Source organism: Lytechinus variegatus, chromosome 1, assembly GCF_018143015.1.
Source record: "Lytechinus variegatus isolate NC3 chromosome 1, Lvar_3.0, whole genome shotgun sequence".
NCBI classification, from domain to species: Eukaryota; Metazoa; Echinodermata; class Echinoidea; order Temnopleuroida; family Toxopneustidae; genus Lytechinus; species Lytechinus variegatus.
In genome coordinates, this window is record NC_054740.1 from 21,751,848 (window position 1) to 21,815,322 (window position 63,475).

The window sequence follows — 63,475 nt, forward strand, 5'->3', positions numbered from 1 at the left end:
TAAGGCTAGTAAACAGTAGATAAAAACTTTGAAATTCAGCACCAATTTTAGAAGTTCTGTTTACATCTGAATGGCAGCGAGTTACAAATAAATCCAGTCTTATATCACAGATCATGGAAAGTCACACTCACGGTAACACAGCTCAGCTTGAGTCACTTGTTCACTGCAACCAAAATAATGTAGTACACAACACACATTTAAAAAATCTTTAAAAAAAACAACAACAACAAATCTTTAAAGCATCACTCTTGTAAAATGTAACCAAAAAGACTATTCCATATAGATGTCTTGTTCATTAGTAAAGTTGGTATCATTTTTTATCACAAGAGTGCTAACAAACTATAATATGAACATTTTTTGTGTAGGCCTTCTATTGGTGGAAAGTCAAATTGTAAGAAAATTGTCATTCAACAATTTTTATTCTTAAATCATGAATAAATAATTAAAATAATAAAATTTACTTCAGTTCAAAGCTAAGTTATGTATTTATTTAGATCCATCATAACATTGTACATAGATCTAGTTGTAACATTAAATGGAAACTGACGACAGTGTCGGCCCTAATTGTTAAAAAAAAGCATTTATCAATCCCCAGCCCCTGGACAACAATAAGCCAAACGCGTACATTGCTAGACCAAAAGCTTCGGTCTCTGTTTTGTTGGTTGTTCAGCTGAACTCCGTTGGCTTCACTCACCAAATACAGAGACCAAAGTTCTAGCGCGATCTGTACAGGGGACTCAATGGCCATATGTTTATGTACATAAGAATAAGATCGGATAAAACGGGGAAGTATATTTGCGTGACTGACAGCCGAGGTAAGTCACTGTTTTTGTTCCTTTCAACTTCATTTTTCTCTGTTTTTTGGCAATTAATGCCAAGAGGGAATAAAAATTTGCATTTTGGTCGAGTTAATTTTCAAAATTTTATTCATTAAGACAAAAATTGAAGAGCCCAGACCTGGGATTTTGCATTGCAATTCCCCTAATGGTGGCTGCACGATAGCGAGCCATCTGTGTACGAGAACTTTAAAAAAAAATGTTTAAAAAAATCCTCGAAACAGACGGTTGCCAGCTGTCTATTGCCAACCCTATTTACCCCAATACCCCACATAGTCACATCACAGGGAGTCCTAGCAGAGAACAACAAGGAGCTTGAAACCAGCAGGAACTCACTCATTCAATTTCAATGAACAAGGTTATGATCTCACTCAGTGAGATGACACAAATGACAAAGTTGGCGGAGTACAGCAAGTCTGCATATGATATGCCGACTTAAAGGGGAAGAACATCCTGACAAAAAGTTTATTGTAAAAATAGCAGAAAAAATAATAAAAAAATATTGCCGAAGATTTGAGAAAAATTCATCAAATAATTAAAAGGTTATTAGAATTTCAAGTATTTGATTTGTGACGTCATATGCGAGCAGCATCCCTACATAGCGAATGGTAAAAAATCAATGAAATGTCATTTTTTCAGAAAATTGAAAATGGTTTTCACTGTTAACTTTTGTATATCAACAAATCGTTTCACATCCGATCATGAAAAGAAAACAAAATTCAGTCATCAGGAACCATACAAAATTTGAAATTCATACATTTTATATTACATAACACATGGCATGGGGCAGCTGCTCGTTTATGACGTCACTCATTCACTGAACAAGGTTATAATATAACGTTATAATACTATAGTATGACGTCACAAATCCAAAATTTTGAACTCTAATGACTTTCTTACTCTTTAACGGATTTTCCTCAAACCTTCACCAATATTTTTTACTATTTTTTCTGCTATTTTTACAACAAAGTTTTCTTCAGGGTGAACTTCCCCTTTAAAACAAGACAAGACACGGAAACAAACTAGTGGGACCGTACAAAAAATCTATGAAACTCTTTTTAAGTTTCTGGCCAATTTTCTTAATGTTTCAAGCTGTTATACTCGACCTTGTAAGTCTAGCGAACATACAACATTGAAGAGTGATTGTAAAGAAAAATTATTCTTGATTAAACATCTAATTACTGTTTTTACAAGAAATACAACAAAAAATCAAAACAAAACATACCGTGCCCCTTCACTGACAAACTCTGGGACTAGACTCTTGCTTCCAGTCGTCGATCGGAGCGCGTCTAATATATCCATGGCCGAGTAGTCTAAGGCGCCTGGCTATACATGGAAAGTCCGGAGTTCGATCCCCGGCTACGACACCTGTGCTCTTTTATCCTGCATTCAAATAAATGGAAATGCTTTACGCATTATTTGTAACTAGGTGTGTACTTGTTTAAAAAAAAAAAAATATCCACACTGTTGATTGCCTTCCTGCACGGAAGAAAAATAAGGGGGCGGGGGGCAGGAGTAGATAAAATGGAAGAAAAAAAGCACCGTGGCTTCATTTTTTATGATTGGAAACTTCTAGAACTTTTATATATGTATAATCTCTGTCCTATCTTTATGAAATTTCAGCTCGAGTTTTTTTTTATAAGGCCTTTTTTGTATAGGACTATATACGTGTCATTAGTAGATGTGCAGAATCGTTGGGCATCATTTCGCTTTCCTATTTCCAAATTAAGAAAACAATGTGTAAAAATAAGAGTGATTTTGTGTATAAAATAGAGAATAACATAAACAAAAAAGAATAAATTCAAGCATTTTAACTGAAGACAATTAATGAATAGTAACAAAATTGCATGATTGCAGCCCCCGGGTTGCAGCCCAAAAAACTATAACCACTAAACTATTTACATGTATATCAGTATATGGTATATAGTTCAGTGTACTAAAAACTGTAGGTGGAACTTATTGGTTAAGTTTAGAGTATCTTTGTAGACCGTGTGCTTTTATTTTAGTTTTTCACCGAGCGTCATATGTGATTAGGGCCCATTGGAGGAGGGGGGGGGGGGGGCCCGGGGGTGTACATAATCATCGCATCGGAGATGGAGAGAGAGAGAGAGAAAAAGTGCAAATTTAAGCAGGCTGGTTTCTTCGAATCAGAGTCTGCGTTTGAAGACTACTCTTAGTGATCGTGTCTGGTTACACTATTTGTTATCTATAAAATCAAATAAGCATAACAATAAAAAATGTCATGAAAATGCATTTCCGTGCCAATAGCAAAATAAAAAAGTGAAGGAAAAGGGGATGGAAATCAAGGAGTAAAAGCATATGCATTTTAGATGGAGGGACCCCCCCCCCCGAAATTTATCGTTGATAACCATTTATTTTTTTGCTTGTCATTTTTTTTCCTGCATTCCCCCTCTTTTTTGGTTGCAAACCTCTTTTTTTTTACAAAAAAAATTGTGGTGGTCCCCCTTAAATATTTGGCTTCCGCCGTCTATGAGTAAAAGGAAGAAACAAAAAATATGTTGGGATAAAAATTTGAAATTTCTTTATGTTTCGGTAAAAAGATTTGTTACCTTTTCGCACTATTCACAATTTACATTCAATAATCTGTTTACTTTGAGTTATCAGTTTCTTTATTTCTTATTGTATAATCACAATAAATACAAAAGAAATAATGAGTGAAGGAATCATCGACATCTCATTTGCATATCACTCTGTTGTACATAAAAGTTTCGTGAAAACTAAGCGAAACTTTAGATGTTTTATTGGCATCCAATTTCAATTTTATTTTATTGGCATCCAATTTCAATGGAAATTTCAGATTTATGCTCGTTTTATTTTTTTTTCTTTTCATATTCAAATCGAATTTTGTTGGGGTGGACCTATATTCCTTTGAGTATGTCAATGCGTGCAGTTCATGAGTATACAGGGGCCGATTGCACGAAAGGGTCTTTGCAAGGACAGTCTTTCGTGTCGCCCATTTTTTATGATGCGCCATGTGAAACGCACCTTAAATAAATCTATCTGCAAACGAATTTTATTCGTCCGTTAAAATAAACAAAATATTGGTTTATAAAAGGATATGATATATCATGAAATTGTGTAAAATTTGATATAAAAGCAAGCTAATGAATCTTATTTTTTATCATAAATTTCAGAAACGCCTCGCTTATAGCACATCATAAAAGATGGGCGACACTAAAGACGGTCCTTGGAGACCATTCACTGAGGGGAGAGATCAGTGAGACCATTTCGTGCAATCGGCCCCAGGAGTTTAGAGCAACGCGCAAGCTCTTGCGTTGACGAATGGGATTCAACCCCTTCTGATTTTTTTATAGTTGCGGGTTAGAAGATTCGTACATCTACAACCCGGGGTAAAACTACTGTCATAACAGCACTAGCCGGGATCTTATATAGAACCTATATTGCAGGTGTAAAACTGTTGGTGAGTACCCGGGGGTGAGTATTTGCTCTTTAGTCAATTATATTACATTTCTCTACTGGTTCCTGTCGGAATGAATTGTTGCACTGATCGATTTAACAATACACATGCAGCGACGAGGGGAAAAAGGGCTGATTTGTTTAAAAATTGATAAAACCGAAAAGCAACAATTAAGAGGAATGTAAGAAAGTTTGTGTGGGACGTCAAAAAATAAAATTCCTCAGGATTCCAAGGCGGCACCCATCGGATTCTTAAAATGAACACCCTCAACTTAACTTTGAATTAAAAAAAATGCATATAATACCTAATTTAGTCGCATTTAAAACATTATATTTTCGCATAATATGTATTACTTACATTTGTAATGTAATTTGACCTGTTATGACCTTAAATGACATTTAAATGACATTTGCGTGAATTAAATGCACAATGATCCATATACTTGCATCTTATTTGTTATTAGCTTTAATTTATTAGCACCCAATATTTGGAATAACATCCAAAAAAACATTCGTGAAATTGCCAATACCCCTACGTTAAAGCAGGAGCACCTGAAGTCATATTTCTTTAATGAATGATTTAATTTGTTGTATGGTTTATGATTATGTTCTATTATTATTGCATTCAATGTAATTTTTTGTAAAGCGCTATGGTACAAACGTGAATAGCGTTTCTTAAATACAAGTATTATTATAATTATTTGATACCAAACATGACATGTTTATTTCGTAAAATATGAAAGTCATAAGAGGTATGTAAAAAAAAAGTGGGCGTGGCCTATGACGTCAATAAAGAAAAACAATGCCCAAGGGTGCCCAATTAAGTGCAAAAAATGCAGATATACCCAAACGTGACGGTCATATCTACCCAACTATACAGATAGGCTGCAAAAGAACAGATGACCTCGGGATCGATTTCCTGTATAACACATTAATTAGTCTACACAATATTTGATACCATCTATAATTATGGTAGTTTTGTTATAGATATCTTTCATATGTAAATGTAAATGTATGTAAATACGAATTTTGATAAATTGTTATGTAGTCATTGCTAGAGTGTATTAGTAGACTCACGATTTTCATTCTTAATAACATGTTTCTATCTATCTAGACTAGAAGGGGCCAGACTTGACTAGCATTCATGCTATTTTCTGGTTCCTATTATCCTTGCTTTTCTACATGTATGTATTCATAAATTATTGTCTGTAAACTTGTAAATTGGTATTATCCAATGCAATGATACCAATTTAGAGTATTGCAAAGAATACAGTCAAGTCACTCTAACAAAAAAAAACGTCGATCATGGGGGGAAAGGGGTGATCGCCCCCATGGAAGTAATTGGGGGGCATATCGATTTGCCTCCCCCAATAAAAAAAATAATGATATAATTTTGACAGTTTGAAAACATATAATATGCAATGCACGTTTAAATTCAAGTTTGGTTTATTTCATTTCAAATCAATTCAACATAGGACATGATATTACACAGATATAAAATGGTAACCATCCAAATCAATGCAAATGAATATACATTGTAAGCAATATGACATATACAAAAAAGTAAGTGTTTATGGTAAAGAAGGGGCATCTGTAGGCCAGAACTAAAATCAAATAAGCATAATTCTAATCATTTGTCAAAATAAGGTGAAAATTAAACCATATTCCCTAATTTCAGTTTTACAAAACAGCTTACTGATATATTTTTTTTTAATTGTTATTTTTTATTTATGATTTTCATGAAAATATCAATATACATCGTTTTTAATTGTTATGGTAACAAGTCGTAGTTGGAAGTCTGAGAGTATTCTAGAAAAATATAGAACCGATGACAAGGCAACATGGCAATCATGTTTTAAACGGGGGTAAGCTTTGCTAATTCAGGTTTAATATATTTTACAATAGCATAACTATTTTTTAGCACATTACATCCAGTATAATTTATTCTAGACTTTAGACCATCATGATTATAGCCCAATTAAAATTGCACATAAAAAAAAATGAGACGGGCTTGAGAACTTTTTTTTTGAGGGGGGGGGGGGGGCTTCAGCCCTCCGAACCGCGCCTGCATGCAGTGAAGTAGTGATTGCAGGCCCCGTCTTACAAAGAGTTACGATTGATCCAATCAACCACAACTATGGAAAGCCAACAACGTTAATATTTATCATACAAGTTTGTGCAAAATATCATGTACATGATGTTTTCTTAAAAATTCAGTGTGCTTTTCTATGTTTACAAATTACATTGTTCAAATTTCCTGTAGAAAACATTATGACAATGATGGATTTCCACAGAATTGACGTTGATCGAATCAATCGTAAAGGCCAGGTCACACCGCCCGAGCGTTGTTAGAGCGGTCGTGGAGCGAAGTGAGAGAGGGTCGAATTTCGCTCACCAAAAAGGCAAAATTGGGGAAAAAAAATCGAAAACAAAATAAAAACAATCGAAAATGGTGAACGGTAGCGATGTTTTTTTTCTCTCTCCGCTCCACGACCGCTCCAAAAACGCTCGGGCGGTGTGACCAGGCCTTAAATCTTTGTAAGACTCCGGGGGTCGATCCAGATGTTATTGTCAATACAGGCATGGGGGTTTCCCTTCTTAATTTCAGAATGTCGCAATACTTACGTATTTTCAGAATTGATCAAGGGTATCAAAGCAGGTCATCACAATTGTGACAATAGACGCTTGCATCGAGTTGGCCATTTATTACCTGGAATTCTAAAGATGTTGATAGCAACAACAGCACAATGGCGATGAACTATTATATATAATTCATTTATTTATCTTATTTCCAGACAATGTGATAACCGTGGCGCTTTTTACTAGAGGACACAAATCAAAATTATTTCCGGCTTTATAACTCGAGCTACAAAGTAAAAAAATAGCACGTTTTTTAATCCTGTCACTCAAACAACAAATTGTTTAATTTTTTGTGTAATTGTTAAACATTTTAAACAACTTGTTTAAACATTTTAAACAACTTGTTTAAACAATTTAAACAGTTGTTTAAAAAGTTTAAACAAAAGTTGTTAGAGTGACAGGCTTAAACAATGTGTTTAAAATTTTAAAAAGCATAACAGTGTATGTACTGGTGTCCAATGGCGTAAGGATATAAAGCAAAGGATTTTTTTTTTTCAAAATAGACAATTTTCTTGATTTTGTACATTTTCTGTAAGCTCTATACATGGTGCTAAAGGGATTGGAGCCACAAAGCCTAAAAACTCCGAGTATTTCTGAAATATAGACATAAACGTGATTTTTAAAAGGCTCGCTTACTACGCTGGCTCGCAATCAATTTCTAAAGGACTTTTCAATCTCTCGTTTACTTACATCCTCGACAAAAGTTTGTAGACATATAATGTAATCTTCCAACTATAGATGGAGAAAGAGAGTATAGATAGTAATGAATAATAATGATAATAATTAACACAGCATTTATCATGCGCCATCTATCTACACTCTAAAAACAAATCAGTAAAAAATGACTAGTTATAGGGTCAGCTGGGTGCAACTGTTATTCTAGTCATATTTGACTATTTTCTAGTCATATTTTAATAGAACAGAGTTATTTCTGACTAGAATATATGTCAGAAATGTGACTATCAGTGATTGCCATATCAGTTGCTCCCATACAGCTGACTACTGGTCTATAGTCAATTTGACTGATTTGTTTTAAGAGTGTAGTAGACTATTCCGAGGCGCAGGATGAAAACGAGCCGTTGAATAAGAAAGAGAGAAACGAGATGGACACGTAGCATGATTCTACAGATTTTATGAAATCCAATTTTGCAGAAAACAGTATTTTGCATTGATAAAGTATATGATATGTCACTAATATATTCCTTGCTAATTTTTCTTCTTTTTCACAAGCATGGAATAATGATAAAGGCCAACACTTTAACTATACCCTTGACACCAAGGATGCATTTTATCCTTCACATTTTATCCAGTATCTTAAAATAATGTAAACAAAAAATCCGGGTTTGGCAGCAAGGCCTCTGTATCCGCCACTGACACCTCACCTATTTACGCAATTGTACTTAAGGCACATTAAAGGTTAATTTAATCAGTTAAGTTACGCGTAGTGGTCTAGTGGTTACGACTCGGGTCTTTCAATCAGATGGACGTGGGTTCGAATCCCAGTCTTTTCCTTCAGCAAGAAATTTACCCAAATTGTGCTGCACTCGACCGAGGTGAGGTGAATGGGTACCCGGTATAAGATTTATTCCTTGAATGCTTTATAGCGCCTATATGGCGGCTTAACTACAGTCTGGGTAATAATTATGATACCAAGTATCAAGCGCAGTAGAGTGCAATTGTAATAGCCATGATAGCTACGCTATATAAATGAATCATATTATATTAATTTCATATTGTAAAAGTTGATGGAATTACAGCATATTGCAAATGACCATCAATAGTGCCACATTCGCATAACGCAGTAGTTACAACTCTTCACATGGGACAAGAAATATGGGATAGCAACATAAACTATAAAAAAATAATAAAAAACGACCATTAATCTTTAGTAAAAGTTAGTGCAATAATTATGTCAATGTCATTATTCTCATTTTCCAGCAACATTATCGAAAACATGGCTGTGTACTCTGACGAGGTACTGCATTTCTTAGCGGAAAAACTCTATCCCGAGGATCTGAGGCCAATTGGCATCCAAGTTTTAGCCCTTGATGAGGCTAAAATTAAAGCAATTGAATTTAACGATCGCGGAGACATCACCAACCAGCTTTATCAAATGCTCAAGAGTGGGCTAGAGAAACCTTCCGATTCTGAATGGTATACTCGAGAAGAGATACTAAATGATTTTCTTGTCTTTAGGAGGAGACACATATATCATCAATGTATGGAATTTCTAAAAGGTATGTTAAAAGACTCTCATGGAATTTGCTTACCAGAACATATTTTTCTACATTTTCCATGGGGGCATCTCTCAGAGGCTTTACAAAATTCTTAATTCAAGAGGGACGTGTGCCTCTCTCATCCCTCGGGATTGCCGCCCGTTACGCTTAACACGGGTGATATGCAATATACACTTTTTTCTTCCATTGCGGGGGGGGGGGTGGTGGTCCACCCTCCACCTACATGGCTTGCATCGGGGCTTGCATGCATCGGCGTTATGCGTATAGCACCATTTATTCTCAATCACTTCTTAGTTGGCTGACCTGTTAAAGGGGTAGGCCTAACTCCGGGTTGAAAATATCACAGGAAATGAGCGAATTGCTGAAAATTTCATTAAATCCAATTACAAATAACAAAGATAATGAATAATGAAATTTCAAAATATTTTGTGAAAACGCCATCATTAAAAGGCATCAGGTAAACTTATGAGTGGTGTTGTCAGAATTATTTCCACTTGATATGAATCATTTATGTTTCATCTGTACACATAACTCATTACTTACTGCTGGTGAAGAGTGGAGGGTTGCAGGGACCACGGAAGCGGGGGCTTCAGCTCCCCACTTTTTTCCAAAACCGTGTACAAAACCGTAAAAATGATTGTGACTTTTTGTATTGTAAGCCCCCCACTTTTGGCTCAGCCCCACCCCCCCACTTTGAAAATCGTTCCGCGGTCCCTGGGTTGTGTCTTGACAATTCATTTTCTTTTTCTCTTTTTGCGATGTTTTTTTTTGCAATTTTTTGCGCCCATGGAACCCGTTGCATTTAAGTTATCAATGGTAAATTTGCCATGCAATGGTATAGCTTGCATGGAATCCTTGTTTTGATAAGCTGTTGATCACAGCGTATACCACGGTAGTAAAGAACAGCCGGGGGCCCTCGTCTAAAATGATTCATCTTTTTAATTTTTTTTGCACTTCTGCATTTCAAAGTAGGCCTACCTTCCCGGGCACGTTCCTTCTGCCCCCGTACACAACTAGCAACATGAAAAAGTATATGTATAAAGGCAAATGCCTGGTCATGTACTTGAAATCATAGTAGGGGCTAAAATCTCCCGCTCGGTAGTGCAAGCCTGAATAACTAGAAGATAGAGAGAGGAAAGACGAGTTAATTATTGATACACCCCTCTGGGCCCTCCCCACACACAAACTCGTGTACAATATTTACTTCCTGAGCCCCTCCCCCTCCCCCGGTGTGCCATGTATGCCACCGATTGCGGTCTTGGTCACATATAGGCCTCGGGATAGGCCTATCGAAAATGACGACAATCTGTGCAAGTTTTATTTGAATTTGATGACCTAATTGGACGACATTATTGTCTCCCATTGGGAGAAAAACGGGAGATTGCTCATGCTGCATCATGTGCATTGTGTATATATAGTGCAAGCCACAAACTTACCAATTTATTTTCTTATGCAGAAAGAAAACCTTGTCCGAACCTTCGAAAGAGAGAAGAGAAAAAAAATATTCATCAGTCCCCAGACCAGTTAGCTGGAACCAACCATTCCGTATACAACAACAGTAACAACGACTACAGCAACAGCAATTACTACAATAAAATCAACAACTACTACTACTACTCTTACCATTACCATCCACAAATGCCACAACCAATGGTGATGGTGAACAACTGGATTTCCCCGTCATGGACCTATCATAATAGATCCATGTTTTCCCCTCAATGCAATCATACCACCCGTTCTACTGGTATGCTGAACATAATAAACGGAATGACAAATGTATCAATCTCTCTTTAAAGCATTTGAAATAAAAATGCTAAACTAAGAAGAGTGTAATCAGTTTGTTACGGACCGACAATAAAATAAAAAACTGTAATTTTTCTATTATAAATTGTCGATTTGTTAATAACCTTGCAACAACTTTGCTTTCTACCCCTACTCCCAGATGTATGGTTTAATCTAATTTTGTATACAACCAAATCTCAAATGACCTTGGATATGATTAATGCCACTTACCATTTCGTCTATTGACATGTCGGCTGTAAAAAAACTCCTGATTTTACAGAGAAAAATGAAGATTTTGCAGAAAGCGATAACAGAATCATTCTGTAATTTCATAAAACAGGAATTTTTCTGCAACAGGTCTGTTTAAAAAGGGGAAAATGATGTTTTATTAAAGGAAATTTCTAAGGTCCAATACACCAAATACCAATTTAGATTACGCAATCTGGTAAGATTACCCTGTTCTCGAGACTCTGCTGCAGGAACTTCTTTTATTTTAAGGATAAATTTGTAACAGTGTAGCCCACTTGATCTAACACCAGCTATCTAATCAGTAGTTTGTCTTATTGTGATATCCGATTCGTCTATTATCGTTTTGGTCTAATTTGCACCATATCTGATATCGTTGTAAAAATAGTATGCATATTAACAGTAATTTGCAAAGTGGCCTGTCTTGGTAATGTTTTTATTCTGGTGAAAAAGGGGCTCTACTTTTAACAAATTTTGGAACTATTCGACAGCATTTTAAAAGATACAACAAATATTTTGTAAGTGTTATCTTCCTTTTCCGCACACCGTCGGACTATAATATATCTGACATATTTCCTGACTAAATACAATAATATTGTTTATGTTCTTAAATTGTTTATCATGTATATCATTGTATATATTTTGTGATTGTATTATCATTTTTTATTAAAGGGGAAGTTCACCCCAAGGATCAGTTGATTTCAATAAAAGCAGAAAAATGTAGGAAATGTTGGTGAATGTCTATAATAAAACACAATAAAAGAATAACTTAGATATTAAGTTTGTGACATCATAAAAGGTCAGATGCATAAAAATTAGCAATTATTGCTTTTGCTTGGCTTCTGCCTGATTCCGTATGCATAAAAACTGAACGGGCAAACGTTTAAACTAGTAAGCTCAAATTCAGAATGTTTGTTTGTCTGGTTTTCCTTCCCCTTTCCTTTCGAGGTCTTTATCAATTTCAAGCTCTAAGCGTAAGATGGAGGTCTCCCACATTCCAAAATGCATTATATGTCGAAATATGTGTATATAAATAATTTTCTGCCATTTGTTTTAATAATAAAAAAATGTCAGGTATAAGTATATTTCATTTAGATTGTTAGAATATATATACTATCATTATGTCATTTGCTTATTGTTATGTTATGCGAAGAAAAAAATGATTACACTTCAGTACTATCTCGTATTCCAGGTTATAACTGCATGCATGACGGCAAAAATAACGTGTTGGTGAGGAACAAGCTTCTTGGTACATTTTAATGTAGGCCTACATATTATCTTCTTGGGTTTTACTCTTTCTTGACATATCATATTTGAAATGGAATTGAATTGTGTATTTTCATGAGGATGATGTTTGAGCTACATATTTGATGTTCACAATTTGAATAGATGAATATATTTATTAACTTACTCGTTCAAAATTAAATATGACATATTTAACGAAAATATAATTATAACGAACCTCATATGAATGGTAAGGTTCAATTAATTTGTTTGTTCATGTACAGTTGCCATCAATTCTGACCATGTTTGCGGTGCCTTTTAAACCTATATCAAGCCGTCAAAAAGTGGGTGATTTCAAGTTCAGTGTTGACCTTTTGGTGTTGGTGTTGGGTCAATTTTTACACGATTATAACACCAAACATAAAATGAGGATGGTCCCGAAAAGTCACTCACTAGTTGTTGAGATGTCAATAATGTGATCTGGATCAGTTTTACAAGCTCTGAATAAGTTTTGGAGCTAGGGGAAGCAACCGAAATTTCAACACTAACACCAACACCAAGGCCAACACCGAACTTGAAATCACCCAGTGTTGTTTCAAAATAATGTTTGCAATCGTGTTTTGATTAATCTGGAATAGAATGTAGTTTTGAAACAAAATATATTCGTAAACAATATTGGAAGCTCAATTTGTTTTGCAGTTATGATGATATAAGGACGTGAGAGAAGAAGGAAATGAAAAAGATTAATTGACATTAGACTACCCGCCCTTTCACACGGTAAAAAAAATCGTAATTTGAATATGATTCCAGTTAAAAGTAAGGCTGATGACGAATTTTTAACACGTGTGAAACCAAAACCAGAACATATAATCACGAATTCTAATCACAATCACGAATTCAAATTCCAGTCAAGTTTCACTCAAATCACAGTTTTCGAGTAACCGTGTGAACGGTCCAATGATTCTAAAGCCTGCCCCCCCCCCCCACTCCGGGGTCGGAAGGACCGCATGCATGTTCCCAAAATTTCCTTTTTCGGGGACAAGTCCGGCCAGGCGAATTGTATAAAAAGGGGGTGTATTTGTATTTTCACCAGGAGATTTCTTTAAAAAGGGCTTTTTTTGTTTTTTTTATATCTCTCTCTTTGGACTCCTGAGAAATTTCAAAAGGGGGTTATAAAATATCTTGAATAGTATAGAAAGATTGATCAAATCCTGGGAACGAATTTCTGAAATTCCTGCTAGTTTTTGAAAGCTCATTCAGGATTATTTCATTTTGAAAAGTAAAGTACGGACTGGAGATAGGGGTTACATTAATTTTATTGAGCAGTGTTCCGGATTTAGGGGGTCTCTATAAGGCAGAAAAGGCCCACGAAAAGCCCTCGAAGGAGGGGGGGGGGGTGAAGAAATATTGGCAGACCTTCGATAGGGGGTACTTTCAAAGGGAGGGAACGAGCATAGGCGTACCCTAAATAACACTTAGTGGGGGGGGTTCTATAAGGACGAATAACTGCAATCATCATTACAATGATGATTTAATATTCACGTGTGATAAGGCCCTGAATTGCATTTACAGAACAAATGTAGGTGTAAAGAGATTCGGTATATAGGCCTATCTTTTGTTGATCTTGGTGTTTATTAAATGGTCGGTTCACACTACACAACAAGCTGGTGTTAATTAAAGCTAATAAGTGTTGTTGAAAGTTTGATGAATATCAATCAAAGAATGTTAAACGGTGTAATGAATTTAATATTTTTTTTAATATTGGCGTCACGGACAATCAACCCCTCCAATAATAATTATTATGTCATGTAACATAATATACTCCCCAAAATGCCATTAAAAATAATGTGATTTCATTTATGCGGTGATCAGACAATTAAATTGATCACAACGCAAAACTATTTTTATCCATCATATGTTACATCAAAAACTTTAAAAAATTACTTAATGAAATTAATATTAGCTTACATGATGGGGGAGCTGCTCGCGTTATTATAACGTCATAAATTGAAAACTATCTTATTCTTTGATGGATTTTATAAAACCTTCACCGATTTTTTTTCTCTTTATTTTGCTTTTATTGAAACCACTTTAATGTATGTCTAAATATCGAGGGCCACAGGAGCGGAAATCTCTCCCAAAAGGTAGGGGGGACACAGGGGGATCCAGCCTTCGCCAACAGGGGGGGGGGCGGAAATTTGTTTCAGCCATATTTGCCCTGATCGGCAACTCGAAGATGAGTTTTGTTTGCTTCTTCAAAGGGGTAGTCCTCATTAGTCACTTCTTAGCTTTATTCTTATAAATTAATGTATAATATCATAATTCTTATTTATATGATGCGAGCGCGAGCTATTTTTTGGGGGAAATTTAATTTATTTTTCCTAAAGTTTGAACTGATTCTGGGCAATGTTTGTTATCCTGAAAAAGATTTGTATCCAACTTAATAATTACCACGAACGCAAAGCGCGAGCAGAAATGATTATTGATGGAAAAGACACCTGTTTAAGTAGCAGATAACAATCAAATAATGCGAGCGCGAAGCGCGAGCTGATTTTTTTAAAATACATTTTCACATAAAGAATGGAAATTCTAAGCACTTTTTCTAACTCAACCAGAATAGGTATATAAGTAAACAATTAATGCGAGCGCGAAGCGCGAGTGGAAAATTTCGAGAGCAATTTTTAGTGGTATGATATTTACTGAACGAGACACTATTCATGTTTTGTAAATCCTGAAATGGATGATTATTAATAATGCGAGCTCAAAGCGCGAGCAGAAAATTTTATGTACGTTTTGAACTGGTACCTGTTGAAACTGCTTGCACTTAGCCATGAAGACGTTACATATTTCAACAATTAAAAAATGCGAGCGCGGAGCGCGAGCTGAAAAAAAATTGTACTTTCTAAAGAAAGAATTGAAAATTTTAATCAGTTTTTGTAATCGTGAACAGGATAGCTATATAATTTAACAATTCGAGATTTAGACCTAAAAATGGGCCACTCTGTTCATGTTTTGTAAATCATCAAAAGGATGAGTAATTATGGGGTCTTCCTACATTAATAATGCGAGCAGAAAAAATTTTGATATTGTGATCTAAAACTGGATAATGATTTAAATTAGAGAACAAGTTGAGTATCTAAATAAACATGCGCGAGCGTGTCATATTTAGACCTAGAATCTACGCATTTTAAGTACAACTTTAATCATTAAAAAATTTGATATTCCGATCTTTAAAAAAAGGCAATTTCAGCTTTATATTTCAAGCACTTTGTATAGAAAAATTGAAAGGTGGATATGGATCGCACTTAAAAATTATTATTACTTTGAGTTTTGACGTAGGACCGGGACATCCTTAGGACATGTCATCATATGAAAATGATGACTATCTTCCTATTCCTCTTGCTAAGCGCGAGATGAGATAAAAGGGAGAATTTAATTATTAAATTAATATTATATTTACTAATGCCTAATGAGGGCGCGAAATCTGATGATATCATGGCATAAAAAGTGGACATTTCACTTTTGTGATTATGAATAGGATATATCAGTCAATATATATTTTCAACCATTAATGCGAGCGCAAATCGCGAGCTTAAATTTTTGATAAACTGTCATGAAAAGGGGATTATACACTCTAAAAAAAGGATTGGTCAAAATGACCAATCTGTTGGTTAATATGTGTCCGACCGATAAAATTGGTCAAAAGCAACCAAATTATTGGTTCAAATCGACCAAAATTTTGGTTGATATTGACCAACTTTATCGGTCGGACACATATTAACCAACAGATTGGTTATTTTGACCAATCCTTTTTAAGAGTGTAAGTAGTTTGTTGTATAATCAATATTGAAACATTTATATAACTCGCCAATCAAAATGCGAGTGTGCAGCGCGCTAGCTGATATGTCTTGACAATCAGACCTGAAAAGGGATAATTTGAAAACTTTATGGAATACACGAAAATGATAGGTACCTGATAAATCAAAGTTTGCGAGCGCGCAGCGCAAGCAGCAAATGTTAACATTCAGACCATAAAACTGACATTTTTACAGGGCACTTGTTGAAAACCAATTTGTAAAGTACTAAAATTAATGAAAGATCGATTTCCGAGGTAAAATATGTTTTGTATATTGACTTCCAAACTTGATATTCCAACTCCATATTGAACAGGATATGTAAATCCCCTAACAGGCAATGCTAGCGCGAAGCGCGCGCGAAAATTTCATATAGTGGCACGAAAGATTCTTTTTATTTTCCAAGTCTTCCCCTCATCTTACTTTATGCACTCGTTGTCCTTCTCTTCCTTTTCTCCTCTCTTTTCCCTCCCTTTTTCCTTCTTTATTTCCTTTTTTCTTGTTATGCTCCGCCAAGAGGGGGCGGGCTTCTCGGACCCCTGAATCCGCCTATGGGGACAAGGGGCGGGAAAATTTGACAAGCAAAAAAAAGGGTTATCGCCAAAGTAAGGTCATTTCGTCCCAAAATACATGTTTTATTTCGATTTACAATGATATATTTCTTATCATCATAAAATACCAAAAATAGTAGGGGGACATTTGATATTGTGTCCCCCTACTATTTTGAGTAGGGGGGGACACGTCCCCCCTGGGATTTCCGCCCATGGAGGGCCACAATAATTGTGAGAATTATTTAAAGAACTCAAATTGGTTTGGATAGATTTGAGGATAAAACACAAATGTAACAAATAATCAATGAGAAAAAACAAACATGGATCCTAATTTGAGGATACCAAAACAATATGTAACAAAGAATCAATGGAGGAAAACAATTACAAAAAGTTTTTGGCAGCGGTGGGATTCGAACCCACGCCATCGAAATGACTGGTGCCTTAAACCAGCGCCTTAGACCGCTCGGCCACGCTACCTTGGTGGCCGAGACAGGGCTTCATAACAATGACATTCCATTTGCATGGTGTGCTCATCGCATAGCATGGAATAGGTCCATGCATGGACCCACACGACATAGTCACACAACACGCTCCAATGAAAAGACTATTGTTCCATATCGATGCATATCGCTTTGACGGTCCATGTTCCAGGGGACCCAAACCCAGGGGCGCGCCAGCTAATGGGAGGAGGACAGTGACTTGAGGGGGGGGGGGGGCAAAGGGAATGCCTCCCCAAATTTTTCAAGACGAATAAAAAAAAAAAAAAAAGTAAACGAAAAGAGTTTCAAATAATGATTTTATCAATATCATGTCAAAATTTGTCACAAAATTTTATTTTTGTTTATAAAAAAGGTGCAAATTTTGCTCGCTCTCTGCTTTTTGGAAATGTCGACCCACGTGCTACATTTGAAACTAATGATGATCGAAACAGACACATCGTGCAATCCGTATTGACGTACAAAAAATTAGTGGGTTTTGACAGAAAAGTAAAAGATATATGCATGTCGCGGCAATCGCAAAACTAATGGACCTATCATATGGAATACCAATTGAAGGGGGGGGGGGGGTGTTCTAATATAGTGGGCGTACATGGGTGGGGCTGAACATCCAAATCACACATTTCAGAGCCCCCCCCCCGCCCCACCAGGGCCCCTGTAGAACCATTGATTGCACATGATCCAATGAGACATTTCAAGCAAGGCATATCGATAGATAGATAGATAGATGGATAGAAATAGAGATATATATATAAATATATATAGAGAGAGATAGATAGATAGATATAAAGAAAGAGGGATATAGGTATATAGGAAGGTATAGGCAGACAGACAGACAGATAGATTGATAGATAGATAGATAGATAGATAAAGAAAGCCATGTATAGACAGACAGCTAGATAGGCCTAGATAAATATAGATATATAGATAGATATATATATAGATAGATAGATAGATAGAGAGATAGATAGATAGATAAAGAAAGAAAGATAGGGATATAGGAATGTATATACAGACAGCTAGATAGATAGATCTAGGTAGATAGATAGATAGATAGGTAGGTAGCCGTAGGTAGATAGATAGATAGATAGATATATAGATAGATAGATAAAGAAGTATATAGGAAGGTATATACAGACAGCTAGATAGATAGATAGCTAGGTAGGTAGGTAGATAGATAGTTAGGTAGGTGGGTAGAGAGATAGATATATAGATAGATAGATAGGTAGATAGATAGATAGATAGGTAGGTAGATACATAGATAGATAGATAAAGAAAGAAAGATAGGTATGTAGGAATGTATAGACAGACAGCTAGATAGATAGATAGATAGATAAAGAAAGAAAGATAGGTATGTAGGAAGGTATAGACATACAGCTAGATAGATAGATAGATAGATAGATAGATAGTGCATGACAATAAATCATGTATAATTATGAAAACAAAATTCATCAAATGCATGCTTGGTTGGCCGGACACTTTTCCCACTCAGCTTTCCATGGTTTCATTCAATTGAAGGTTTTAGAAAGCGTGGTTTCTCTTTATAATAGTTACTATAAAATCTAGTCTTGATAATGTAAAAAAAATGAAATGTCAATATCCGAAATCCGTTTTTTCTTCAATAATGTTGAACCGTAGCTGTTTTCTTTCTTTATAGTTATTTCAAAATAAGATAGCCCCAGGTCAATTATTTTTCCTCAAAAGCTACCTAGTTAGAATAATATTTGTTATAAGATAATCATATTTTGCGAATGTAGATTGTCGAAGTATCATATATTTTATATATATCCATATCTATTATTTCAGAAAAATGCAGGGAAAATGATGTATTAAGATACGATTTTTATGTTTTAAATATATTACTTTGCAATTGGACTTCATTCGGCTACTGTGTATTATATGGTATTCCTGAGTTTTCGGAAATAACTTCCTATCTTCAGCTCGGAGCTCAACCTAATCCTCATGTGAGTTGTCAAAAAGTAAACTTATACCTTTCTGTTTTTGGAATGGCAAAATTTTGATATTCATTTCACGATAGATTTATTGCTATTATAAGATGCTTATTTATTTACTGTATGGGCATAAAGTACTATTCATTCCATATCAATATTCGATTGGAATTTTAGGACCTTGGCCCAACTTACTTCGATTAAGACAGTCCCATGTGCAAGTTGTCGTGTTGTTAATTATCTGCTGCGGCTCAGCGGCTGGCGTGACCTCTGAACAACGCGCGAGCGGCGAGGCGCGCTAGGCGGAGCTGAAAATGAAAGTGTCACTGAAACAAGTACGGGAGAGAGCTAGCGGCTTGACGTGGGAGATCCCAAGAACAAAAGAAGTTAGAAATAGAAGGGTGCTGCATCAGGCAGAGCTACCATTCTCACGCATTGTGCGTGAGACTCACGCATTCAGGCACTCATTCAATGGACAAGGTTATAATATAACCTTGTTCTCAGTTATATCTCCATGTGTGGCAAAATAATGGTGGCAATGTTTGGCTTATTTTCTCTTTTTCTTTTAAGCAAATGCTTGATTTTTTTTACACTAACAGTTTCCATTACACCTATTATTCATACAACTTGGCTCTTATTTAAATTTGATTCTTTAAATTATTTTTTTCTTAAAGGATACACACAAAGAAAATTCATGAAAGTGATGATTATAGACAAATTATATATGAATGGAAAGGTCTTGTCTTTTTATACACAAATATGTCACTAAAAAGTCTTACAGATGCATACCTGCCAACCATTCCGATTTTGGCGGAATTATACCGATTTTTTAACCTCCATTCCGAATTCCTAATTTTTAAACCAAAATTCCGATTTTTGGGTCAATCAATATAGTGATGAAATTATTGAAACGGCTGTACAATGCGACTAACGCATAAACGGCTGTAAGATACGACTAACGCATACACAACTGGAGCGCACGGCTATGCAAACAGAGAGCGACTGAAAACGGCGCGCAAACATTGCTAAGTGCACAGTTCCATTGCAAATACATGTGAAAATTACGAGCGTACACGCAACAGCCGATATTAGCGTTGACTTCCGGAACAAAATGGCGGCTGACATTGGCTCGCGAAAGTGCCAGTTTTTAGTGAGGACATGTTTTCACAATCCACGAACATCGGAAAAACCGTGAAAAATTCACTTTTTTAGACCCCTTGTTTTCTAACTACGATGTAAAGAATTAACGATGGTGATATATTTGACGCGAAATATGGTGATTTAGGTAAGAAAATTTCACTTTTTATTCGAGGTTTTGCCCATGTCGCCGGATGATTTTGTATTGCGGAGTAAGTGAATGTGTAGTGTACCGGTACATATCTAGAGTGTGTTGGTAATATCATTGGTGAATCTGCCGAACGCTTGCCTAAACTCCCGGCGCGCGCCCGAGTTGCTGCGCCTCAACCTCCCAGTCTCACAAAAACAGAAAATCCAGTGTTTATTTTGTTGAAACAATTCCTCCCATAACGGAACATTAGTTAAATTTCATTTGCAAATGTACAGTGAATGCAGCCTCAATATTTTGGGTTAATACTGCTTGAACTTATGCACTAGATTGTACATGAATGCACATTTGCAAAATAATGAAAATTGTACGCAAAATAATGCAAAAACTGACAAAATAATGGATTAATGATTTTGAATTTTAATAAAATTATATCAACTCCTGGCATAGTATTGAAGGTGAATTTACTTTAAACAATGCAAGGAAATGCCACTTTTCCATGTTTGAAAATGCAAAAAGTCCCTACCGTGGGAGGGGGATACCCCCCTCCCACACCCTCCCCCCCGCTCGGGTGCTTCGCACCCTTGGAGGAGGACGCGAAGCGTCCTCGTATTTTGGATTCCTATTTTTCATTCTCAAAACTTGGCAGGTATGCAGATGTTGTGGAAATGCAAGAAATGAAATTAATAGAGACCCTTCTCAGCCCCCCAGCCGCCCCCAGGCAGACATTCACGCGATCGAAAACAGTCGAGAATAATGACGTCACATGATCGACTACACACTATCTCTCTGTGCATAATACACTGATACACCTTCCTGGTCTCTATTTTTCTTCGAATTTACCGTTTTCTTCATGTGTTGTGATATCCGATTTCGACATCTTCAGACTATAAGAGAACCAGAACTGTGTTACTTTGTCCATTTTTATTGAATTATGAACTGGAAAGACCGATTTTGTCCACTCGACAGTCTTCGTTGTGTTGCTCTGATTCCAAGCTGTACGGTCCCATTCACTTGCTGCCGATGCAGTGCAGGTTACGCTGTTTGATCCAGTCAAAAGTCAAGGTAAGCATGTTTGGAAACTGTAGTCTGTACTTGTTCTGACGATGCATTCAGGTCAGATGACAGATACAGATCTGATATAATTTTAGAATCATGCATTTTGGCATGACTACTATTAAAATTAAAAAGTCTTTATTTTAGAAATAATGTTTTTGCACAATTCCAGCAGATTTTTCTTCACAAAGACTTCAGTCAGATTTCTAAATAAACTGGTCAGGACTCAGGCGATTAAATTATTTAGGAGCACTGGCATGGACCATGGCTGAAAATATGCTGTTTCAGAGGAATGTTTGGCATTATCGTAGTTTTTGTCACCAGTCCATTCACTGCCGTTTATTTCGTCAACGGCGGTGATCCACTCCCATTGACTTTACACAACGAGCGCACAAACACCAAATTTCACGATAAGGCCGAATGTTTTCACGATAAGGCCAAATGTTTAAGTTTTTATTATACACAGGTCTAGTACCCAATGCGTTTATGCTCAGGAGGGCCCTGTATCGTATACATCCAGATACACAGAATTATATCACCATAATGCCGATGTCATGAAGCAAGACAAATTTTCAGCAGTGGTTACCCTGATCATGCTGATTCCTGGCCAAAACTAGAGTCTGGTGTTTCTTTCTGATTAGAGTGCTTCTACATATGAATGCGTAGTGCCTTCAACATAAAACAATGAAGATAAATGCACTCTTTGTAATGACACAGAGTACCGTACCTCAAGTGATTCACTACCGCTAAGCGGTAAGTAGAGTGGGGCCTACACAAACATCACTTGAGCGTTGAGGTAGAGCACCAGTGTTCTGAGTGGAATTTTTCAGGTGTCTAAACCTACTATTATTTGTTGTTGACCGGGAATTACATGCCACCGCACGTCGTCAATCATCAAGATAATGAAATTCATACTTTGATTTGATTATTTAAATTATTTCTTTATTTTTTTCTCTCTTCTACACACAGATCTGCACACTTGCTGACTCTGGTGACTTCTGGTCTCTGCTCGCTACTTCAATCTGGGAGATTCCATCATGTCCTCTTACTGATTTGGATATAGCCATTTTTTTTTCACTCTTTCCAGGAGCTACGATGCAAGTTTTGGACTGATAATGATGCAACAGAAAATTTATCTTTATCGATCTTGGAAACGATTTTGAGCACAGTTTTGGAGAGAACTAAAAAAATTGACTTGGACAGGAATACAGCTTGTCGAAAATAAGAACACACAACTTAAAACGAAAAAAACAATTTTAATGTTATTAGGGCATTTTGCAAGAAATTTTCTAATCAATCACACGTCCCAAATCAAGGGTAAGTCCTTTGATTAAAGACAAACATGTACATGTAGTTGAACTGCTATTGCAACTCGACCTTATTACGCTTGAATTTGAATTTAAGACTTACGCTTGATTTGCAATGGAACATAAGTTTCTTGCAGTGCCCCATATTTGTGTTTTGTTATCAGATATCTAACGTGCTGATTTTTCTCGAAAGGTATAATATATTTGTCCTTTTAAACGGTATTTGAATATGGGTACGCCTTTTATTTGTTTTCCACAATATTTATTGCATGTACATGTATGAACAGAAGTGAAATATTTATTGTGAAGCACTGAATGTTGTGTGCTGTTGTGTGATGGTTCATCATTTTTTTTTGTTCTAAGACTGTAAGCCTGGTGGGTGTGAGGAAGTGGCCTGGATGAAAGAAAAGTGAACATGTGCCCAATTACAGATTTGCATATTTTAAGACAATTTTGTTTCTGGATAAATATTGCTATGCATTCCCTACATTAAGAGTAAAGGAGAAGTCCACACAATCAAAAATTCATTTGAATTTAAAGAAAAATAAGATATTGCAGGAAATTTCATAAAAACTTTGATTCAAATTAATATAATTACTACTCTAACATTGAGAAATTTTGCCTAATTTATAAAACGATGATATGCTCATCTGTGTCGATGTGCAAATTACACTAACCGTTATGTCACACGCACTAAGTTCTTTTGTATTTTGTTGTTTGATATATTTACATGACATGTAGATTTGATATTTAATTTTCTATTTATTTTCTGAAAAATTTTCAGAGGGATTTTAATTCCTCCAAATAACATTTAGAGTTACAGTTCCGTAAATGTAACCTATTGTGTTCGGATGAAGAAATTCCTATACTCAAATCTGCAAAGAATTAAAAAACAAAATGCCACAAAAAAATTAGAAACGAATGTGATGTGACAACACTAATTTGCATATCATTGTTTTGTGACTGTTTTGAGTAAAAACAGCAAGGGAAATTACTTTATTCAAATAATTTTTAGTTGATGTGGACTTGACTTTTAACTCATCCTGTACCCCTCCCATCCCAAATAAGAGTAGAATCTAATCAAGAACTTGAAAATCAAAAGCAGCAATTAAATAAGATTTGATAAATACAGGTCTGAATGGGATTTCACAAGAAAAAAAAGCTGGGTAGGGACGAGAAGGAATAAAAAAAATAACCAAGTTATTCCGAGTTTTGAACCAGGGTCCTCGCACACGACAAAACGATGGCCAACACGTTTGGCCACAGACCACTCCCTACATTATAGTGTGCTTTTAAGATATATGAAACAAAGTCCGCTCGCCGCTGTGGGCTAATCATGTTTCGGCAATTCAACTGCAATTTCAATCATTTCGCGATGGATATTGCCATGTTATTTTGTGGTTCCTGACTTTGTTACGTAATGAAATTTCATAATTTTTTTTCAGTCGTGACGAAGAATGTCTATGCTTTATATTGATTATAATATCAATTTGTCGCAAGTGTGATTTCTAAGTGAAAATATGCTTTGTTTATTCAAATATATTTCTTGAAAAAAAATCATTTTTTCTAAGCTAAATATCGGTTACCAAAATACGTTAAATGTGCACTTTATTTCACTGTTCAGTAAATTCAAACTTTTATCTATATAACAAGACCAATCTTGTGAGGAATAAACAATTCTAAGAGCAAAAACGCTGATTGGAAAGATCGTCTTCAATGGGCTGCTGTCAGCTCAGCTGCTCACGCTCATTGTGTGACGTCACTCAGCTGGAGCTCGCAAGAGGACCGATGGAAGGCAGAAATATGGCATGAAAATAAATCATTTTTGAGAGCTGATTTCTGCAAACTCTAATCACTATTTTGAAAAGTGAAGTTATATATCTGATTAGTAATACTTCCCCTTTACAATGATGACCACAAAAAGGCATTATAAAATACTTTGGATTCTTCGGGTGTCTCCTTTAATTAAAAATAGAGATCAAAAAATGAAAATTTTCTTGCCATATTACTTTCCACCAATAGAGGGCGTACACAAATATATGCCCAAAATTCAAGTTTTTGAGCGCTCTGGTGAATGAAAAAAATTATTCCCAAGTCATAATGAAAAATAAATTGCAACTGTATGGAAATTACTAATTTTGGTCACAAAAGTGATATTTTAATGATTTTTTAAAGTGTGTGCTCTGTACAACATTGGCATACCATAGTCCTACCTCTAGATTCCCCACAGGCAGGGTGGTAGCAGTGAACAAGTGCATTCAGGGTGCGTCTCACGATCTCACGCATGGCACCCATTTTTCTCATGCATTGGGACCCGACAGAAAAAATAGAGAAAAAGTAGCATTATTTGCTAGATTATACGACTGGCCGGCCATCTTCGAGAGTGCAGTCAGCGCACAGTTAGTACGTGATACGATGAATCGCGTGTGTGCATCGCATGGTTTTGTAGTATGGATCAATATCATGATGAAGCCCATATCTCATGCGCGCGCCTTTTGGCAACGTACGGATGTAAGTACTGGCCGCGCGCGCGCAGAGACGCTGAGTCATGAAAATCTCACGCATAACATTTTTTTAACTTGGCATCTCTGGCATCAGGCGGCATTATCGTGGTGCCTATCGTCAGTACTAGAGGCGAACGGCTATGGCCTGGGAGACTCTCCAAGTCCAAATTGGGAGACAATCTAGGTATGTTGCAAAAAAAATAAATCTCAGAAATAAGGTGTTTTCTTCATGGCATCATTTATTTAGGGCTCATCAAGACCTTTACCGGTAATTTAACACCTCATTTATCTCAATAGCCCCAGAAATAAGAAAGTTATTGTAGTTTTAAGGTCATATAAATCGCCTATTCAATTCTTATGTATTCCTTTGTTTTTGAAGCCAAAAGTTGTGATCTTAACTGGGACCAAGGTGCACTAATAGAAAATGGCAATGCGCATGCATTTACATATGGAAGTGCCCCAAAACACTCCCAAAAATAACAGACGCCGCCGAAACAGGGCCATAAAAAAACACACTTGGCGTCAGTAGATTTCATGAAAATTTCCCCACAATATAGTTAAAATGTTGCTCTATCAGTATGAATACCTTTTAAAGTGTTATGAAACCTGTAAATGTGAATAGCAAGAGGTTGAAAGCAAGGCCAAAGTTCCAGTAGCACACAGAGTCCCAAGATCGCCGAATGATTTTTTTTTCAAGTCTGGAGAGCTGCTATAAACATTCAACTACGTAAAAACAATGATGCCATAGGCAATAACCTTTCCTTGCTCATGCAAAAACAATACAAAGCAATGCCCCCACAGTCGCCCTGCAATTCTAGCCAGCACACTCAATGCCTCATTCAGAATGCACCTAGAGGGCGCTTTTGCAACATACCTACAATCTCCCACATTGGAGACTTGCTTTGCAAAAGGACCAAAGAAACACCAACAGAAGCATGATTTTTCCACCCAAAATTTCGTCTCGCTGATGTCAGAAGCCCATTTGTTTTTAACCCTGGGAACTCCCAGGACCTTACATGTAATTGACCTTACTCGCCTGACTCGCGTGAAGTATGGTTAAAATAATTTTCCGAGTAAATAGTTAAAACAGAAATCAAGCACTTACCACGATTATATGGATGAAGGTCTAACGAGTGGCAGTTTCCTGACATCTGGGTACAAACTGGAACCTCAAAAAAACGAAAAGTTCTCTCCTACCCCAGTCTCGATCAGCCATATCCATATAATCGTGGTAAGTGCATAATTTCTGTTTTCACAATTCAGTTTTATAAATATTTGGACCATAAATTACCCTAGTCCTGTGTCTATGGCAAATACACGGTAAGCCCCTGGGCTCCCTGGGTTACTCCTATGGGAAATTGGAGATAGAAAACTGTCTAAAAGTGGCAAAATGGTTTTGAAGTGGAGGGATCAAATGAGGGGTAAATGAATATCAATGAGTTAATTACCGTTTTGTATTTTTAGGAGCGAAGACTTGGATCACAAGTAATAGTACTGATCGTTATATATGTGATGAAATGAGGTTTGCAATGTTTGGCTCATTTTCTCATGTTCTTCGGGATAAATGTTTTATTTTTTGATACTGTGAAGAGAAAGGGATTATCATTGTTCTTGAAGTGCAGACCCTGGAGCTATCATTTCAATTGGGAAAACTAGTAATTAGTCTTAATGTGACTAAGGTAAAATCATACATGTATATGAGCCACGCACACCAACCTAACCTAGTATGTATTATGTATGTATTTGAGTTTTGTCAGACGTGTATCAATCAGATATGATTATTTACGTCTGGGATCGACCTTTAACGTCACCATCCGAAAGACGTGACCAGGGCTCGAACTTCGAACCTCTGCATCAATCTGTAACTTCCCCACAGCTTGGATTACAGGCGCACGCCACAACGCCCAGTTATGGCGTGAGATAAGTGGCTATGGTATTGTAACATTTCCCAATCACATTGTATTTAATAGGTTTGTTGCTAGAAGCTTGGTTAGATCAGGAATAATGTCAGCTAGCAGTGCAGTAGTCCAGCGTCTTGAGCAACGTGCTCAGCTGGCAGATGAAATCATCTCTAGACTACAGCAACAGGTTGAACAACTTCGTAGGACAGTCGGTAAGTCTAGATTCTTTAACAGTTAAAATAATAGCTCTCTGATCATTCTTTAGTACTCTTGGCGCTTCAAGAAAGTCCAGTGTACACAAACAAAAGAAGTAGAATGGAAATGAAAAATCGTTATTGAGGAAGAACAAATACATTATCAGTTAAGAGTTGAATGTCACTGAGGTCATTATTTGAAAATTAAGAAATTAAGTGTGCACCGATCCAGCAACAGTGAAGGCAAAGTTGACTGTGTGCAGTTGAGAATCTATTTACCGGTAGTTTCATATGGTTCTATTCTTCAGTTGGACGTGAAGAGCAGAGAGTGGCAGAAGAGAATAGATTGCTGAGACAAGAGGTAACTCAACTCAAGGCTAGGCTGATTGAAGCTGAAACAAGAAATGGAGGTTAGTTGATTAAAATCATGACAAATATTTACCAGTGTATATCTTAATCATTTTAAATGTGTTAAGATCAAGGCCAGTCCTCAATTATTTTCAAATTTTACAGTCAGCACTTCAGACACAAGCATACTTCCACCTCATATTTCACTTTTTCCGGAATAAAAATAAACAATAGTCTTTCAACATTCAAAATGAAACAAATATTTTAAGTTTATGTTAGAGAATTGTGTTGTAGTTTTGAATCATAGATGTTGGGACTTTTATAAACTAATTCTGCCTCAAAATCATATTAATTAACATTTCTTCAGACTTTCATCCCTTTTTTTCAGTATATTTGTAAGTAACCCTTTTAAAAAAAAACTTTATAAATTAATTATTTTCGATGTTATCTGCATTTCTTGTTTCAATTTTTATTCTAGTGAATCAGGTTCCTGTGCCAAACACAGGGTCTACATTAGCTGCTTCAGCTACCAAACCACCCCCTGCTTCAGCAGCTACTGCCCCTACCCAAGCTTCACCACAAGCTCAAACTAGTAAGAAGCAAGAAGCAACATCAGAAAATCAGAAGAAGAAAGAAAAGAAAGGTTAGATCCCAACTAACATACCGTCGGCCTTATGCCAAAAGGGCCTTAACCCGATTTTAGGGGTTCTGAATATTTTATAATAAATTTAACACATTTCATTTAAAACTTAATAACTTAACACGTTTATCGAAATTGGCTTCAAAAGCAAAAAAACGACCACAAACTTTTGATTACTAGAGAGGCCAAAACCTTTATAAACGCCATTATCTCGGAATGGCCAAAAGCAGTTAAGGCCCTTTTGGCATAAGGCCGACGATACTTTGATATTTAATGAGATTACCATCTTGCTCTTCTAGAAAGCAAAGTGGAATCAGCTAAGTAAATTCAATGAGTATAGGTGTTTTTAGGCGTTTTCACCTGGAATACAAGATGAAATTGCAGCTTAAGTCTTAGAAAACCTGTTCTGTCCTTAAAGAGAAATTCCAGTAGTTGCAATAAACACTGATTTCATGAGAAAGTCTGTAACACCAGGCTTAATTGTCAGTATATCATCGAGGATCTAGATCTGGTACAGTTACATAAGCTGAACTTTGTGAAATCTTGAAATCTACGCTGAAAAATGTTCACACTGAAGATCACCATCACAGATAGGCACACGTGGGACAGTGTATTATTATTGCTGGAATAAAGACCCGACGGAAGTGACCAAATCCGCGCTTATTTTGCTTATTTCTCAGCAATTACATAATTTCTTCCAGAATCCTTTGGCACATATTTTTTATTCATACAAACAGACACTTGGGTGGTCATGATATTAGATTCTGTAAAAAGTCATTTTGAGATCGTTACCAAAACTGGAATTTATCTTTAAATCTAATTGATATGGTTAGCTAATCTTGGATCCACAAACTGAAAACTGTAGGCCTGAGTAGTGGAAATTTAAAGTAAAGTGATGCACCCTGGAGATACATGGCTGGAAGATTGTATAGAATCAGAGCATGATAAACAAATTATTTACACAATTGGTGGAGATTTTTGTTACCTGATTGCTAAGAAAGCATGAATGCTTATACGCAAGCAACCAGAGGACTGACGGCTTAAGGTCCTCCCCGAAGGACCTGGTAATGATGATTAATGCCTTATCAAAGGACACAAGCATACACCAAGTGGGAATTGAACCCAGATGGGTGTTTCGTAAAACTGTTCGTAAGATACGAAGGACTTTACACACAACTGGTGATCCTTTCTTATGGTATGTGATATCACTAAGTAATTGAGTTATGACCTTAGAACATGTTCCAGTCGTGCGTAAAGTCGTTCGTAACTTTACGATCAGCTTTATGAAACACCCACCCGGTCCCACCGGAATCCGAAATCCCTGCTCTATTGCAATTGAATGCATCTTTTATTACCTGTTTCATTTTACAAAATACAGATGATTTGAAATTGAATTTGATTACATGCCTTCATACAGAAAAACCCAAGAAAGAGCAAAAGAAAGCAGATGACCAAGCCGCCGCTGAGGTTGATTTCAGTAACCTTGACCTACGGATCGGTAAGATCATCAATGTCAAGAAGCATCCCGATGCTGATTCTCTCTATGTAGAGGAAGTGGAGCTTGGTGAACCTCAAACTAGGACCGTGGTTTCTGGATTGGTCAAGCACATTCCCATTGAAGAGGTCAGTAAAAAAAATGTATTAAATTGGTACATGCCAATTCGTCTATTGTCAACTGGTCCACTCATTACATGGTCTACCTTCATTTAGTCTTATGCCATTCCGTCCATCAACTTTTCGTCTAACAGATATTTAGTCCAACAATCACTTTGTCTAATCGCCGGTGTTTCTATTGGGGCATTGCAAGAAACTTGCGATCAATTGCAAGTCTATTTTCATTCCCTTCATTTAGTCTTCTGCCATTCCGTCCATCAACATTTCGTCTAACAGACATTTAGTCCAACAATCACTTTGTTTAATTGCCGGTGTTTCTATTGGGGCATTGCAAGAAACTTGCGATCAATTGCAAGTCTATTTTCATTCCCTTCATTTAGTCTTCTGCCATTCCGTCCATCAACTTTTCGTCTAACAGATATTTAGTCCAACAATCACTTTGTCTAATCGCCGGTGTTTCTATTGGGGCATTGCAAGAAACTTGCGATCAATTGCAAGTCTATTTTCATTCCCGAAATCAAGCATATGCCGTGCAATTAATTGCAAATTTGTGATTGATTGCTAATCTGCTCCATGAAACAAGGAGTATAATCTGATTTGCTATAGTTAAAAGTGATAAATCAATTGTAAAATTGCAACAGAATATTTGCAATTGATTGCAATTATTTTCTTGCAACACCCCCTATGAATATGAATCTTTTGTCTCATAACCATTTGGTCTAATACCCATTTCCTTTTCATTCATTTCACCCAATTAACACTTAATCCAATTAGACCAAATGGAATATGGACTAAGTGGCTATTGGACCAACTGGTTATTAAATGAAATGATGAGTGGACGAAATGGAAATTCAACCATGTGGATAGTGGACGAAGTGATGGTAGACCAAATGATAGTAGAAGAATTGGTAATTAGACGAATTGAAAATAAACCAGTGCATTATATTCATTCTGTATGACAAATGAGAAATGCTTTGCATCTTGGTCCTATACTGAAAATGCACCTGAACCAATGTAATGTCTTGATGCACCGAAGAAATTATACTTGAGGAAACAGGAGGACTTTAATAAACCAACATTCTTTACTATACATTTCAATTGGCTAGTTATCATTAAACATTTGAAAAGTCTGAAAATTGAGAAAACCTTGAAAAATTATTGTATACAAGTAAACAATAAATCAAGGAAAGAAACATATTATGATGTAGTTTTCAGCCGTATGGAGTCGTATTGTCATGAAATTGATGCAATTTGAAAGCTGAGTATAAGCTCTTTCATGTTTGATAGTATGAGTTCGTAAGCACTAAAATTTGGGAAACTGCATTTGATATTGAAAAATGAGAGTGGTAGAAGGGTGACAAAACCACATTACATGTGATTTTATTGGATTGTGGTATTATTAGTATTAAACATGAATAATTTGGGTGTTCAAGGGACTTGAACTTTGAATTTGCTATAATTTTACAGCTAGATATGACATGTTTAATAATACAACTCTATGTTGATGTAGTCATTAATTAAAAGTGATTAAAAATGTTTATTTTAGACCTTTGAAATCTACATTGAGTTGAGTATCAAATTTAAAATTTCCTTGAGATAAATCCCTTTGAGTTCTAGATAATTTTTTGACAAAGTAGTAAAAAAAAGATATAGGTAATGGGAAAAATTATGAAGGTTTAAAATGAAGTATACCGGTGTTCCTCAAAAGTCAAATATTTTCACTATAAGATCTCCTTTCTGAGGAAAAAAGGTATAATTTTGTATGGATTCAGTAAATATTTTAAAGTTATGAACATTAGATTTTAGTGGCGTAACACAAATGGGGCAAGTTCAAAACATGTGTTCTTATATCTAAGTTGTTTGATATTTAAATCTATTTTCCTGAATAAGGACTGTAATGCTATAATTATAACATTTGACCTTTGACCCCTAGATGCAAGATCGTATGGTGATCCTGTGTTGTAATCTGAAGCCAGCCAAGATGAGGGGTATCTTGAGCCAAGCAATGGTCATGTGTGCTTCATCACCAGACAAAGTGGAAATACTTGCCCCACCCTCAGATGCTGTACCAGGGGATAGAGTAGGCTGTGAAGGCTATGAAAGTAAGTAGTAGTACATTTATCTGCCCCACCCCCACCTAAGTCCTTACCCCACCTTCCCATCGCCCCACCCTCCCATGCCATGCAAGGTGATATAGTAGGATGTGAAAGCTCAGAAAGGGAGTAGTAGTCAATTTATTAGCCCTGCCCTCATATGCCCTGCTAGGTGATAGAGTATGCTGTGATGGCTATGAATGTGGGCTATAGTAAGTAAATTTGCCCCAACCTACATAAATCCTTACCCCACCCACAGAGCATGATGTGATCTTTACAATGTATCATTACCTTTCTCATATAATGATTTCTCAATCAATGGTAATACAACTATTCATCCCGATCCCAAGACTGATAAATGAAATGTTTTTCTCTTTCTCCCATGCAGTGGATGAAAGGTTCCCAGTCCAGATGATCCCCAAAAGGAAGATCTTTGAAGGTGTTCAGCCTTATCTCAACTAATAATTGCTTTCTTGCTTTTTATTTCATGCAGTGAGTGGAAGTTTCCCAGTCCAGATGAACCCCAAGAAAAAGATCTTCGAACGTATTCAGCCTGATCTGAAGACTAATGATAAGCTACAAGCAACGTACAAGGGATCCCTATGGAAGGTAGAAGGCAAAGGTTATATCATCTCATCTACCATGGCTAATTCTGGTATCAAATAATGCGCAACAAATGTTCTTCTTATCTTAAACTTTTTCTATAAATCTTCCGAGTTTATTACATTGCCTCTCAAAGCATAATTTAGTCTGTCATAAATACACGCACTGTTTAAGAAGTTGATGCAATACTTTAAGAATATTACAGCATTGTAATTGACATTTATGTAAACCTTTGTAATCATATTAAGGCATTCTAGAATAATTTAACAAACTAACCCAGAGAGGACCCACCCCCCCCCTCCTCCCGACATTTTTCACAATCAATTTTGTGACTCGAGAAGCCCTCACTGCAAAGTTTTTATGATTTTTTTTCTTTTCCAAGTCATGCAAATTTGAAAGACCAAAGTTAGGAATGGTTAAGCATCTACCTGAAAGGGGTATGAGAAGGGGAGGGGGGGGGGGGTAATCAGCCCCTACCTAACTAACCCAGTCTCTTTTTAGGCCTTTTTTTTGGGGGGGGCGTATTATCTACTCTTAATTTTAGAGGTTTCTTTAGGAGTATAATTAAATGATTCCAATTAAGAGATGATATTACTCCACTTTTGTATTCTTTTCATCTTCTATTCAAAATTTCAGGGGAAATGTTTTAAATAGCCATAAATGGTAGTGATTATCATTATAAGAACATTCTGGATGCCATTCCATGATTGATACAGCATGTCTATTAAACTTTTACAAACAAGTAACTATCAAGTACTATCATTGTATGAAAGTATAAAGAAATGTTTGTAAGGCTTTTGGTTTTTAATGAAGATGTATTCAATGACAAAATATTATGATGCATGATGTTGGTTAGAAAACCTTAAATATCATACAGCTCTATCATGGTACAAAAATTGAAAGTGAAAGAAAAAATGCTTCTGGTGGAATAAGAGGTTTACTGCATCTTTTCCTGGTGTGTGATAAATAATAGATTCTTTAAATAATTGACTGATTTACGTTATAACAAATAAAAGAAGTTTGATGTACCTCCTTGGATGTACTCTTTACTTATTTGTTCCATGAAATTTGCTCCTCTGTAAACTCCACACACTAATCAAAGGACCAACCCTGGGTTTAACACTATACCCCACCCTTAATCTCACCCTAAATTAAGCCTGGAGCAATTGTCGCAGGAGCAAATGTTGTGTCACCTACTTATCGGTTGTGAGTAGCCAGCAGTTCATGCATTATGTGGGACTAAGCAGCAGCCGGATCAATGGTGTATGAAGACTAACAATAAGAAAATATAAACATTATTAGAAATCTGTTTCTGTTGATATATTGAATGTGCAGATGAAATCATTTTAACTGTTCATAATAATAGTATTTTATGAAATTTGTTATGGTGGAGTTGCTTACATGTAACATCACAAAATCAGAACTCTGAAAATCGATAACTCTATTATTCTTTGATGATTTTTTTTTGCCAAATCTTCATTGATTTGTTTCATTTTTTGCTTTTATGACAACCATCTTGTCAGGACGATCTTTCCCTCTAATGAAGCAACATCGAATAACTGTTTCATAAATTGATAAGAAAGAAGTCTGTGTAAAGTGATAAATGGTAAAATAAGTAAAATATGCAAAAAAATACAAACTATCACAATGATGCACATGTACTTTGAAAACTTGTGTTATGTAATATAGTTTTGATTAAGAAAGAAGGAATTGACTGACTGATTGATTGACAGAGAGAGAGAAAGAGAATGAAAGGGGGGAGCATGAAGGGAGTAGGGCGTAAATAATGATAGAGACAGACCCTTAAGAAAGTGATAGAATAGAAAGACAGAGTGTGTGAGGGTGTGTGTGTTTGTGTGAGAAAGAGACATGGAGAAAGACAGATTAGTAAACAGATAGATTGAGAAAGAGACACAAATACAGATAAGAGACAGATAGAGGTAGCGGGTGAGGGAGCATAACAAGAAATGGAGACAAAGCAAAATAAATGGAGATAAGTAAGAGAGAGAGTGAGAGAAATTGATAGGAAAGAGGGTGAAATGGAGACTTAGATTGAATCAAAGATTGAAAGAGGGGAAGAAAAGTAAACACAAATTTAAATACTTGCTATAAGGGAGAGCATGAGAGTGAGAGAAGGAAGAAGTAAGGACAAGAAATTGAGGTTAGAAGGAAAAAGGGTGAATATGAAGGAAAGAAAAAAACTCGAGACTTAACTGAGGGAGCAAAATTGTACTGTTCAACGAAACAAGGGAAAGAAAGAGCGAAAGATAAACATTAATCTGAGGGACAGAAAAAATGTAGAGGCACTTGTTTCACAGTGACTCCCCTCAATAGTTGACTGTGCTCCCTTTAAATTTTCGAAGCAAGTGCCCCATTTTTTCCGGTTAACCCTTCTTTTTTTTGGGGGGGGGGCGGTTTGCTTGTCAAGAAAATTCTCAAGAAATTGACAAAATGTGCCCCCTAACCATTTATGTAACATTGGATCAGACCCATATGTCAAAAAAAAATCAAACACAAAATGAACAAACTCATCACCACCTTAGCTAATGGCCATTCTCAAAATTGTCATCATCTACATCATTATCATCAATTATCTTGATCATTATTTCATTATCATCATCATCATCATACTCGTCATCACCGCCTCCATCATCATCACCATCATATCATCATCATTATATCATCATCATCATCATCATTATCATCATCACCATCATCACCACCATCATTACCATCATCATCATCAACAACATCATCTTCATCATCACCATAATAATCTCCATCATCACCATAATAATCTCCATCATATCACTTGTCACTCACCTAAGTCATAATATACATGCGCCATTTTAATCATAGCGTTTGAAATCGTTATTTACGTTCCTTCATTTTATTGTTAGAGTTTATTTGTACAAAGAAATTATAAACAAAAGTACAAATTTCGCAAAAGATTTTAACATAATAAAAAATGGTAAATTTAACATGTTTAAGAAGGTATGTCTTACGCTGAAGAATACTATGTGTTTCGTCAGTTAAGTAGCTTCATTAATTTTAGATAAATTAAGTTATACGTCAAACACATTTATATTTAAGCAGTTGATACTTTTTTTTCATCGTAAACGCATAATAAACACATTCCAATTTCAAAGAAAAACATGTCATACTACAGAAGTATGATTATCTGCGCAAGATGGCGAATACATTTCAATAGATTCTTTTCTAAACAAGATAATTCATATTTTGTGTAAGGCAAATAGTCATTTGATAACATTACATCAATATAATTTTATATGAATACACCATAAACATTCTTTATTGATATTATAATAAAAGAGAGTATAACTACAATCATGACGAAGGGAATGATCTACTTTCATTCGGTTTATACTCAAATATTCTTAGTTTAAAGATAAAAACATGTTCATACATAAACAAAACACAATAAACACCTCATCGTTTCATACATGGTTATAATATCCAGTAGCTAGCACTGATTTGCGAATGTATATTCAAATAAAAGCTGACCTCGTTTGATTCAACTTTAAGCCAACCTGTAACCAATCAAAAGCTAGTATTTAAAATCCCAAAATTGATTCTACCACCAATCAGAAGCTCGTATTTCAAACCTAATAGTTCTATCACCAATCGAAACGTAGTTATTCAAATCCCAGAAAGTCTATCACCAATAAAATATCTAAGATTTTTTTCACTAATGCAAAAGTTAGAACTTTCATTGTTATAAAGGTTGTGAACATGACGCCATCAACTTTTTTCTACAAACCAATATGTCACAAATTTGCCTCCAAACAACGATTGATAATGAACAAGAGCACGTAGTTTGTATTGCGATTTTTTTGAACAACAATAATAATAATGATAATAATGATATTAATAATAGTAAGAATAATAATAATTGTTCATTTATATAAGCAATATTAATATTCAAACGAGTCTCGAAATAGCCATACAAACGTGACCTCAATCCTCGAACAATCTGGAATGAATTGGGTATCAAGATCAAGAAAGATAGATGAAGGGGTTGATTTATATATTGATAATTGGCAAGCATAACAATCGGAATACCGTAGGATTTTTCGTGATTTTCCTTGCAGAGTGGCTAACTATATAGGACTGGATGCTATACTTCAGCCACACCAACAAAACCGAGTCCACACCGACCGATTTTATATCATTGGTAATAGCATCATAGCGTCGCACTCACCACAAACCGTCCTCTCTGCGCACTTCGATGCGAAAGTTAGTTTTGCAGAAAAAGCATTTAAAGAAAAGCTTTTTTAAAACCAGCAATAAGTGCACCTACAAGGAGAGAAAATTGTTTACCGGTGTCTTCGTTTAAAAGTTCAGGCTCCAAAGTTTCATCCCGTATCTTTACATTTTCTTGAAGTGAATTATTTACGCCACAGTGGGCATCGTAACAGAGAGGACGGTTCGTGGTGAAATCGCGAGGCGCGATAGCGCACTGTATCTGCGCAGAGTGGACGGTTCGTGATTAGCTTTGATCGGTCTGGGGTAGGTTTGCTGGTGTGCCTGTACAATTAATAAGTTACGTAAGAAGTGATATATTCCCCTAATTCATGAGACACAGGATATTTACGCGGGTATTTACGCCGGTTCACGCATCATTCACAAAATATCATGCAAACAGAGAAATATCACGAAGGCACGCATCCATAAAGACAATCAGTAAATATATAATATACATAATTTTTTTTGCACATTAACGAGTATTGCACTTAAACTATATATCTATCTAAATGATACAAATAATTGATACATTTCGAAGGTTTCACTCCTGGCTTTATAGCGAACATAAAAGACCTTATCAGTTATCGTTTATTATGATATCACCTAGGCCTAATAATCATAATAAAATGGTTGGATATAAATCTACAAAGAGCTACAAATAGGAGACATCACAAATTTATGAATTGCAGGTATTTTAGTTAAATTTAACACCAATTTCATTGAAAACATTTTACATTTCAATAGAATATCACATTTAAAGTATGACAGGTTATACTATATACAATAATGAAAGACAGAGTGAGAATTTTTATGAATACAATCATTGTTAACAACATTTCATTTGAAAAAGTTGAATTGTCATTCATATTGCATCATCATTTATTTACATTTTATTGCACATTACCCGGCCGTTATACGAGCCTCATCGGTCAAGAATTGGCCATCGAAGATTCATTACATTACAAACATTCAACACAATAATTATCATAATTTCTAGTAATAAAATAATAATCTATGTACAGAAACGAAATTGGGAGGAAATCAGGAAAGTGTGCACGAGAAAGAGAGAGAGAGAGAGGGGGGGGGGGAGCAAATAGAAAGTGATATATAAAAAGGAAATTACACTATACCATCACCAAAGCTAAAATATACAGTATTAAAAATGCAATCACATGAAAAATTGGCTTAGTATCAATATTCAGTAACATGTATACGTAAGTAAGAAATTTGAAACATAATTTCAACGTGCTAACCAATTATTAAATGTATCAGAAATATGTTTTTACTTGCTTATCGACGCCTTTACTTACCCTTACATCTAATAATTCGCATTTACTAAAATCAGTGATTCAATAGCTCAAAATATATTTCCCCCAAAATACTACGAATTTCCTATGAAATAAATACTACGAATTTCCCGGAGTCATGGAATCCGCATATTTGATTTCAAAGAAACTTTGAGCGATGCAATAACCCCTAAATGTCCTATAGATACTGAGGAATTTAAGACTCCATTTCTTAAATAAAGACAATGTTGCCAAAAAAAATCTGAGTAAGAAGTGAGAGCGAAAAAAATCTTTTGCTACTTATGGGACCAACGATTCTATCAATAACGTGATTATTGAAACTAATCACTTTCAAATATCGTTTTTCAGATTTCTCGTAGTATAGAATGTTCTCATTTCTCGAAAAGCTCTGGATTTTCAGGAATTCCGGAATATCAGTCAAAGTGAAAACATTTACTCACATTTTATGAGAAGCTAGTTTTTCGTGGTTTAGGTATAGGCTTATGCTCAGGCTCCGTGGGATCTGGTGGAGCTGATGCAATGGTAGGTGAAGCTGACAGTGGTCTAACATCTGCTACAGGTATAGGTGGTGGAGTAGCTGGTGCGGGTTGGTTGGTCTGCATCACTCGCATGGCAATCATGATCTCCTTCATGAGATACTTCGAAGAAGACAAGATGTACATGTGTTTGCCAGGATACAGGACTTTCCTGAAGCGAGATTCTGGAGTAATCTGCTTGTTCCAGTCATCGAGCAGAGATGGGTTGACAAATGGGTCACTCTTACCTCCGAAGACTGTCAGCTGACATGGAAGTTTGTCTTTGTGTCTGAAGCGATACTTCTTGCAGGTAATGATGGCTGCCTCAATGCTTGGTATAAGACGGGTCATGAGGCGGACGTTGTTCATGACTGACTGGTCAAGGAAGCTGAACTTGATCGGCATGGCATCAGGAAGTGGTGTCCTAGTTGAATCTAGGTGGCTTGTAAGGATGCGCTGCATCTTCCTGTAGACATCTCCTGTCACCTCAAGCTCTTCAGGATGAGGATAGGGCAATGTCGGTGCATACCAGGCGCTGATGAACAGATGTGCTGGATACACATTGAAATTCTTCCAAAGATAATGAGCCAACTCAAAGGCAATGAGACCACCAAGACTATGACCGAAGAAAGCGAATCGTCCGTGTAGCAGTCTTGGCATGAGTGCTTCAGCCAGCTTACTTACGATTTCGTTGATATTGTGAAGGGGTCGTTCATGCTCTCTGCGTTCCCAACCAGGAAGTTGGGTGGTTATCATCTGAATATCATACTCGGCTAGATGACTCTTCCATGGGAGAAACATGGTGGGGCCACCGCCAACAGATGGAAAACAGATCAACTGTGCTGCGGGTGTATCAAGATTATCTTCAATACGAAACCATAATTCACTTCGAATATTCAATGCTGGAGTGATCTGTGTAGATTCCTCCTCGCCTTCATCGTTGCAGGAAAGAACTCGTTCATAGATGGTATCTGTTAGACTTCCCAGAGTTAAGCTATCATTGAGGAGTTCCATTGCCGTCAAAGTCACACCAAAATTCTCATGGATGACGCTACTTAACTCCGTAGACATGTGTGAATCCAATCCCAAAGACATAGGTGTCGCATCTTGAGACACTTCTCCACTAAGTCCCAAACGTTCGACCAAGTGAGTTGACAAAGTCTGGAAGATCACACCCTTAGCCTCCGTCGGTGTAAGCAACCTGATCCGCATTCTGATGTCATTGTCAGCCGCCAAGAATGTATCCCGGTTGGGGAATAGTGCTTTCAGGATAGAGAAAGTACCACCGGGTTCGCTGAAGTGATGGGAAAGCATTACACTAAATGCTCTAGCGTATTCACGTCTGTCAACAGCTCCTGTGAGACCAAGCTCTGGATAGTCGGTGGCTAGAATGCATCCGAGTCCTTTCAAAATCTCTGATGGTGGTAAACTTCCAAGTCCAACATTCTCCCATCTCTTCACAAACCCTTCGCGAGCAGCAAATCCGTGAGTGTTGATTACTCCAGGACAGATGAGTGTGGCTGGTAGGCCAATCTTCCTTCTCATGCTACACAATGCAGACAGGAAACTGTTGGCAGCACAATAACTTCCTTGTCCTTCATTTCCTATCATCTCTACAATCGAAGACATCATCACAAAATACTTGATCGGGAAACCAAGTTTAGTTGTCAGTTGGTGAAGAATCAGAGCACCGTACGCCTTTGGTATCATGACGTCGTTCCAAGCCTCAGTCGTCATATGGCGCAGGATTGCATCATTGTAAACTGTAGCACAATGGAAGATTCCTTCCAAAGGTTGGTCTTCATTGTCCTTGATTGCCATAAGTGCCTTCTCAACTTCATGCTCACGGCCCATGTCAACCTTCAAATGAGTTATCCTCGCTCCAGAATCACGGAAGGATTTGAATCTCAAGATTGTCTCTTCTTCCGGTGTATTTCGCGAGATGACGTATACATGACGAGCGCCACATTTCACCAGCCACTCGACCATTGATAATCCAAATCCTTTGGATCCTCCTGTCACTAAGAATGATGATTTGGGGTTAGCAGTGAAATGGATATCATCAAAATTCAACGTGGCAGGGATACTGTCTTCGTCAATATTGACGGTTATCTCTTCCAGCGATGCATGAGGAGATCGTGCCAACTTAGATATAGGAGCAGTGGGGACTGTTAGAGACTTGAGTGCTTGGAATCCATTGTGTACACTGAAAAGATGTAAGAGGCGAGACATTGCATCCTGCATGCGAGCTCGCATATCTTCGAAACGACCTAGAGCCATATCTATAGACAAAAAGTAGATGTTCGGAGGTAAGTTGCTTATCCTTGAGTCCCCACCAACTGCGTCTCTTCCATGAATTTGGACTATGGTTCCAAATGGTCGGAGCTTACCAACAAGTCTCTTCAAACTGCCTGTATCGTGGGGAAGCTCTCCCGCAAACAGCAGAACATCCACAGAAAAGTCATTGATGAGAGTGTTGAAGTTTTCATTTGAAGTGATGACCACTCTAGAATCACCCAGAATTCCAAGAAGTTTCTCGACAGGTAAGATGTTCCCATCATCTGATTCCACATGGATAAACACTGTCGCACCTTGTTCTAGTGCAAGATGTGTCGTCGCCAGGCCAACCCGATCACTTAGTGATGACAAACAGACAATGACTGTGCCATTCTCCGTGAGTTTGAGTGTATCGTGGAAGGCGACGAAAGCTGGAAGATAGTCTCTCACGATATTGATAGCCTCTATTGGTGTAAGATTAGCTGGAATGGGGATCAAGTCAGATGTCTTGGCGTGGAGAGATGCTGTGATTTGACCACCTGTTCGGAACCCAAGGACGTTAGTTCTCATTCGGAACATCACTTGTACTTCTTCGCTACAGCTGAGTATCTTTCCAGCATACAGATACCCACATCCTACTTTCCTGTCGTTTGCATCTACAAGCTGCTGAACAGAAAATGCTGTCACTTTGATGGCTAATTCATTGTCTGTTGTCTTTGTCTGCATTTCATGACTTTGCTTGACTGTCAGTCGTTTCTGTTTCAAGCTCTCATTCAGGTCCACCTGCCAATTCGTAGATAAAGTAGGCGCTGAAAAACTTGATTGAGGTTGCATTACAATACGCATCGCCTGTGCTTCGAATGCAAGTTCCTTTGGATCGTCTCCAGCGGGAGCTGGTACTTTTCTCCTCAGAGCGACATAGTTTTCCTCATTCGGAGCTGACTTCATGTACTGGTATAACCAATGTGCTGATTCTTCAGGCTCTTGCAAGGATGGGAGATCTACAGTTACTACAGGGAATTCTGGGTCTTCATGCATGAGTGTCAAGCCAAAAGATCCAGCTGGAGCCATCATGGGGTCTACTACATCTACATCCATGACAGAGTGAGCTCCTCTTGTGATAACCCACAGTCTTGGTTTAGGTTTAGTATCGTGCCTGCTGACTGCTCGGTAAAGGCTTATAGGAGAGAGTGCAGTCATCGTCTGTGATTCCTCAAAACTCTGCTTGCTGATACCTCCAATTGCTCCAAACTGTTTTACATCTAATGTAGAAAGGAGGATTAGGTCAGTAACCATACCAAGAGAACGCAGTACTCGCCGGAATCTCTCGTCGCAGTCAATGAGTATACGTGGATCTAAGACACTGACCACACTCTCAACCTCCATGCGACGTTTAAGTTCCATAGAAACACCTTGCTTATCCTTAATGATGATGATTGCTCCTGGAGCTTCTGATCCTATTGCACTGAGTGGTCTGGTCGGTGGTTGTACCTTTTGTGGAACACGAAGCGCACTATCATCAACCTCAATATGGAATGGTACCCACTCTCTTCTCCACAACTGAACTCTTTCTTCAGGTTCATTAGAATGAACATTCTCAAACATCATACTATCAACTTGTGCGAAAACTCTCTGGTTTGTAGCATCAGCAACGACAGCATCGCCATAGGTCACACCATTCTCTTTGGTCATTTTTACATGGAATGCCATTTGAGTAGGAGCTTTGCCCTTCACGTGTACCTTCCGAACAGAACGTGGAACTTGGAACCAGGTTCGAAAGTTTGAGTTTGCCGTTCGTGCTTTCTCCTGTTCCTGAAACATCTGACAGATACCAAATCCTTGGAAAACGCTGTCAAATAGGGCAGGATGAAAGTTGTACAACTTGAATTCTCTCTCTAGCGCCTCTGGCACCGAAGCATACAAGAGCGCTTCATTGTAGTCATGACTGAAGTAAGCAGTGTTGATGCACTTGAATGTTTCCCCAAGATGAAAGCCACCTCTCCATAGTCTGGCATAGAACTCCTGCTGATCTGTCTCGTATGGACATTTTCTCCTGATGTCATCTGTTGCTAGCTTCACCGAATGGAACCCTTCTTCGATTTGATGAATTGAGCTGCGTACTTTGCCTGGTGCATCGATTGATGACTTGCTATGCAGAGTCCAGCTGCGATCTGTTTGGTTAAAGCTTCGTAGAGCGAACAGGGCTTCTCGTGATCTTGTCTCGAGGCTGATTTCTAGGACACCCTCAAGTTCTGAAGCAAAAACAAATCTGTCAAACTTCACATCCCTCAGTGTCACAACATCGGAATCAGGGTAAACCTCTCTTGCCGCGGCAAGCATGGTTTCTGTGTGTGCTGCTGCTGGGATGACGATGTTTCCTTGAAGCTTGTGATCGCGGAGCCATGGTACAGTCGATTTGGAGAATTTAGAACGCCATACTTTAGGAGAATTCTCACCACTGAAGTGTGACAGATGCTGCTGTTTACCCAAGAGTGGATGACATTGGATAGGGAACCTGAACATCTTGTGACTCTTCTTTGTGGTTGCAGAACATAGGACACGTTGCCATGGGTAGCTTGGAAGTGACATCACTTTGTAAGGACCATCTTGGAAGAGATGATGAAGGTCAAATGGATAACCTTCAACATGGAGTTTGGCCATTGAGCGAAGGAGGTTCACCCTGTCATCAGCAACCTCTCGAGTATCAGATGGTCTCCTAAGCGAGCCTGTTACAAACACATTGCTGTTGTTCATCACCGATGTTCCAAGAGTGTCCCTTATAGCGGGGGATAGCACAGGGTGTGGACTAATTTCGAGGAAGCAATTGTAACCGTCCTGAAGAAGCTTCTCGATTGCCATCTTGAACTGCACAGGTTGTCGGACATTCTTCCACCAGTATGCTGCGCTATTGACCTGATCCCTATCAAGGTATTGGTTGGAAACAGTTGATATCAGGGGAACAACAGGGATCATATTGAAGTTCTCCCTAGCTGCTGCTGCATCGAGGAACTTTACCTTCTTCAAGAAGTCCTTCCTGATCTCTTCTTGTTGATAACTGTGGAAAGCATTGTTAACCTTCAGCGTCACGCACCTGATTCCTTCCCGTCTCAGGTTCTCAGAGAATGCAGCAAGTGATTCCTTGTCACCCGAAAGCACAATCTGACTGGGGCTGTTAATAGCTGCCACATCGATCACACTAACATACTCGCTACTTTCTAACCTCGTTTGAATCTCTTCTGCTGAGTGTAAAATAGCGACCATGCTTCCCATACCACTTGTCTTCCTGAGTTGTCTTCCTCTCGTGTAGATCAATCGGATCGCATCTTCTAAGGCCAAGAGACCAGCGGCATGAGCTGCTGCTACCTCACCAACGCTGTGACCTACGATGGCATCTGGAGTGATGCCACGGATGCGATAGAACTCGGCCAGACCGATTTGGACGGCGCAGATGCACGGCTGTGCGATTTCTGGACGAGAGAGAGAGAGAGAAAAAAGAAAAGATATTAAAAAAAAATCACATTACGTTCCGTTTAGTATATTGCAATTTTCCAATTTTTATATTTCATTTAGCCATGATTCATTGATTTATAATAACTTCAGAAAAACTTGATTTAAATCTAAGTCTTAGAGATTTGAATAAAAAGGCTAACATGATTTAAATCTTTTGAGATTTACAAACAACTCTTTTAAAAATTTAATTTGAGTCAAATTAAATCCACATTTCGACTGATTATTACCCACACCCAATCAGAATTCATTTTAAATCCCGAGTAATAGTCTATATTTATATGGGTACTTGATAACATTAAATCATATGATTACGTGAATAGATTTCATGCGTATTTGATAACAAATCAACAATTTTACAACATTTCTTTCTGTAAGTTGAATTCCTCTGAACTAATTTTAAATAGATTCAGATCTACTATAGATAGGTTCAATCGGATTTTATTTGAATTCTGAAGGTGTATATTACTCATTTAATCTCAAAGAGTTTGAATTCAAATTGCTCTTCGATTTAAAGATAAATTTTAGAGATTCAAATACAATGTGGATTGATTTTAAATCCATGCGATTTGGAGTGAATATTTTTGTAATCTGTTACCTGTCTGATTGATTTTCTCTCGATCTGCTTCCTTTGTGAGTAGATGAATCAGGGACCATTTAGCTCCACACTTCAAGAGAATCTTATCAATGCGCTATACAAAACAGAAATAGTGATAACAAATGAAAGACATAAGTATCATCTATTTTCTCATATCAAGCGAATCTACGTAAACTGAGATGATTCAATAAATATAAATCATCAAATGAAATAGACATCACAAAATAAGTATTAGTATGATATTATTTCATATGCAAGTGTGTTTACACCATAACTATATGAGGTGCCACATTATACGTCAGTATAAAAGAGCCGAATATTCATGGGGGTCAGACATGACGTATGGGGCAAAACTTCTACAAAATTACTAGCAAGCGAAGCGAGCTAGAAATCATGTTCATACACAAATCGATTTGGGGATAGATTTTGACATAATGTCCCAAAAGAAAGATATCATATTTCACCCTTTTCATTGCATTTTCTTTCCCTTTCCCCTTTTTTTCTCGGTATCGAAACATTTTTTTGGGGCCCCAAAGCCCCTCTCCCATCTATCATACGCCAGTTATATAAATCATCAAGCATCTTGAAAAATCTAATAAACGAATAACAGTAGTCAATTTACATAATAAATAATGACTGATTGCCAAACAAAAAAAAATTAAGAAGAAGGAGAAGAAGAAGCTATATAGACTGGAAATCTGATGAAGAGGATCCCGTTTCCTAAAGTAGATACAGTAAGATTTAATCACTTGTAAAGAGACATATAGAAAGACACCTGTTAAGATATCGGATCTTGAATGACATAACATGTGCTCTTCGACACAGTTGGTGGGAAGGGGGCAGGGAGCCTTCCAATACAGTGGCGAGGGCACAAAGAATTTCTTTCCCTTACTATTTAAAAATGACGCAAAACTACTGTATTAGGGAAAGGGTGAGTGGGGTGGGATTCCCTTCTAAATTCTCCACATATTCAATTGGTTGGAGATCTGGCACTAAATTGAATTATTCTTGTATATATATACCTATGCTACTTTTTGTCGCCCACAGAAGAATTTTCATTTCTGTTCAGGTCTTTAGCGCAGTGTCTTTTTTTTACTCCCGAAAAAAAAATCATATTTCTAAAAAGTAAGACTGTATACCAGACGACCTTATCTATCTTGTAGGGTCGATGCAGATATATTAAATGCGATTAATGTTAAACTGGTCATGCCTTCCTGTGTTAAAAGTCTTGAACTCCCCCGATACTGAAATCTCCCTTAACCCCTATAACCTCGCGACAACCAACCAATTACATTACTACATGCCAGAATGAACGCACGAAGCCCGTCAAAGGTCATGAGGGTAGCAGATAGGGAATGTACCTCCTTTTTGAGGACCTTTTATATTTGTGCTTGTTAAAAATATCCAAACGGGGAAAATGATTCTATGATAAACATTCTGTTCTTTGTTTTTCTTGTTATTTTGTTCAGTGCCCCACCCCTTTAGGTAAATGGTGGATACGCTTCTGAAGATTATTGTGATGTTAATGTGACAACATTTCATGAATGTTCACTGACAACTGTTATAAGCTACTAAAATGCTTGCATCTCATTCGCTGGGAGCAAAATTTTCAATGAAAATCACCGACACATGAAACGCACCCATGATATTGAGTGATGATCGGGGTAGCAGAACATGCCAGCATGGCTTCCGTTTAGACAGCGATATTACAGGTGTAGAGAGATGGGAGAGACAGAAATAGATTCTTGAACTCTCTGGAGACTTTAGGGGTAACCTGCCAACGTGGCGTACCGGTTACTACCGGTAAAAACCTGCACTCATACCTGTCTACTTTCAACCATTTAGAAAATTCAATGAAGATTTTTTTTCCTCAGATGATCACATTAATTTATTGTATTCCGTGGGCACCTCCCTTCTTCTGATTATTAGTTGTGCGTGTGTGTGTGTGTGTGTTTAATAAAACACATTTTGCTCGTTTACTTAAATGTTTAGACATATCAACTAAATTTTGCACTTTTCTCCTTTTGAGCAAAGTTTTGAGTCAAGTATTGTCGTCAATGTATTATGCGTGTATTTAATAAACATCTTTATCTCTTTTTGGATAAATCTCCATTCTGTACTTAATAATTGCTTATTCGATTTTACTAATTTAAAGCGAAGTAGTTCTATCTACTACCCATATTCTGTAAAATCATTTGGGACCTCGCCACATATATACACACACATCTTGTACTCAGTTGTTTTGTAGGAAAACGTCGAAGAAGATAAGGTATGGAATAATATAGATGAAAAAAAATCAGTTGCTGATATTGGTTAAAACCATGCTATCCATTAATTTTGATTAAAAAGAGATGGCATATTGGGTTAAAGTAATACCTTGATGATGTTTCTGAAGTGGATTTCATCGTCCATGAGTTGTCTGGCCATTGCCCACCACTGCGCTCCCATTCCAGAGAAGACAAAAACCAATCGATGAACAGACAGGTGTGCCTCTGGAGCTTTTCCTTCAATGACATTGTAGGACACCCTTGGATCCTGGTCTAGCTTCAATCGCACTTGTTCCGTTGCATCTCTTGGTGATCTTGCGATGATACCCATTCGAAACTGATGGTGTGTGCACCGAACAGCTGCAGTATACAAGGCATTGTTGTAAGATCTTGTGTCATTCCCGATCACTTCACTAAGGTAATTTCCCCATTCTTCCAGATGTTGCTTGAGGGCGTCCTTGCTAGCAGCCGACAGAAACAGAATCGACGGTTTTCCAGAGTCTCTTTCATTTGAACCGTGATGTGAGTACGAACGTTCATTCCGGCTATTTCCTTGCTGATATCCTTCAAGTACAATGTGAGCATTGGCTCCACCAAACCCAAAAGAGCTACACCCCACTAGCCTCTTCGTAGACTTTGGCCATCGCGTAAGTTCACCAGGGACTCGAATGTTCAGATTTTCAAAATCTACACTTTCATTTCCTGATCTGAAGTGAACCACCTTTGGAATCTGTTCATGATACAAACACAACGCTGACTTGATAACACCAGCGATACCAGCCGCACCTTCTGAATGTCCAAAGTTCGATTTCACAGATCCTATGTAAAGGGGCGGTTGTTCTACTTTACGATTCAGTCCCATTGCTTCTCCTATAGCACTCGCTTCGGTGCGGTCACCAATCTGTGTACCCGTTCCATGTGCTTCTACATAAACCACTTCCTCAGGAGAAGTGTTAGCATTCTTATAGGCAGTTTCAAGAAGTGTTACCTGTCCATCGTAGCTTGGTAATGCAATACCAGGGGTACGGCCATCATTGGCGATAGCTCCACCACGGATCACACCATATATTCTATCACCATCATCTATGGCACGTTGCAGTGGTTTAAGGATGACTGCTCCTACACCCTCACCTCGAGCGTATCCATCAGCTGACTTATCAAAGCTTTTACACTTGCCATCAGGAGACAGCATCCCAGCCTGACAAAATCCGATGCTGGTGATTGGAAGCAAGGAAACGTTGACACCACCTGCTACAGCCATTTCACATTGTCCATTCTTCAAAGCTTCACAGGCCAGATAGACGGAATACAAGGATGAAGAACAAGCCGTGTCCACAGTGAAACTCGGACCGCGAAAATCGAACTCGTAGGAAACCCGGTTCGCCGTCATACACGAGTTGGTTCCAGAATTGGTATACTGGTTGATGTTGTCATTGGGCATGCCAATGAGTACCCCATACTCACTGGCAGTCACTCCCATGTAGACACCGGTCTTGGATCCTCTTGCAGTATGAGCTGGGATTCCAGCGTCCTGGAGCGATTCCCAGACTACCTCTAACAGCATGCGGATCTGAGGATCCAAGTGATTAGCTTCCTCTATTAAATGAAATGACAAGAGAACAATTGAATAATGATTCACACGTTTGATACACTACTTTAATTAACGGAATGAATATTGGAAAATTGGTTTGGAAATGTTTCGATTTTTCACATTTTAAGTCCCTCGTTATATCCATGTTTTCATAATGTTTTTAAAATCAGGGCTGATAGTGACCAGAATTAATGTTGTTGTCAAGTTGTCAAACTGGAGAAAAAGAGAAGTACCTGAAATCAGCTTTAGATGTGAACTTTCATACTCCCAAAGATGACATTATTTGACAATGTTTGCATTATTGACATTAATCCAATGTTTCATATCCCTCTGTTGCATAATTTCTGACCCCCCTTATTATGTAAATAATCATTTTCTAATTTTGATTTCACATAATGTAATGACACAAAATGCCTTGGAAAATGAACAAAGTGTGTTTAGCAAAATACATTATTTTTAGAAAGAATTTGAACAATAGTTCGATGATGATTTACTGGTTCATTTTCAAATGATTTTGATTTGGGGCATTGATATAATATGCTTACCGGGTGATATCCTGAAGAACTGTCGATCGAAATGCTCTGGGTTCTGTGAAAGGTAACCCGCAGATTTGTTGTACATCTTTCCTTGAATCTTGCTTCCTGGGAAGAGGAAGAAAGACGAATCAAAGCGATCACTGGGTGGCTGCGTCGTACAATCCATTCCCTTGGCCAGCATCTCCCAGAACTTGCGGACACCGTTAATGCCGTTGGCGTAACGGCAACCGATGCCGACGATGGCGACCTTCTTTTCGATGGGCATGGTTGGGTCATCGATGGTGCTCATGTTGCCGGGTTTGTACTTCTTTCCTGTTATCTCCTGTGAGACGGTCTTGGTGAGACGTGCTCCTCGTGAGAGTGAGAACGCACCACGGAAAGTACCTGATCGGCTTCGGCCTCCTGTAGCTCCCTTCCAACTATCGTCCATATCTCAAACCAGAGAAAGTTAATCTGAGAAGAAAGAAGTCAAGAAAAAAAGTGCATAAGTTAATAATTGTTCAGCACACATAATGAATACACGTAAATTGTATGCGGGCTAAATATTTCAGACAGATCATTGCAGGAGTGAGATGACGACATGAAAGGAAATGGAATATATCGGGTGAGGATTGTAGTTATTGCCAAACAAAGAGACCTATAATTTATGACAAGCTTCATTTCTACGTTATATCATATACTAAAATCAATAAAACTTATTCATGTTAACTTAATGCATTGTATATGCAAATTATGTTATATTTGTAGTGGAAATATAGGTAACTAGAATTAAATTAGTCGTACATTGAAGTAAAATCGTGTGTTACAAAAGTGCAACTTTTTCGAGGATAGCTTACTATCTTTCCTGTGATGTTTTTGTTTGTCTGAGGTTGGATATGACTGCGGGGTACAGACGTACCGTGACTGTCATGGGCTCAAAGCAGTTAAACATTCATTTCCGCTGGGACTGATGATACAGATAGTTATCATCTGTGATCTTTTGTGTCTTTTGAGATTGCAACATGTCTGTGTATTCTAAGGCATAATGTGGATGAGGTGTCATGGTCGAGTGGTCTACGAAGCCTGATTTAACACATGAAGGTCTGGGGTTCGACCACATGCACGATTTCATTGTCCTCAGCAAAGCATTTTATAATTTACATTTCTTTCATATTTGATACGAACCTGCACTTGTGGTTTGAAAATAATAATAGTGGTGGTCTATAAAGAATTTGAGAGGATATCAAGGTCGGTATGGCCCTAATAATTATAATTGCATGTATTTGATGATACTGGATAATATATTGCCGATGTTATTGATGATACTTAACAATAACATGGCTACCATATCATGCTCTAGTATACAGTGATTTCCAATTTACTACACCTGGGTGGAGAGTGGCAATGACGCAAGTGCGGTGTGGGATTTGAACCCCAAACCTTAATTAGCAACGCCAAAGAATTTTAGCAATGTCTTAATAATTAATGTGGTTTCATAATCATTGCGTTTAACATTCATTTCAGTCATTATACCTATGACTTAAGCAATTTTAGCATATTTACATAAACTGTATGTTACAGACGAGGTAGGATAATTTGACCTTTACAACTAAAAGTCGAGGAGTTGGCAGACCAAAAGCCTATGCCCCCTCATTTGACAAAGACTGACATATTCATTTCCGTCAGGAACTTAACACTGAAGCAGACTTGATGAAAGGGCATGAACCCATTTCAATGAATTTCTTTTTATATATCAACGTATAGACCTACCTATCCCACTTTTAAAAAGAATAATAAAAAACACTTATTGGGTACGAAAGGAACTGTCCCGAATTACCTGCTCCCAATTTTTTTTATAAGTTTATTTTTGTGAACCTGCCCCAAAAGTTAATAATCGCGTTTATTGATTATATTCCAAGTTTTTGTTGCCATTAAACAATAATGACGAAAGATAATTTCCCTTCGGGTGGTATTCTGATAATTAAACCTAGGGCTAACCTTATATAGTCTAAACTAGAATTTAAACCACATTTCTATTGAATACTGATTCCATAGTGCTTCTTCCATATTCTTGGAAATTATTATGTACCATTTGTTCATCAATTAAAGTTCATTATATTTTTGTATATTCATATTCTTCCCATTTCACGATTCAATTATTTTTTTACAACCCTTTGTAGCAGGATAAGCATAATTTTCAATTGGTGAACGAGTTGAAAACTGGCAAGCGTGATCTAACCCATGTAGGAGAAGTTTAACTTAACCATGCATACTGCAGATGATGGGTACGCTCATCGTAATGACAGTGGGTGATTTCTAGTTCAGTAATGACCTTTTGGTGTTTGTGCTAGGTCAATTTTTACACGATTATAACACCAAACATGAAATGAAGGCGGTCCTGAAAAGTCACACAATAGTTGTTGAGATGTCAATAATGTGATCTGGATCATTTATTACAAACTCTGAATAAGTATTGGAGCTAGGGGAAGCAATCCAAATTTCAACACCAACTGAACACCAAGGCCAACACCGGACTTGAAATCACTTAATATGCCACACCCATCAAACCGACTCCAGACCGATCAAATCTATTACGTTATTACCAATGACATACCATCGGTCGGTTTGGAGTCGGTTTCGTTGGTATGACTGTAGCATAGAGATTATAGGCGTCTTAAAATAGGAAATAGTTGGTTATTAATATTCAAAACATATCTGAGCATGTCATGATAGAAATTGCTTCCGTTCCTTATTTCATGAAGTTTGGTTATTACCAAATATGTCTCGTTCTAAAGCAGTACCCCCGATAAAAATGACGTTTGATCGCTCATCTGTGATATTTTGTGTCTTTTGAGATAGCACAATGCATGTCTACGTAATCTAAGGTCTACTGTGGATGAGTAGGTGTCATGGTCGAGTGGTCTACGAAGCCTGGGGTTCGATCACATGCACCAATTCATTTCCCCGAAGTTCCTAAACAATGCATTTTATCATACATTATTGACATATTGATACCAGCCCGTGCTTGTGTTTTAATAATAACAATAATAATATGGGATATTATAGCCGACTAAGTCTAGTGGTTAATAAAGAATTACTTTTTGACAATTTTTGCAGCAGGATAAGTATGATTTTAATTGGTGAATGAGTTGACAACTGGCACCCGGTAAAAGTGTGGTCTAAGTTAACCGAGGACAAACTAACCATGACTATAATATACCATCAAACATCACAATGACAGTATATACCGGGAGTATATATCACAATCAAACCGCGGAAACCATATCCAGACCGACTTAAGCTATAAGGTTATTTCCAATAAAATATACCGTCGACCGGTTTGGAGTCGGTTTCGTTGATGTGACAGTAAAATAGAGATTACATGTGTCTCAAAATAGAAATAGTCGGTTATTTGATCAATCGTGGGACAACCGATGAACTTCTTCAACTAGTCGGTTATATAAAACACACATCTAAACGTGTTGTATCCGTTCCTTATTTTCATGAAGTTTGGTTATTACCAAATACGTCTCATGCTTATAATTTATGCAAAACCTGCGATAAACATGACGTCTGTTTGATAGCTCTTAAATCACCTCAAAATCAATCTTTCCTCCGACTCATTCATTTGAAACAAAGAACAGGAAAAGGACATTTAATGCACGCTGGAAGTGGAGTATTTCGACAACCAAAGCTCCCCGATATGAGCTTGTTTTCTGTCCCTTTCGTCAATAACCAAACGACAGTTTATAATTAGCACTGTCAATTGTTTTTTGGGTGTGACAGCGGAATGCTTATTAAATGTGACAATTCCTGTTTCTATCGTTAAGGTAGAGCACTATTATTCTTATGCTAATTTTTCTTTACACGCATAGTATCTAATTCAGTCCCACCTCCACCAACAAATTTTGTTGTTGAAAACGAAATTATTATTCTAGATTATGTATTTTTTCTATTTCCAAAGCGCTTGGATAAAATTGAGATTGTGCGATATCATCATCATCATCATCATCATCATTATCATCATTATCATCATCATCATCATCTTCATCATCATCATTATTATTGTTATCATTATCATTATTATTATTATTATCATTATCTTGATTATTAGTATCAATAATAATAATAATAATAATAAACAGTTCCTGTATTGCGCATATCACAATTATCAATAATGTCTCTATGCGCTTCCAAAGGACTTGGATATTATTACCCCAGCTGTAGCTTGGTAGCCGTAATTGCTAAGATTATATCGCACACGCATTTCAAGGAATATATTCCTGCCCATTCACCTCACCTGGGTTGAGTGCAGTACAATGTGGATAAATTTCTTGCCGAAGGAAATTACGCCATGGCTGGGATTCGAACCCACGACCCTCTGTTTCAAAGTCCGGAGACTAATCCACTAGGCCACAACGCTCCATTATCATTATTATTATTATCATTATTATAACTACATGTATCATCTTCTATTATTATTATCAAATCTAAATGGGCAGAACCCGTACATGAGGATTCAAAGAAATCAAATCAATAATGCTGATTTTATGAAAATACTTTTTTCTTTCATTTCATAATTCAGCAAAAAATAAGGATGACGACAAAAAAATTCTCTAAGAACATATAAATGTTATTTGCTATTATTGTGTATTAACTTTAACGTCACTACAGCTGTTGTTTGTTATGTTAATTAGCGTGAACAATCAAGTACTTTTGAAAAGTATTATCATGATCATAGATGTACACAATTAGTTCAAAAGAATTCTAAATTGTCAAATCGTTATTTTGTGTATGTGTGTGTGTGGGGGGTAATGAATTTTCAATAATTGTTAATGAATTATTAAAAAACATATAAGACTGGAAATTTTCATTTATTTCTTTAGACTGGGATATAGAGTATTGCAAAAACAAAACAAGAAACAAGCAACGAACAAACAAACAATTCCTTTGAAGGGGGTATGACCTTCTCCTAAACTTTTATTTCCAGTATAATCAATTTTGTATATTGTATTTTACATTCAGAGAATGTAAAATATGAAACGCTCCCCAAACAAGGAAAAAAAATCTTAGCCACCACTATTCTATTTTTAAATATGGCTACTCTACATCCATATCTATATTCATTTAAACCTATTTTATGAACCTGCCATAATCTGGCATCTTCACCACGTGGTCCAAGAACGGCTTTCCTTCCACAAGAGTTAAAAGTTTCCTCAAATTGACTCAATCCAGATCCCTCTCAAACGGTCATGTCGATCGCTGATTTTAGAAAATGAGGGGGCGCCATGCAAAAATTGTCCCTTCTTATTTCTTTTTTGATATGATGGCGACAGGGAATTACATTATATTCTTATAAATAATCCCTAAACCATCAATGGTGGGAAATGTTTATAATAACATTACAGAGTTTATTTACTTGATTGCAATAGAAGGAAGGTGCCCCCAAGGAGGGTACCCCTGAGACCCCCCAAGAACCTCCGCCATTACGACTAGACAGACTAGTCGGAAGGGCTGATTAGATGTTTATATCGAGGGTTTTCTATACTCCTCAGAGCGTGGTGAGTCGATATAAACGTTCCTCCTACGATCTTGATAGACATTGGCACATGCGACCCTTCTCTCACTCCCAGACAAGAATTACAAGCAACGTGTCATTTTTCTTATTACCTATATATCTAAAAGTTTGCTCAATGAAACATGAATGTACAGCAGAACTTCATTCTTGAATTTATTTTCACTGTAGTATACTCATCAATTAAATCTTTACCAAAATGTGTTTTTATTTTTTGAACAAACAATTTCAACTATTAATTCATAACCAACCCAATAATCTCCAACCACGATTTTCTGAGTAAAAGATAACGATTAAAAAAACTTTTAAGGATAAAAATAACAGGGGTCTAGAAATGTGTTTTTACATTGGAGGGGGTAAGCTGAAAGTGTGTGTGTGTGGGGGGGGGTGACCCTGCAAAAAATCATGAGATTGTCATTTTGTACGTTAATGTACACGTTTACTGAAAAAAATATGGGGGCGGGGGCTATGGGGTCTCAGTGCCCCCGGCACTAAAGGGACAATGGGTTTTCAAATTGGGAGGGTGGATGTTTGAGAAAACCATTTAAAGAAATGAAAAAATAATTCGTGACAGCTGACAAAGCTTCATCGCCATGTTTTTTTGAACCTATATATTTCGATGAGTATGAGGTCAGAATCGCCAACCTAAAACAAAATCATGATCATAATGACGGTGATTATTGACGGGTATAATGAGAGATGGGTCTGACTAAATCTACCTCTGCCATTTCGTTTTAATTCCATGTAAAGGAACGTCCGATGTGCGATGTGGAATGAAATAACATTTTCTATCTTAATTCCGTTCAGCATTGGCATGATGACGATTGCAATTACTGACCAGCCCATTCAATCAATATGTAAGATAATAAAAAAACTAGTCATCATTCATGTTTGGAAGAAAATGTTTAAAGGCTAATCAAAACAGATCTATTGATCCATATTTTCTACTAGAGAGAGATTAAGATATAAAATCGCTATTAAGTTTCTACCACGGATTGTTTCTCTTTACCGTTTAAGACATTTCCGGGCTAGACACCTAAAACTTTAGGCTAGAATTCTCAGATAGGTTAACTTTACCCATGGGTTAAATCGCTACATCTGACGTCATGGATTAAAGTTATCCTCTTTCATAGAGCTCGGGAAATTTCTCTAAATGACAATGCATAATCAATAATCAACGTTCAAAAAGAAGAATAACACGCCATTGAACGTGTTCGATTCTCTTGATATACTCTAAAAATGTATGACAATTATTTTAATAAGCAAAAAAGTTTTGTCTGTAGACTGTTTTTTTTAATAATCTGAAAGAAGACGTGGTTCAATATGAAAAGGAAAGAGACAATGACACATCTAAATGAAGTAAGGATTTGGAGGTTTATTGTTGGATAGACAGATGGGGGGGATAAATAAATGCTCTTTCATCGAAATAAAAGGAAAGTACTTACGATTTCTTGATAACTTCATTCTCGTGGGTGAAGTGTCCAAATAGCTACCAGCACCAATGGTCGAGGATCAAGGATTCGATTTTAAGACGAAGTCTCAAAGAACTGCCACAAAAAGTATCCTGATCGTCAGGGTCCAAATTTAAGTTAGAGAACGTTGATCTCTAAAGTTTCCCAAGATGAATTGATATCACAGATTCTTATCGAAACTCTGGAAAGTGACATAAATGCTTCTCTGTCATAGAGATGAGGTATTCTTCAACCAGTAAGAGCCTCGGTTGAAACTTTTGTCAAGATGAGTGGAAAATGGCGATCCTCCTAAAAGCATGTGTGCGTTTCCTCATAATGGTTCAAGATGTCCGCTACACGTCTGCTCCACACACTAACACTTCTTCTGGCCTATTTAAAGCACACCTTAGTAGACAAAAACTTCCAGCGAACCAAAAGCGTCCATCTAGTTCCATCGAAGAAGGAATTCAGCAAATGAGAGCGTCCGATAGAATGGTTTATATACCATGCCCGAGTCCAGAGCTTGTTAATTAAATTTCTTGTTAGTTGAGAAGGGATGCTGTAACGCGTTCCCCTGCAGTGGTTCCAATAGAACCTCTCCCTAATGAAAAATACTTTGTTAAAAGGGGAGGGGGTTTTCAATGCTCCCCAATACATACGGTATCATACAGTGTACGGTGGCTATAAGACCTCAAGCCAGAAACTGACAACGAGTTTGCCTTGCCGGCTAATCTAACTTCCTATGTGAGTCATGAGAAGTTTTACAGTATTTCCCTTTTAGTTCAAACTCTCCCTCTCTCCCTCGTCTCTCTAAACAGTTTGTACACAATTGTCTGAAAGTTGAAACTCACAGTGCCACTTGCAAATCAATGTTTGTTTGTTTGGCCTTTCCCCTGCATCCATTAATGATACAAAACCCTTCAACAGCAAAAATAGTAGAAACAAATATCCTAGTAATTAATTTAAAAAAAGGGGGGGGGGGCAAATAAATTGTGAAAATTATTTTTGGTCCATTTAACATTGTATAACTGACTGTCATTAAAAGAAAAATAAAGCAATGACAGCCCAGAACAAAGCTTATCATGCAAAATGGATATATACGGATAGATTCGTTAAAAAGTCCTTACCGATTAACTTATTTAATGAACACCAACTTTATTGAATTCATCGAACAAAGAAAATCAGCCTCAAGATCTTAATATCCGGGTCTAATTTGATCCAAAAAAAAATGTTAGAGCTAAGTTTCGAAATCCATTCGAACATTTCAATTGCAAATATATCGTTTCTTACCTCATTGAAGGGTTATTGATACAGTCATTATGGATTAATTATTACATTCCGTCACAAGACTGTTGTGCCATTCTTATGAATCGAAAACATGTGTTCAATCATCTCCGATGCTTATCTCGAGTCTACATGTCCATGATGTTCAATTTCATAACAGGTTGAAGCAGGTCTACAATCTTAAAATGATTGGTCAAAGAAACAAATCTGTTGATGAACAGTGTGTCCGACCGATAAAAATGGTTAATATCAACCAAAATTCTGGTAAATTATGACCAATAAATTGATTGATTTTCAGTTTAATATTTTGTGTCGGCTGGACACCTATATTCACCAACAAATTTCTTATGTATAGTAGTAGTAGTAATAATAATAATAATGATAATAATAATACTAATAACAACAACAACAACAATAATAATGATAATAATAATAATAATAATTACAATAATATCTATATTATGAATTAAGCTCTGAACCTTGATAAGGTTTAAAAAAAGATCCTGAATTCATATTTACTGCAACAATAGAACAAGCAATCATTTTATAATCATGGTGGCAATAATCATGCTTATGAAATCGGATAATGAATCTACGCGCATTTCGCATGTTACAAAACCACCTTTAAAAGTCTTATGTCATATAGAAAATATCAATGGACGCAATTTATTAGCAGCAGCTCCTATTAACACCTTTTCTTGTTTACAAGTGGAACCTGATGATTTGTTTTGTAAATGCATACTAATGAGTTGATTCCCGCGGAACAGGGCGTGTTTGTTGGCCAATTGGGTGTGATATATTGTTGAGGAAATATGAATAAGCAGTAACAAAGATTAACTCATCAATATTAATTTCTTTTGTCATTAATCAAGGTGATCGCCTGGCTATTGTGTCTGTTCAGTGTTCCTTTAATTGGGGATGATCCACAAGTATACTTCCACCAGCCATGCAGTTGTGCTCAAAAGTTAGTGAACTCCATCAGAAAATGCATTCCTTCATACTGAATGTTGGAAGTAGAAACTACAATGTTCGGCGAACCCAGAGAAAGAAACTTTACTCAATGTAATATTTTATCATCTGACTTCATATGGCAGAACTTGGACACTTCCAACAATTTCATTTTTGGTGGGGATCACTAACTTTGAAGCACTGCTGTACCTATGTTGTTCAATTGCCATTTGATCTATACTACACCTTCCATTTGGTCAAATCTTAGTCTAAAACTTGGTCGTCTTCTAATTTACCATTTGTAGTAAATGCTTTCCATGTATAATTGGTCTAACACCACTTGGTCTATGTGATTAGTTGAACTGTTTAAGGTCAAGTGCACCCTAGAAAAATTATGATTTGAATCAATAGAGAAAAATTACATGAGCATAATGCTGAAAATTTGATCAATATCGGATGTAAAATAAGAAAGCTTTGACATTTCAAAGTTTCGCTTATTTTCACAAAACAACTCAACAACCTGCAAATGAGAGAGTTGATGATGTCCCCTGCGTTTGTTTTTTATTGTTTGAATTGTACAATATTTCAATTTTTACAGATTTGACAATAAAAACCAACATGACTAGCTAAAATGTTAAAACAATGGTAATTCCACATTTAAGGAAGATATAAAACTTTATTTGACAGGACAATGAGGAGAAATTTACAATATTTCATATAAAGAAATAGTGAGTGGTGACATCAACAGTTCCCTCATTTGCATACCGATCAGTATGTGCATAACTGTTTTGTGAAATTAAGCGAAACTTCAAAATGGCATAACGTTCTTACATCCGATTTTGATGAAATTTTCAGTGTTATGCTTGTTGGATTTCTCTCTTTTTATTGAAATTAACTTTTTGTTGGGGTGGACTTGTCCTCTAATAAACCAAATTTTCATTAGAATGTATATGTTTTTCCAAATTCGATATTTTTCCCCAATGAATTAGGACAAAATACCCTCTCAAAATTTAATAGAGCTTCACCACTAACAAACAATGTCTGATTTCTAATAGCCCTGAATGATTATAATGATGAGCGGATACTCATTGGATCCATGTGAAGTGTTCAAAATTATAAGATTCGGAGATATACACTGTTAAAAAAACGTGATTTTACAGAAAAAAAATTGCAGAAAGCAATAACAGAATCATTCTGTAAATTCATAAAACAGGAATTTTTCTGCAATTTAACAGAACAGGGGCCCGTTGCAGAAAGAGTTGCGTTTAAAAGCAAGCCAAAAAATCAATCGCAAGTCCAAAATGCGCGCTGTTGATTGGTTAAAAATCAAGTTGCGCATGATTTTTAGATTTTGATTTTTTTGCAATTGATTGCAACTCTTTCTGCAACGGGTCCCAGGTCTGTTAAAAAAGGGTGTTTTATTTAAGGAAATTTGTAAGATTTCATACACCAAATACCAATTTTCTGTAAGATTACGTTATCATATAAGACTACAGGTGTTCTCGAGACTCTGCTGCAGGAACTTCTTTTTATTTTAAGGATAAATTTTCTAACAGTGTATCAGGGGCATTTAATATTAGGTGCATTGAAAATTTCAGGATATTTAATCTTTTGGAGCATTTAAAGTTCGGGGGCATTTAAACTTCAGGGTATTTAATCCTTGTGGCATTTAAATTTCGAGAGAATTCCAACTTTGAGGGGATCTAAAGATTCGGGAGCATTTAAAATTTGGTAGCAATTAACATTCCGAGCATTCAAACTTCTAGAGAATTTAAACTTCATGGGTACTGAAAATTCAGGAGTATCTAAACTTCGGGGTATTTAAACTTTAAATCACCTGTTCCTGATGGTCCTTCAAATTGAAAAAGTATCCTCCGTTCCTCCACCTAGGTGCTTTGACAATTTCCACTTGGGGAAATTTGGTTATTAGAATTCCCTGTCACTAAATTAGTACGTCCCATATTCAAGATGGAAAAAAGAAATACTAAGGAGGAAGTAATAAATGAAAGAATAATATTTCTAGGTCATGACCTTACGAGATGAAATATGAGTTCGAGTGCACTCATTAGTTATTTCATTTTCCCGTCTACTTTCAAATATTGTTTCATCACCAAGTAAATTATTCACTTATAATAGATAATAAATAAATCCAAAATAAGCGCAAAAGGATTAGACTGACGAAAAATAAGTTGTATCGGTGCAGAAAATAAATTGAAAAGGATGGATAAAAACGATTTGATAAAATTCACATCGAAATGAGAAGGATAATAATGATAATAATAATGATGATAAGAAGAATGGTGATGATAATACTTACAATGTAATAACGAATACCATAATAACGTTAATACTTAAGATAACACTTATAATAATAATAACAATAATAATGATAATAATAATAGCAATAAAAGAAGAAAAAGAAGACGCAGAAGAAGGGTGAAAAGAAGAAGGAGAAGAGGAAGTAGTAGTAGTAGTAGTAGTAGTAGTAGTAGTGTTGATGATGATGATGAAGATGATGATAATGATGTTGGTGGTGATGATGATGATACTGGTGATGATGAAGATGGTGGCGGAGATGGTGATAATAATGACGATCAAGATGATGATAATTATGGTGAAGATGATGCATCTGATGGTGATGATTGTGATGATGATGATGGTGAAGAAGAAGAAGAAGATGATGTTGACGATGATGATGGTGGTGGTGGTTGTGGTGATGATGACGATGATGATGATAATGGTGGTCGTGGTTGAGTTGGTGGTGGTGGTAATGACGATGATGATAATGATGATGATGACGACGGCGATGACGATGATGGTGGTGATAATGATGATGTTGATGATAATGGTGAAGAATAATAAGCAAAAGATGAAGTTTTTCAGAGCTTCTGGGGAGTGTTTCATCAACATTTTGATCCGACAAGTTGTCAGATCTGACATCTTTCTCTGATGTTGATTGGCTGAGAGGTAATATATTACTATGGTAACTGTCGGATAAAACGTCCGACAAGTCCTTTCATGAAGCGCCCCGCAGATGCGTCATCAGAAAATAGCAACAAATCGAATAATGCCTTAAAATGATAATAATAACAAGATAAAATAAATGAATTATTATTATTAAACATGAGGGACGATTTTGTGGCATCCACAGAATGCACACAAAATCTACTAATTAGTATTGTAGCAGGTATTGTGACGAATATGTACTGGGAGGGGGTAAGGACGGCAATGAATCCTATGGTATAATATACAGTGGATGAAAGCACAGGATACGATGTAATTTGTTTTGATGGGACGGATGGAAGAATACAGTGATGCGTCATTCTCACTTTTAACAAACATTTAAGATCTGCGTACCCCCAAAACAAGTACCTTAAACATCAACATAATATATTCTGGGGATTGCATTATATTTTTTCTCTCTCGGTAGTTTACATCCAGACCCAGCCATAACAATTTTTCATTTCAAAAGTTTACCTTAGACCAATTAAGGGGCAGCATTCTATCGGGAAAGAAGGAAGGGGGTGGGGGTCCCAACCCCCCCATAAAAAAATCATTACTTTAAGGATTTTTAAAGTGCTGTGGCATCTCATCAAGTGCTCTACAGCACCATCCAAATGATTTTTCAATTTAGTTCTTAATCGTCGGTCGCTGTATATTGCGCTCCTTTGTATAGGCTGAATGAAATGTATATGTATTTGTTGATTGCTATCTCTAAAACCAAAGTGGTTAGCGATCTTTTATCTTTCTGTGTACAATGCAGGCGTCCTCTATAATCTCACAAACATTGCACTGCTGACGAGACTTAAAGCCCCCCCCCCCCACCACACCGAAATTAAAAATACCCATTTACCACGGATATTCTTGAAATTATTCGTAATGATTGAAGGTGCTTGAAATATCTTTCTTAAATAATTTTCTACAGCTACTCTACTTTTATCACTGAGAAAATTAGCCAAAATTTGAGGGAGGGGGACAAAATAACCCCCCCCCAAAAAAAAAAATCGCGATAGCCAAAATTGTGACCTCTTTCAAAATGAATAAATTTTTAAAATATTTGGACATAATATTCAGAAAATAATATCATATTTCACCCTTTTCCTTTCATTTTCTTGGTGTCGGAACTTCTGGGGGTCAAGTGTTCTATCCCCCTATTCAGCAGTGACTGTGATCATTCACCATTCTGCAGTAGAGGTGCCGTGGCCGAGTGGTCTAAGGCGTCTGGCTCTACCTGGAAAGTCCGGGGTTCGATCCCCGGCCGTGGCACCTATGCCCGTGAGCAAAGCATTTATTCTGCAAAGTTCTTTTATCTTGCTTTCAAATAAATGGAAATGCTATACGCATTATTGGTAAGTTATGTAACTAGGTATGCACTTTTTTTTTTGAAAAAAGCTTTTATAAATACTCAAGATAGGTTAGCAAAATGAATACAGGAAACACAAATTTCAATGCCGAGCATACCCATTCTCTTTTAATTTTGAAAATCCACAAAGTTGCAGAGAACAGGAATTGCAATAAAGCTTTGCAAGATGTTAAAGGTTTGTAGAGGTTATCATGACGTCAAATCTTTAGATA

At 36.8% G+C, this 63,475-nt stretch overlaps 3 protein-coding genes and 1 non-coding gene across 7 annotated transcripts; 2 read left to right on the top strand and 2 right to left on the bottom strand.

Moving 5' to 3' along the window:
- The first annotated feature begins 4,130 nt into the window (after positions 1-4,130).
- On the top strand, positions 4,131-11,236 carry LOC121406208. Its single transcript, XM_041597233.1, has 3 exons — positions 4,131-4,292; positions 8,853-9,151; positions 10,608-11,236. Exons 2-3 carry the CDS (start codon positions 8,869-8,871, stop codon positions 10,943-10,945), a joined length of 621 nt encoding a protein of 206 aa, XP_041453167.1. The 5' UTR covers positions 4,131-4,292; positions 8,853-8,868; the 3' UTR covers positions 10,946-11,236.
- A 5,967-nt stretch (positions 11,237-17,203) lies between these two features.
- TRNAL-AAG lies at positions 17,204-17,285 on the bottom strand. Its single transcript has one exon. It is a non-coding gene; the product is annotated as a tRNA-Leu (tRNA).
- A 1,911-nt stretch (positions 17,286-19,196) lies between these two features.
- On the top strand, positions 19,197-34,502 carry LOC121409216 (aminoacyl tRNA synthase complex-interacting multifunctional protein 1-like). 4 transcript variants are annotated; one of them, XM_041601073.1, is made up of 7 exons: positions 19,197-19,269; positions 27,377-27,519; positions 27,810-27,911; positions 28,328-28,492; positions 29,907-30,112; positions 32,037-32,205; positions 32,690-34,502. In XM_041601073.1, coding segments are annotated over exons 1-7 (960 nt in total). In that variant the 5' UTR covers positions 19,197-19,267; the 3' UTR covers positions 32,863-34,502. The 4 variants fall into 4 exon arrangements, with proteins under 4 accessions (XP_041457007.1, XP_041457016.1, XP_041457025.1 ...); XM_041601082.1 differs by having other exon boundaries at positions 19,262-19,284; XM_041601091.1 differs by lacking the exon at positions 19,197-19,269 and adding an exon at positions 19,618-19,734.
- A 1,181-nt stretch (positions 34,503-35,683) lies between these two features.
- Positions 35,684-57,333, bottom strand: LOC121409238 (phenolphthiocerol/phthiocerol polyketide synthase subunit C-like). Its single transcript, XM_041601112.1, has 5 exons — positions 56,663-57,333; positions 49,673-50,116; positions 47,646-49,132; positions 45,270-45,363; positions 35,684-44,631 (listed from the first exon to the last, which is right to left on the bottom strand). Exons 2-5 carry the CDS (start codon positions 50,091-50,093, stop codon positions 38,816-38,818), a joined length of 7,818 nt encoding a protein of 2,605 aa, XP_041457046.1. The 5' UTR covers positions 50,094-50,116; positions 56,663-57,333; the 3' UTR covers positions 35,684-38,815.
- Between the last annotated feature and the right edge of the window lie 6,142 nt (positions 57,334-63,475).

Bases quoted from the DNA above. Each gene is read 5' to 3' on its own strand.
- LOC121409216 (XM_041601073.1), top strand. The intron at 27,520-27,809 runs GTAAGTCTAGAT...TCTATTCTTCAG, and splicing joins ACAACTTCGTAGGACAGTCG to TTGGACGTGAAGAGCAGAGA. The intron at 30,113-32,036 runs GTCAGTAAAAAA...TTTGACCCCTAG, and splicing joins AGCACATTCCCATTGAAGAG to ATGCAAGATCGTATGGTGAT.
- LOC121406208 (XM_041597233.1), top strand. From the start codon at position 8,869: ATGGCTGTGTACTCTGACGAGGTACTGCATTTCTTAGCGGAAAAACTC. The intron at 9,152-10,607 runs GTATGTTAAAAG...TTTCTTATGCAG, and splicing joins ATGTATGGAATTTCTAAAAG to AAAGAAAACCTTGTCCGAAC.
- LOC121409238 (XM_041601112.1), bottom strand. From the start codon at position 50,093: ATGGACGATAGTTGGAAGGGAGCTACAGGAGGCCGAAGCCGATCAGGT. The intron at 49,133-49,672 runs GTAAGCATATTA...TTCATTTAATAG, and splicing joins GTTCTTCAGGATATCACCCG to AGGAAGCTAATCACTTGGAT. The intron at 45,364-47,645 runs GTATTACTTTAA...TGTTTTGTATAG, and splicing joins ACTTCAGAAACATCATCAAG to CGCATTGATAAGATTCTCTT.